The sequence below is a fragment of the Cydia fagiglandana genome, chromosome 2 (assembly GCF_963556715.1).
Source record: "Cydia fagiglandana chromosome 2, ilCydFagi1.1, whole genome shotgun sequence".
Classification (NCBI taxonomy): Eukaryota; Metazoa; Arthropoda; class Insecta; order Lepidoptera; family Tortricidae; genus Cydia; species Cydia fagiglandana.
This window is the reverse complement of record NC_085933.1, coordinates 20,961,518-21,022,465: the sequence shown is the minus strand read 5'-3', so window position 1 is coordinate 21,022,465 and position 60,948 is coordinate 20,961,518. Positions and strand designations below refer to the sequence as shown.

General features: G+C 36.6%; 1 protein-coding gene across 2 annotated transcripts; it reads left to right on the top strand.

The window, feature by feature from the left end:
* The first annotated feature begins 3,368 nt into the window (after nt 1-3,368).
* On the top strand, nt 3,369-29,388 carry LOC134678691 (uncharacterized MFS-type transporter C09D4.1-like). Of its 2 annotated transcripts, XM_063537356.1 has the most exons (7): nt 3,369-3,551; nt 9,983-10,430; nt 10,642-10,827; nt 25,758-25,938; nt 26,481-26,692; nt 27,214-27,435; nt 27,860-29,388. In XM_063537356.1, exons 2-6 carry the CDS (start codon nt 10,101-10,103, stop codon nt 27,301-27,303), a joined length of 999 nt encoding a protein of 332 aa, XP_063393426.1. In that variant the 5' UTR covers nt 3,369-3,551; nt 9,983-10,100; the 3' UTR covers nt 27,304-27,435; nt 27,860-29,388. The 2 variants fall into 2 exon arrangements, with proteins under 2 accessions (XP_063393426.1, XP_063393419.1); XM_063537349.1 differs by lacking the exon at nt 3,369-3,551 and having other exon boundaries at nt 9,913-10,430.
* The last annotated feature ends 31,560 nt before the right edge of the window (nt 29,389-60,948 follow it).

Below are 60,948 nucleotides of genomic sequence, written 5' to 3'. Positions count from 1 at the left end.
ATCAATAAATTGCTCTGATAATTAGATTAAGATTAATTACGATTCATAAGAGCTTGTTGCTAGGCCTACATGAATAAAGTATATTTTGATTGATTGATTGATTGATTGATTGATATAATATTCTGCTTAACACACCCATGGTTATTCGCATAACCGACTTTAAGAGTAGGTACCTATATACAGTTCCTGACAGTTAAAAAGTCGATGAAAATTTCAGTTTAATACATTTAATATAACCTTAGTAGGTATAAGTCACTTAATGGTTAAAAACAATGAATAAAGTACCAGTAAATAACTAAATAAAGTTCAGTTGCTTGCTACCCTGCCCTGCCCTGCCTATGTAGCCGATGGTCCCGGGTTCGAATCCTGGTAAGGGAATTTATTTGTATGATGATATAGATATTTGTTCCTGAGTCATGGTTGTTTTCTATGTATTTAAGTTTTTATATATTACATATATCTTTGTCTAAGTACCCACAACACAAGCCTTCTTGAGCTTACCGTGGGGCTTAATCAATTTGTGTAAAAATGTCCTATAATATTTATTTATTTGCTACTTGATGTCAGAAATGCAGTATCAAGTTTAGGTATAGTTTTTAGTCTTATACCTACCAATCAATATAATTTTCACGAACTATTATTTAAAGATTACACGGTTCTAAACCCAGCCTTGTTAACAATGATTAAAGTTCCAAAATGTAATTTAGACGAGAATATCTAATGTAAGTTTGCGACGTTTGACCCTCGAAATGAACGGTAATTAATTTCGTTAGGGCGTTATATTGGGCAAAACAAGGTAGTTTGGCAAAAGGGCCGAAAGATCCTACAGTTGTTAATGCTTCTCTGCGATACAACCATCCCTTTTAACTCTAGTTTTAGTTCTATTTACAGATGAACAAACAGGGTTTTTAGAAAACGTTTTTGTTGTGTAATGTGGATTAAAACAACAAAACAAACACATTTTTAAATACCAAATGGATAAGCCGAATTAAATAAATGAAATTGAAGTTACTTTAATACATTTCCAGTAAAATAATTAATTCACATTATTACAAAATATCACATGTTTAAAAAATATAAAATATCTAATACATTAATACCTGTGTGTCAACATTGAGATGATAAGAATGTTTATTCATTGTAATCCGTCAAACGGTTGTAGCCCTTATCAAGGTATCATACCTACTACGTACGAGAAACATTACTCTCTTTCTACAGTCGAGTAATCAGTCTAATTAAACCTTACGACAGATACTACTATCATGTACTTACCATTAAAATTTACAAATCAGCTTACAATAAAGTCGAGTAAATATCTTTATTCAAGCACTTTGAAACTAAAATCTAGTACCTATCTTATTTTATTCAGTACTTTTTTTTTATTTATCTTAGATCTTAGGTTAGGGTTTTACAATGTGAATATAAAATGACAATATAAAAACACTTACAAAACATTACAAAAAATATATAAACATTATAAAAAATTTAACCTAGGGTGCTGCCGGCAGGGGCAAGGCCCAGGCTGCCGGCGCGGCGGTCAGGGCCGTAGAGTGAGGAACCGTCGTACTAAGTATACCCGCTGTGTCCAAAATTACCGCCGTCTGCATCTGACCCTATAGTTCGTTTTTTTAGCATTAGAAATAAGGTAAACAATCTTAATGTGTCTTTTAATTGAAAAACATATTTTAAAAATAAGTTACGGCAAATATGTTCCTCCTCAGTCGTTCACTCTTGACAGAGTGGTCGTGGTTGTATGATGAGACGTATCTATTGTGGATAACGCAGCCCTCGCAATGTGCCTCCATTTGCCACGGTCTTCGGCGTTACGGGAACATTGGACTATGGTGGTTTGTGTCGCAGATTTTATCAGGTCTGTCCAGCGCGTAGGTGACCGACCTCGTGACCGCTTGCCTTCAACTCGTCCCTGGACAACGAGACGTTCCATGGAGTTTTGGTTTCGTGTAACGTGCCCGAAGTATTTGAGGATTCGTATTTGAACAGTCGACGATAATCTCTCCTTCACTTTGAGTTCTTCCAAGATCGAAACATTGGTCGGCAAATATGTAGCAATTATGAATCGAATACGATCATTTATGTTCTTCTGCTTTCATAAGTAATAGTTTTTGATTTTTAAAAAGCGTTTTTCAATTAAAAGACATGTCAAGATCACTTTCCTTCTTGCATGTTCTTTCTAATGCTAAAAAAAACGAACTATAGATCCAACCACCCAGCGAGAGTCTCTCTAGGTGTTGGTTGAGACTCTTCGCTATGAGACCGTTCGCTGACACACTATAGGAACAATGATCGTCGACTCAACATCCCACATGGCGGTTATCTCGTGAGCCAACTCTAGGCAGTAAGTACTTTATTATTATTATTTTGAATACCTAAGCTAATTCATTTATTAATAATGATTCAGGTAGGTATGTAATCCAAAAGAGCAACATACAAAAACCTGAATCATAGTCCAGAACTCGGTCGAAGTTAAGTTTTGAATGTTTTGATAACTCAACAGAATTTTAAATGTCTAACAACAGAGTTTTGAAAAATAATAATTGAATGAAAATTATTAAGAAGTGTGAGTGATATAAGATAAACTTCCAAAACGACTTATACGATTATATGATCTTCACAACTATATTTGCAGTGCATATTAAGAATAATTATATACACGCTAATAAAACCTAATTTAGTACTTGTTATGCGTTTTTCATTCGTCTTTATTTATAGTTACGTATTTCACAAGTGTATCATAATAAACCTTACTATATCCGGAATGCCAAGTGAAACAACTCGTGTAATTTTCATATTAACGCCTAATAATGTCCTAACACGTACACTTGTTAGTTTAGGGGGCCGATTCTATTTTATTATTTTGATACGACCGTGAGTCGTGTTATCAGGCATCTCACGCGCACGAATAAATACGAGCGAGATGCCTTTTAAAACGACATTTGATAGCATTTCATAAGTACCAATCCGGCGTTAGCAGAACACGCTCCTACATAATAAATAATAGTACAGAAGGTTCACTCTGACAAATCACGTCTATTACGACAGGTATGACCGCTAGGTGGCGCAAGCGCGAGCAGGCGTCCGTTCCGTAACGGTGCGCGGCAACTACTACTGCTTGACACCAAAAATGGTGTTGGCGCATGTACTTGTAGCGAAGCGACGAAATCGCGGAGTGACCCACGCCTGACTGCTCTGATTAGTGCAGCGGCTCACGCTGGCTCGAGGTCGAAGCAAACTGAGATGAAACCATATTAAATAGGGAAAACTGAATCGGCCTACAGTTCTCCCTCCATACGTCAATGCGTAAAGTACAAGATTGACCACATCCTTTTCGTTGCTAGTTTGGCTAACAGTGTAGGTACATCGGTATATTCTTGTCTGCACGTTCCGCTATTTTTAAAATTTTACAATAAAATTGTATACCTAATAATAGTTTGTCGAGAATAAAGTAACTCTTTTACTACAAAATAGAATAATACGTCTGGAAAATAGTTAAAAGGATTACAAAAATAACCATACCCGTGTAAGCAATCAAGGTAAGTAACATTTACAAATGTAATTAAAGCAACATTAAGTTAACTTCAAATAACATAAAATTATAGTCGTTTGAAATAACACAATGTCGCTCAGTTCATGTATACAAATTTAATGTTCACCAAACAAGGCACTTATTCTTATATATTTTACGTCAGAAGTGATAAAACACCTCGTGAGGATAAAATATTGCGAAAGGATTAGGAGCTTATTCCTCGGAGTAACGGCAAACACAAGTGCTTATCAAGTAAGATAATAGACACTCAGCATAAAGGAAAAACATTTCTGGCAGTTAATTTATATTGTTTTGATCTCAACAAGCATCAAAATACTAGCAACCTTTAGATAAATAATATCAGTGCAATTTATGTTTATATCGTATTTAAACCTTCACGGCTTAAAAACTAAAGAATGTATTCGTATTCGTTATAATACCAATGGGCCACAAAATCAACCTGAGTTGGCACAGCACAAACACAAAGATAGCGCACCTACGACATTACGACCTACCGAAATGAATTCGCCCGAGGTAACTGACAGTGAAGAGGACGACAAAGCTGGTACATGGCAACATCCCCGGCGCAAAAAGCGAAAATCTAAATCAGCTGTGATTACTGGAGTTGGCAAAGAAAACAACACTCTGCAAGCCGCAGAGCGATTCAAATACATACAAGCCTGGAACTTCCAGCCAGACACTTCACCAGAGCAAGTTGTCACCTTTTTAAATAAGATACACGAATCGAAGGAATATACCGTCGAAAAAAGGGACATAAAAACAAACCGGCACGCATCTTTCATAATTGGCTTCCCCGAAAGCGCATACGACCGGTTGAAATCGCCGACTTCGTGGCCACACGGCATACGCGTCTCCGACTGGTTTCGCGTCCGTCCCCGCGCCGAGCGGGGCCCCACCACCGAGCTGCCCGCCATCGCCACAGTGCTTCAGTGACTGCGCGCCTGCGCGCGCGTCCACTTCACACACACGGGATGAGAATGCGTCGAATGCGCCGATTATTGTATGCCACCAAAACATACAATCACTTAATAACAAATCGGAAAAGTTGGAAGTATTACTTAGTGCCGACCTTAAATGCGATGTATTAGCCATTACCGAACATTGGCTCTCGGACGTAAACTTAAAGTGCATTAATGTAGACAAATATATTCTGGTGTCGTCCTTTTGTCGTAAGCAATCACTTCACGGTGGGTCTTGTATATATGTCAAAAATAATATCAAAGCAGTAAACATACCCGAAATTGTTGACTTATCTAAGGCTGCGGTCGTACTGCAGACGCCGCACGCAGCCGACAACGTCACGTCGCACGCAGCGTCTGAATGGTGGTGGCGGGGGGACGCCGCACGCAGCGAGCGAAAACGACCACTCCCGAGCATTCTCGAACACACCATTCAGACGCTGCGTGCGACGTGACGTTGTCGGCTGCGTGCGGCGTCTGCAGTACGACCGCAGCCTAAAGAACTAGTTTGTGAACTATCTGCTGTTTGTTTGGTAGATTCCAATCTCATTGTGATTTGTCTATATCGGACTAATTTAATTCCTACGAAAGATTTTCTGACCCACTTAGAATGTGTGCTCGAGAAAGTAGCGGAATTTAATAAAAACTTTATCATTATAGGTGATATGAACATAAATTGTATCGGAGAAAAAACTGTAGACTGTAGAAATCTAGAGGACATATTGGTAGCCCATGATTGTAGGAATGAAGTTACGTTCCCCACGCGAGTTAGTTCTCACTCGTCCACGGCACTCGACCACGCATATACTAATGTGGAGGCAGGTCTGATAACAGCATCTCCTGTAGTGACTAATATCAGTGATCACTACGCAGTGCGTTTAAACGTGACAAATGAATTTAGGAAACCTGTTGCACCGTCTCGTTTAGTCAGAAATTACTCTGAAATAAATCGCGTCAATTTCATATCTGCGTTGGAAAGTATTAACTGGGCGAGTTTTGTGTCAAATAATGGTCATACAGCTGAAGTCTTGTCAGCTCAGTTGAACAATACTTTATCTAATAGAATAAATACTTGTTTCCCATTAAAAAAAAAGAATTTCAGCTCGAAAAATACCGACTCATGGATCACACAAGACATATTAAACATTAAATCTTTACTATTTGATTGCCTTAACTTGGAACGTAAGTTTCCATCTAATAATTCGTTAATAAATTACATACAAAAATTGAATATCGAATATAAGCACGCAATACATGAACGTAAAACGCAATTTTACTCATCCCAGATGGCCATGACACAAAACTCGTGCAGAACTATGTGGCATATAGTAAATAAAGAAAGGGGGAAAAATGTACGGCTGCCTGTAGACTTCACAGAACTTGTGGTGGATTCAAATGGCGTAAAATATAGTACAAAAAAAGAAGCGGTAGATGCTATGAATGCTAGGTTCGTGGGTGCCGCGATGGCGTGCGGAGCCCCCCGCGCTGACCTTGACCGAGTCCGCGATCAGCTGAACACAACGAGCGCCCCTGCAGACCGCTCCATAAGACTGATGCCTTTCACTTGTGATGAAGTCTACACCATAATAACGTTCCGAATACCCCATAAAACAAGTAAAGACATTTATGGCGTATCCATGGATCTGTTGAATGCTGTCGCCGGTACTTTATCTCCGGTACTCACGCACTTGTATAATTTATGCCTAAGAGATGGATCATACCCAAAATCCCTAAAAATAAGTAAGGTCTCCCCCCTTTTCAAAGGGAAAGGAAAAAGAGAATGTGAGGATGCGTACCGGCCAGTGTCTATCATTCCGTGCGTTGCTAAGGTGCTGGAAAATGGGTTGTGTCAGCGACTGACAGCATTCTTAAATGAGACAAATACATTGTCTGACCGCCAATATGCGTACAGGTCCGGCCGCTGCACTACCGACCTAGCGCGTGAAGCCATACATAAGGTCATGGATGCCCTGGAGAGGAAACAGCAAGTTGCGATGCTATGCTGTGACCTCTCCAAAGCATTCGATGTGGCCGACCACGACATCATTGCCGCCAAGTTGCTACATTACGGCATACGCGGCAAAGCTCATTCCCTCCTCACTGATGCGTTGCGTGGCCGGTCCCAAGTTGTGGTGGCGGATGGGGGATTAGCTAAGTCCGATCCGCTAACTACATCTGAAGGAGTTGCCCAGGGATCGTCGATTTCTAATATTTTGTTTTCCCTGCTACTGAATGACCTGCCCGAAGCAATGACAACAGCCGACATTCTAATGTATGCAGATGATGTTGCAGGTGTTATAACGGCGCCAAATTTGGATGACCTGGAGACCTGTCTCAACGACGCCGCGAACCAGTTATCTCGGTGGTTTAGTCTGAACGGCCTAGCGCTCAATTTAACCAAGACTCATTTTATCCATTTTCAAGTCGGTGGCCGCACACCGAGATCACTAATAGTTAGGGAGGCGAGGTAGCTAAATGGCGTAATTCAACGGCGCCGTCGAGACCTATCAAAATCGAAAGATAAAATCATTTCGAAAAGAAAAGCTCGTATGGCAAAAACCATTTTAGCGGTGGGTTTGGCATGTACGGTTTTTCAAAAATGTTAAAAAAAACAGTTACTTGGGCATTCTCGAGCGCGTCAGATATTCATACTACGTATGCCCCGAGTGCCTCTGATAACAACGGTATACTAATCTGCCGGTTTGCGTGGTGGGGGTAGGCATATAAAGTAGTCAAAAATGCAAAAAAAATAAATTTACTCGAGCGCGTCAGATTTTCGGAAGGGGTGTTAAGTAGGCCCCAAGGAAGCTTCCTTTAAAAAAACTGACGATTTCGGCGTGACGATAAGTTACGGTGAATTTTTGAAAATGCAAAAAAATAAAGTTTTTTTGAAATACTCGAGCGCGTCAGATTTTCATAGGGGAGGTTTATCTCGGTATCCTGAAAGCATATTTTTTTAATCTGACAAAAATGTTGGTGGGTTCTCTTAATCTGACCGAAAAAGGTTTTTTGGTTTCTTTTTTTCCTTTCTTTCTCCTTGATAAAATGGGGAATTTAAGAATGACAATAAAGCGATAGATACAACCAACGTAAATGTAGATGAAATGTAGTACACACATTCAGCACATTCGAGAAATATACCGTCGGGTCTTTTCTCTCTCTTCAATCGGCGTCATACTGAGGGCACATAGGTCTACGTTAGGGGACCATAAACATATACATATATATATATATTAGAGTGTACCGAAAATTAATTCCCTTCTACCGCTTCTTTCCCCACCATCAATGTTGCGAAATAAAGGAAAAATACTGGTAGGACGGCATATTTCCGCGAAGCGCTCAGTCTGTATTACATGTTTATGGCGAATTCCTCTTTTTTGCTTGAATTCTTCACTTCGTTTTGCTTACGGTACGTCCAAAAAACAATTTGAGGATCAACAGGCTATTGAATAATATACATACATGAAACTGTACATGTTAATAATACTTGTGTATACAGATACGCGTAACTTTTTCCGAGTCCACGAAAATTGTCGAGAAGCTTTAGAAAAAAAAATTTTTTGAGATATAATAAAAGTCACATAATTTAATCATCGTTATTTCATATCAATTTTTTTAACACCCTCAGTTTTCGAGATATACTCAAAAAACCGGGAGTTTGAGTTTTTATGATGCTTCAAGTCAAAAAGTTTTAACTTTGGACAAAAATGTAAGGAGACCTTTTTTGTGTAAAATAAAATTACCTTTTTTGTTTATTTAAACTTTTTTTTGTAAAATGTATCGTTCGCGACTTATATGCCGCAACGCGTTCTTAGGAAGACGAAATGGCTCCTCCACACTTCCGGTCATGCGGAAACCGGCAGATTTTGTATTTTTAGTAAGTTTTAGATTATATTCTTCAAAATAAAAAAAATAAAAATCGCACTCGAGAATGCCGGATTAACGTTTTTTTTTTACAAGTTCGCGACCCTATAACTCGGCGGCGTCAAGGACTTATCGTCAGATTAGTTAAATTTAGTCTTTAAACACTAAAATCAACCCCCAATATCTTAATCTGACGCGCTCGAGTATTTCAGACTATCCATTTTTTTTTACTAATCTGATCGTCTATCCTAGGCGCGCGTCACTTCATATAGAGCTAAATACTTTACAAGGTTGTTCTATTAGGTCTAAGGTATCTCTCATATCTTAAACTGCCACGCTCGAGTATTGCAGAAAATTCCCCTATTCGCCTCCCTAACCAAAAGGTTCAAGCTGGCGGCGTATGTTTGGAGCAGGTAGAATCTACCACATTCTTGGGGTTCGAAGTAGACCGGAAGCTGTCCTGGGCTCCCCATATAGATAAGCTATGTGGGAAGCTAGGCGGAGCATGCTTCGCACTGCGCCGCCTCGCTCGAGTCGTGCCGAGGCATGTAGTACGGACGTGCTACTTTGCAACCATCCACTCGCTTCTGCAGTACGGCACAGAGCTGTGGGGGCGCGCCGCGGACTGGCAACGAGCATTCCGACTCCAAAAAAGAGCCGTGCGCGCGGTGATGCAGCTGTCTCAAGACACCTCCGTAAGGACCTACTTCAAGGAGCTTGGTATACTAACCGTGCCGTCAGTAATAATATTACAGATTGCCACCTATGCTTATAAAAATATGTGCCATTTTAAAAAACGCGCTGATTCAGCCCGCGATCTTCGTCACCCGAACATGCTGTTGCCGGTAAAGCGACGACTCGCGAGATCGGGGAAGCTAACTCGCGTGATGTGCCCGACTGTATATAACAAGTTGCTAGTGTCAATCACCTCGGCTCCGTCTCTAGCTTGTTTTAAAAATAAATTAAAAAGTTGGCTTCTCGAACACACATTTTACAGTATTGACGAATATTTAAAACTTAAATTATGAGTTTATACCTAGAGTATAATTAATTATATTAATGATTATCGCCTATATTATTAATTAATTTTATTCAATATTGTTTGTAAATAAGTGACATGTAATATTAATATTATACAATAAATGATTATGATTATGATTATGATTACAAATAAATTCTTACAAAATTCGCGCAAAATGGTGCCAAACTCAGTTAGGTTCCAGACATTACTTAAATAAACAATTACTCCCGCCTGATACGCAGACTTTTATTTACATTAAAGTGAACACTTTTCATAAACTGGTACCTGAATTTATGGCCGGGTAAAAAACAATCTACAAAAGTTTTTATTTGCTGACTATATTATACACTGTATATATATACACAGTATTAAGAACGTGTAGTCTATCTGAAGGTATAATGTGTGTAACAATACACGAGTTTATAACTGTAATTACTAGATAAGATAGCCGACCCGCCATTTTTGCTCTTTGTATTCGTATTGTCTACAACAAACTCATTCGTATCATAACTGTTTTTTGCATCAGCAGTTTCCTTTATTCTGATTTTGTTTAATATTCTGATTTGTTTCCAGATACTTGATTACGTTTAAATTTCTGTGGTGTCTAATCAAAATCTTATGGAGTCTTCTTCGGCATACCGTCCTATCAGAAAAACTTATACTTTAAGAGCTTACAAAATTGGAAGAGCCAATGGAAAGCGAAAATCAACCGTTAAACCTTGGGAAAGAGGAATTGAGAGTGGGTGAAGTTGACCAAAATGTACTAAATAAAAATAATCAGTTTGAAAAGAAGAAGAAAGAAGTGGCACTCAAAGTGTATCCCCAACGATGGTACATACTAGCTTTGTACGTGATGTACATGATATGTAATTCTTCACAATGGCTTCAGTACTCTATTATACCAAACGCCGTGACAAAATTTTATGGAGTCACTAACTGGCACGTCAATTTGACATCGCTTGTGATGATGGGATGTTATTTGCCATTAGCATTGCCCGCTGCAAGTTTTATGGACCGGATTGTAAGTCGCTATTGTTTGATTTTATAAGTAACGATGATAAATCTAGCGCTTTCTATAAGTTGTGTCGCTTGCACGCCATATTAGGCGAATTATTAATCTACCCTACCTTATCTTAATACCAAAATCGAAAAATCTGATAGTTGGATTTACCCAACTTTGAAGTTAAGCGATTCAACGGAACATTTTTAACAATGCCAACAATCTCTTCTAGAGCCTCAGGTGGACAGCTATTCTTGGCTCATCAGGAACTGCGCTTGGTTCCTGTATCAAGGTGTTCTCCGCTACTCCTGGTGGTTTCTATGTAACTCTGACCGGCCAGACTGTGGTAGCCGTCGCCCAAGTCTTAATGCTGAGCGTACCGCAGAAATTATCAAGCATTTGGTTTGGGGAACGTGAGGTAAGTTAATAAACAATACCTGCTACGGTAAAAAAAGTTTATAAAATTCACCATTTTTTTTTTCAAATAAATAAGTTGCTATCACCCTTCATTTACGAGTGTTATGCTCTGATTGAAGCGAAACGAGAAAATAAAAAAGCACGACATAAAAAAATCTAAACATTTTTTGTACCTAGGAGATTATAAGTAGTTATAATAATAAATAAATAATTTCTTTATTCAGACAAATACAGTCCACATTTGTTAGTCTGTTACTTATAAACTAGGTTAATTGTACTTACATATGTAAATATACTACATTTATACATTTTTAACCCTTTACCACATACGAAGCCATTTATGGCGGATATAATATTCAACTTATATGAAAAAATATATTTGATGATAAATATGATGATGATTAATAAAAACTATCCTCATCCTTTCTCGGGCCTCAATCTATATCCATACCAAATGTAATTAAAATCTGTTGAGTGGTTTAAGCGTGAAGAGGTAACAGACAGACTGAGTTAATTTCACATGTATAAAATAAAGAAAGGATTGCGGTATTATTATTAATAAGTACCTCGGGGTTATCCCCGAAACAGTACGTGTACGTATTACCAAAAAAAACCGGGCAAGTGCGAGTCGGACTCGCGCACGAAGGGTTCCGTACCATAATGCAAAAAAAAAAACAAAAAAAAAGCAAAAAAAAAATAACGGTCACCCATCCAAGTACTGACCACTCCCGACGTTGCTTAACTTTGGTCAAAAATCACGTTTGTTGTATGGGAGCCCCATTTAAATCTTTATTTTATTCTGTTTTTAGTATTTGTTGTTATAGCGGCAACAGAAATACATCATCTGTGAAAATTTCAACTGTCTAGCTATCACGGTTCGTAAGATACAGCCTGGTGACAGACGGACGGACGGACGAACGGACGGACAGCGAAGTCTTAGTAATAGGGTCCCGTTTTACCCTTTGGGTACGGAACCCTAAAAATGAAAAGTATGAAACATGTATGTAAATAAATATAGGTACAAGTACTTGGCCATGTTGTTTCCTTTAACGGTTATAACGAGGAGGTGCCACGTGTAATGTATTTGTAATGGTTACCCTTGTCATGTTTTGGTGGAGTGAATTCATTTCCTACAAAAATAGGTTAGCTTTTATCTGCCACGGAAGATATTTTTTGCAAATGAAAAATTGGTTCATGTTTTTGCAAGCGCTCTCACGTGACATGGATCAATCTCAATCACGGAAACGCATCGTGAATTTTGTCTACCACAATGGAACTCATTCTGTAGCTCTAGTCGCTTATGCTCTTTGTATTATCAGCAAAAATGCATATTTCGGTTTACGGTTCATACGGTTGATATAAATTATAAAAAATAAATCATTCTTTTTCAATTATTTATTGAAATTAATCTGTGTTTGTGAATTGGTTCATTTGATTAGATGCGATTTAAATAACACGATTTTGCTTGTACATTTAATTTTTTATTGTTTTTAACAATATGGTACCTACCTATTGATATTGTTTAACTTTAATCAATATTCTCCAGACAGATTGATTAGATAACTATGGGTATTCAAAACTACAATAGAGACACATATGACATAATTTTAAACTATATTTATCAAGGTTACATATCAGAATACCGAAAACTGATTTACCTAATGTTGAATCACCTATGCTTGATTCACCTATTTTTAAATTACCTATCGATCATTTTACCTAAACATTGACTAACCTAAGTTTATAATACCTAAGCTCAAATAACCTAATGGACGAAACACCTAATGCACGATATACCTAATGCACGTTTTACCTACTGCACGTTTCGCCTAAAGCTATTATACCTAATGCACGAATCACCTATAGCTGATATACCTAATGGACGATACACCTAAAGCTGATATACCTAATGAACGATGTACCTAAACTTGATTTACCTAATGGACGAAATACCTAAAACTGTTAAACCTATCGCACGAAATACCTAAAGTTGATATACTTCCTGAACGAATTACCTAATGTCGATATGCCTAATGCACGGAATACCTAAAGTCTGTATACCTAGTACAAAATTCATATCATTTTGCCGTATGATCAAGTGGCAACTCCACCCAATAAATCGTATGATTTCCCAACCTTACAGTAGAAACTGTTTGTTTGGATAACAACTTAAAAATACACTTTTTGAAACGCTACTTTTTAAGTAGAATGATTTTGTAAATCTAATACAAAATTAGTTATCTTATCTTATCTTATCAAAAACTTAATTTTTGTAAGTTAACATCAACAATAAAAGTCGGTTTTGGCACTGTTTGGTCGCAGTTAACCTAACACGCTCCTCCTCGCTTTGCTCATCGTCGCACCTATTTCGACTCTGGCAAATGACTATACCTTATATTATAATAAAAAATAGTAAGCCAATTGAATGATTTGGCTAAACAATAAAGGTATATTTTTGATTTTAGGTACATATTTCATTCATTAAGTACATCGACTTCAGGTATTTCGTGCATTAGGTGTATCGAATTTAGGTATTTCGTTCATTAGGTATGTTAACTTTAGGTAATTCGATCATTAGGTATACCGACTTTAGGTAATTCGTGCAGTAGGTATATTAACTTTAGGCAATTCGATCATTAGGTATGCCGAGTTTAGGTATTTCGTGCATTAGGTATATCAACATTAGGTGTTTCGTGTATTAGGTATATTAGCTTTAGGTATTTCGAGTATTAGGTGTTTCAACTTTAGGTAAATCGAGCATAGGTATTCTGAGCTTAGGTAGACCAATTGTAGGTGAAACGTGCAATAGGTAATTCGTTCATTAGGTGTTATGAGCTTAGGTTAATTGATCATTAGGTATTTAAAAAAATAGGTGAAACGAGCATAGGTGATTCAACAGTAGGTAAATCGATTTTCGGTATTCTGATATGTAACCTTTATCAAAGTACCTACTCTTTAGGGTAGGTTTCATAGGTACTTACATAAAGCTACAATTATAATTTTGCATAGAAGCTTGTTGCATATTAAAGTATATAGTACTTACTTTGAACTGAATGCACAAAAGTTCCTTCAATTCCCGTAGGAACATAATTTGTTTTAAAGTTTTAACACGTGCCTCTATTTAAAGTATAGTACCTACTTTGTACTGAATATACAAAAGTTCCTTTAATTCCCGCAGGAACATAATTTGTTTTAAAGTTTTAACACGTGCCTCTATTTAAAGTATAGTACCTACTTTGTACTGAATATACAAAAGTTCCTTTAATTCCCGCAGGAACATAATTTGTTTTAAAGTTTTAACACGTGCCTCTATTTAAAGTATAGTACCTACTTTGTACTGAATATACAAAAGTTCCTTTAATTCCCGCAGGAACATAATTTGTTTTAAAGTTTTAACACGTGCCTCTATTTAAAGTATAGTACCTACTTTGTACTGAATATACAAAAGTTCCTTTAATTCCCGCAGGAACATAATTTGTTTTAAAGTTTTAACACGTGCCTCTATTTAAAGTATAGTACCTACTTTGTACTGAATATACCAAAGTTCCTTTAATTCCCGCAGGAACATAATTTGTTTTTCTCAAAAACGGACGGCAAAGTCGACTTTGCCGTCAAAAAAATAGGTCGCGAAGCGCGTAGTTTATGGTCAGTCAAAAATTAAAAAGTTAAAAGCATTGCAGTCTCGATTTTGGGACTGCAATGTTGCATACAAATTCCATTATTTGTCGAGTTCCAAATTTTTTAAAAGTTGAAATGACCATATCAAATGAAGGCACAGGCCCATTAAACAGCCAAACAGATGATTAGTACCGCGACTATTTAGATGTCTCAAATAGGTTGGCGTATTTTTGGCAGAAAAATACACTTCTATTTTTTTATTAAAAAAAATAAAAAGGCGGCAAGGGCGTTTTTCTGTCAAAATATATATGTAAGAACGTTGCTTTTGTAAAATATTTCTATGATATTTATATTTCTTGCACCATTTTTGAGAAAAGCACTATATATGACTCGGCTGGAAGGCTACTTGCTGGCTTCGGATTCAATTAAACGGACTCCCAAGGTCGTCCGTTTAAAACGAATTCTCAGCCTGCAAGTAGCTACTTCCGAGCCTCGACAATAATGTACTATTAAAGTTTTAACACGTGCCTCTATTTAAAGTATAGTACCTACTTTGTACTGAATGTACAAAAGTTCCTTTAATTCCCGCAGGAACATAATTTGTTTTAAAGTTTTAACACGTGCCTCTATTTAAAGTATAGTACCTACTTTGTGCTGAATATACAAAAGTTCCTTTAATTCCCGCAGGAACATAATTTGTTTTAAAGTTTTAACACGTGCCTCTATTTAAAGTATAGTACCTACTTTGTACTGAATGTACAAAAGTTCCTTTAATTCCCGTAGGAACATAATTTGTTTTAAAGTTTTAACACGTGCGCCTCTACTATTCCAATTTTTCGGCGAAGTCACTTAGTTTCAAAGTCTTTTCGAAACCAATTTCGATTTCTATACATTCCAAAGCTTACACATCATCGTCAGTGAATAGCCAGCCGGCGATTGGCTTCAGTGGAATAAGCCTTTGGTCGTGCCTCCGCAAACATGCACAGTGCAGAGAGCCTACCGCGAAAACCAATATTCGCAAATTGCGGGGATCTTTCTCTTTTACTCCAATGAAGGCGAATTAGAGTGATAGAGAAACATGCCCGCAATTTGCGAACTTCGATTTTCGGGGTAGCCCAGGATACCTATTAGACAGATTCTGTGGCTCTAGTCGCTCTCCCAAGAATTATTATTACGAGATAACTCTAAAATAACATTTTTTAAGACTCCACCCTTATTTCAAAATACGTTTTATTTTAATGTCAACAAAATGAATAGGTACCTATGTACATGTTTAAAAATATGCGTGAACGATATTTACCTAGTACTAATTTAAAGTTCGCAACAAAAATATATCGTGAAGTTAATCGAGATATAATAAACCAAAATATATATCATTGTGGTGTAGGTATAGACAATTACACGACCGCTTAATTAACATGAGTCGTTGCTAGTATTAATTACCTTTGAAATATAAGATGAACAAACACCGATAAGATATTTGATCAAGTCAAGACTAATTACATTCATCTACCACAGTTTAAGAGCGTTGCTAGCGTAACATAATTGTATTATTATCGGTTACGGCAAAGGAGAGGCGTAATTTAAACACTCTTGATCTTGATTTGAGATTGATTTTATGTCGCTTATCGCTCGTTCCTACCTACATATTAAGCGATTATTGTAGGTATTCCATTACCTAATGTTAAACCGATGTCGCTTTAGTCACAGAATATATTTAATTAATAGGATTTTATTTCAGTTTATATTTGAAAATGTGTGAGGATTTTGCGCGTTTGCCGTCGTCAAGTAGATAATTTCATAACTTTAGGCTTGTAACGTAAAATAATTTATGTAAAGCTTGACGAAGGAACAGAGAGAAGAAAATTTCCGGCACACCTTGAAAATAAACGATAAAAACGCTCTTTGAGAGTGCGAAGTTGCAGGATTAAAATGTCCACGCTAAAGAAGTAAGAATGTCTACTCCCCATTGCAAACGTAGATAGGCATGTAGCTTAACTGAAGGAACATTCTGGAACGCATTGGTGTTACAAAGTGAGCCGTAAATTGAACTGTTCCCTTGCATCTTTGATTAAGGTCGATAATCGAGTCGGTAAAGTAACGGACGTAATTCTGTCGATATTGTGTATATCGATATCGAAATAATTTTAACAGTACTTATGGTTATAATTTACCGCCATAATGCGGTAACAAGCACTGTACGTGCGTACCTATTTGGAAAATTTAAAGGGCCATATGTACTGTAAAACGCTGTACAATACACGTGCGATAAAAATAATTCGCAACTAGTGTCGATTTAAAACAGTCCCTTCGGTCGTATTTTAATTTATCGCCACTCGTTGCTAATTTCCTACTTTTCGCACCTAGGTGTGTACGGGTAAACCCCGAATACAGATTATTAATGTTGTTTAAATTTTCGGACTTTACCCAAGAGGCTTGGGTAATACTAGTTATACCCGGGTAAACTTAAGTTTAATCAACCTTCTAACATTGCCCGTAACATATACATATACATAATATATGTAATTATGTTTGTGTGATAGATTATTATATACAACTTAGAAAATAAATCAAATTATTTTAAACCATGCACTGTTTCGCAAGTAAATTTTAAAAGTCCGATCTAAATATTATTTATCACACAGAAACTATCGATAACGACTCGCCCTCAACCAGCACTTAAGACGTCTCGAGTCGATCAGCTCAGCTGTCCCGGAGCGATAATTGTGCAGCTAATGGCGGTGAAAATTACTTTCCCAATTGATTACAGGAACTAACTTTACTGGTGCATAATTCCCGATACGAACTGAATTGCTGCAGCAGAAACATATTTTGTAGTTCAACTGTTGCATATTGTGTTACATTTGATATTTAATAGAACTATTAAGCAAAAGTTATACCGGGTGTGGCCTGTAACATGAGAAAATAATTAAAACATAGATTGTACTCCTCAAACGGTGACACTTTTGTTCAACAACTTTTAAAAATTATGAAGTATAAATACTCTCTATTTTTCATACAAAATAAATATTATCTTCAATGGACGCCATCGCCACGACATATCATTGTGATTGACGTTGCTTGTCACCTTCGAGCAACACCGGCTTCCGACACGTCGGAAGGGAGGGGCCCAAGCGATATCTCACCGTACAAATCTTTCTGCCATTTTTCGCGGGGGGAAGGTGCACACAGTCGCACTTCTCACACACTTACATACAAAATCCAATCAGAGGCCCTACCGCGAACCACGTTCGACGTGTTGCCTCTCTATGGCACTTGTAAATTCATACGTAAGTGTGACAGGGAGGCAACACGTCAAATGTGGTTCGCGGTAGGCCCTCTGTAATGACGACACAAATACATAGAAAATGACACACGTCAAAGACAAATCTTGCAAACCTCGTTCTCTTTTTGTGTACGGACGAGTGACTAGTGTCACAACACGCACACTAACACATTTTCGTTGAAGTATGTCATTGTATTCTGAGAGATGACAAGTCGGATTTGTTGCTCGACCGATCCGCAATTTGTACTGAGCGAGCAAAATCGATAAATCCAACAAATACTTGAGACTAAAATATAATAATTGTATTTGAATGTAATTTAACGTATGATATGTAAAAAAAAAATTACATGTGGAATGTAACACTTTCTTTTTGTAAATTTGATGTCCCCGACCTCTTTTTATAGCAAAAAACCGAGCAAACAGGCATTTTTGTGCAGCAGTGTTCACGCGCGCGTCTGGACTCGGTCTAGTGAAAAATCCAAGTGCAACTAGTTTTATTACCCGCGGTAGATTAGATTGACGCGCTAATCTTGTACCTCGGCAGAGGGGAAATAGTGCGAATGCCGCCTCCCTTCCGTGTTGCTCGAAGCTTGTCACGCCTTAAACAACAAAATTCGCAATACATTGCATCTTAAAATAAACTTTAAAGTGTATTAAAAATCAAACCACAAGTTATTTTTAAAAGTCGCTGAACAAATGTTGGTCAGTATGAGGAGTACAGCCTACAGTTTAATTTTTTGCTCATATTACAGGTCACGCCCGGTATACATCTACCTATTGCGGAGTTTTAGATTTACTGTCAATACTCGTATACCTTATATTGTTGTACTCTTTTTGAGGCTTAAATCGAAATTCTAACTAGGTAGATAATCCTCAAACGTGAGATTAATTTGTTCATTACAATCATAAATAACTTGAACTGCGATATTTATTTGTGTTCCACATTTATGTTAGAAAAATATTTTCTTATGAAAACTCTTTTACGGCTTTTCTTACGGCAATCGCAATTTGATAGGTGATATAAATTGCATTAAGGATGACTCACGCTAGACCGGGCCGTGGCCGGGCCGGAGCTTCCGGAGCGTCGTTTTCTATGGAAAGCATCACGTGATCACCGGGGCTCGGGCGTGGCACGGTGCGGGCCCGGCCCGGTCACGTCCCGGAGCCTCCTGACAACCTATTTTTCTCTTCGGGTGGTATTCTACTTGTTTAAGATCTTTGTCCAATATGCATTGCGTCTGACTCTCTCATTAAGCAAAATGTGAGACGCAAATACACATTGGACCAAGATTGGACAGATGGAATACCACCCCTGTGTCGGAATATATTTGCCAAAATAAGAAGGTTGCAAAACGTCATAAATTTGTTTGTTAAATATGATGGTATAGCTAATTCGTTACTTGGTCGGTTTATATTAGGTACAGCCGTCTTTGATATAATATACGTCAAGATTATATAGGTTGGATAATGTCTTGATTTATTTTGTGAAATATGGAAGTGTTGCTGAAATGTAATTTAGTCGGATTATATTAAATGAGACATCTATTGATGTTACTGCTTGTAAAAATGATTCAATAATGAGCATGTAGGTTTATAATGAATATTAAGATACTATATAGTTTTTTCTCACATTACCACTTATTATATGGAGTGTAGAAGTAACTTATTACTTAGATACTTTTTTATATCGTACGAAGTTCATAGAAATATATATATGACAATACCGTATTTATAGCTGGTCAAACCAAATTTGTCAGTAAATAAGAACAAAAAAACTATACTCATCCTTTTCTTTTGGGTTTTAGTACTAGTGTAAGACCAAGATAGCATGATTCTCTCTATCTATGTTTGAAATGAGACAGTCCTTTGACAAACTATAATAACCATTTTTATTCATTCATTTAGAGTTCAACTGATCTTCTCTGCCTGCACAGAGTACAAATTTACATCATAACTATGCCTTAAAAGCCCACTCCACACTCGTGCGCGAATCTTGGCTTCGCGCTGCGATTCGCACACAAGTGTGGAGCGGGCTAAACAGTTTTAATGTCAACTTTTCACCATGATATTGATGCATACTTACCTCATACTTACTTTACTCTTTGCATCCAGGTGACTTGTTTACAAATGGCTTACCGCAAAACGCGATAATCAAAATTTCGTTATCTGCCTCTGTCGATAAGAGCAGCAGATATCGAGTGATTGCCTCTATCGATATGAAGAGAAGCAGATATCGAGTGATAGAGAGGCAGAAACCGAAATGTTGGTTTTCGTGTTTCGCAGTAGGTCCTGGGGTTAGTGAGAGTAACGCCCCATACGCAGAATGTTCCGTAATATTCCTTATTTCCTGCCTAAAATTACCCAAAGGCACTAACTACTGAAATAATACAATACAACTCTTCGTATATTTTATTGTTCTTATATAAATGACAATGACTAAGGGTGGTATTCCACCGTCCTATCCAATTTATTTGTCCAATGTCATTGCGTCTCACTCTCTGATGTGAGACTTAATAGAAAGTCAGACCAAGAATAATAGTCTGCAGCATATTTGATAGCCCACGCAGTGAGGCACTGGTCCCACAGCGAGCTAGTAAGCTATGAGCTATCGGCTATAAACACGAACAAATGATAAGCACTCCCGTGTAAATAAAAGAGACACGGCGATATTTATAGCTCACCGCTGGGCGAGTAACTATAAATATCGCCGTGTCTCTTTTATTTACACGGGAGTGCTTATCTTTTATTCGTGTTTATAGCCGATAGCTCATAGCTTACTAGCTCGCGGTGGGACCAGTGCCTTAAAGTTTTATTTTAAACGTCAAACTTCTTTGAAATTATGCCGTACAAATGACACTTGCACTGCGTGGGCTATCAAATCCGCTGCAGACTTTTTTTGGTCCGACTTTACACACTGGGCAAAGAAATTGGATAGATGGAATACCATCGTAAAAGACGTGGAACGCGTCAGGGGGACCGCTAACCATGCCAAATAATCATATAAGTGCCTCTCTTTCGCGCAAATAATCATAAGAGTGATAGAGAGGCAAATATATTAATTAATGAAGAGGTTCGCGGTTATAACCCTGACTGTATAAGAATCAAACCAGGGTATACTGCGTGTGCAACAATTTAAATTACAATTCTGCTAGGGACGGCCATTCCGTGAGCGTCAGGATGGCGGGTGGACCTCAGCGAATTTGAACGAAATATTTATAACCATATTGTACCTTCGGTGTACTTTAGTGTACTTTTAATAGAATCCAGTGTACTTCTCCCGGAAACGAGATATTTAACAAAAAAGGTCCACCCGCTATTCTGACGTCAGGATGGCGGGTGGACTTGTGAAATCGTGGATTATACCGCATTTTTACAAGCTTTTATTTAGTTTCACCTGACCGTTGTCTGTCTGTCTGTCTGTAATCAAATCTTGCAAGTTAAATTTGATCCACTTTCCGATTTCCGATTGTAAGTCGGGTGACTATGCAATATTATGGTGTCATCGAGCTGATCTGATGATGGAGACCGGAGGTGGCCATAGGAACTCTGTGATAAAACAACGAAACCTAATTGTGTTTGGGGTTTTTAGAATTGTCTGAAAAGTACAGTCGACGATAAAAGCTTGTACCAAAAATGAAATTTTTGCCAAAAACTTATTATTACATATCAAACAGCAAAGAATAAAAATTTATTGAATAGGTATTCATGATCTCCTTAGATGTGGCTGCTATAGTCTTGATTTGCCGAGTGATCATCGCTTTCCGGTTGCAACTTGGTGCCATCGAGGAATGTCCATGGTACCTACATACATGAAAAAAAAATCGTTCATAATACAATTAATTGTATCACAATACCTATTTTGATTCTATCGCGAGCATATATACACTCTTTGGTACTTTTTTTTATAAGCTAGGTGTACCTAGTGATTATACTCGCTGTGGCCAAGGCTTAGCCCGTGTGGAATTTGAGCAGTTTCTCTTCCTTCCTCTCTATAAGTAAAAGTAAAAATAATCAAAACATATACCATCAAAATTATTTACCATACTTCATGTCATAACAATAAAATTATAATACAGTCGCCATCAAATATATCGGAGCGGCCAAGGTGCTTACAAATATCTGAGCACGCCTTTATTGTCAAGGCGTTAGAGTGCGTGTTCAGATATTGTGAACACCTTGGCCGCTCCGATATATCTGATGGCGACTGTACCTAAGCACCGAAACCTTACACAGCGCTGTTTTTTGGAAATACTGTAGGTACATTACATACATACATACATAATAATTATTACTATTTGATTTATCTTCACAGGACCGTAGGTCTACGCTACGAAGTCTAGGAGTATATAAAAGGTTTCAACTCAATACGGACCCGTTCCCGAAATAAAGGGTATCGACAGACAGACGGCCGGACGGGCAGACGGACAGACGGACGGACGGACAGACGGACGGACGAACGGACGGACGGACGGACGGACAGACGGGCAGACGGGCAGACAGATGGACGGAAGTGATCCTTTAAGGGTTCCGTGTTTTCCTTTTGAGATACGGAACCCTAAAAAATAACTTTTGCTTATCATAGCGCTCTTTCTTTGGACATACGTATGTGTACAGTAATATTAAATTTATTTTACTCGTCTTCTTATTTCTCACGTATGCAAGTAGTACGTACCTACTTGAAAAAAAAAACGTGAATGACATCACTGTTAAGGTTACTAGGTATTACTTCTAGAACCAAAAAATATACTTACAGACAAACCTACGTACATACAATATACTTACAAATATTTTAAAAACAATCCTCCTACTTCAATATCATGGGTGCATGCCTGCATGGGTCCCATATGATATAGACATTTGATCCTTTACAAAAAACTTATCATCTAGCCTAGCCTATTGGTAGTATTTTCTCGAGCTTTACGCAGTTAATTCAGGAAGTTGTCATACCTACAAGACAAAAGCATTTCGAAAGCCACATAATCGTGGAACACCTCATCTATGTGTAGTTAATGCAAATGCTGTATTTGTCAAAGAAAATAAAATCTTTTCACACGACCAGGGTTTCACCCTTAAAACAGAGAAATAATTTGGGTTCGTATGTTTTGGCGCAAGATAGGGAAAGCTGGAAGATACTCCACCGACAAGAGAATAACTCTTAAGTTAATGATGATGATGATGATGTTTTGGATAGCTAAAGAAATCCTAAAATACAGACAGACAAACACCCTGGGGGAGAGAACAGTATCAATGCATACTAATATATAGGTATTACAAAGGCGAAAGCGGGTTCCTATGCAGATTCAAACGGCACTACACCATAATCATACCTATTTTTGCCAATACCTTGACGCACGGGGTAACACGATACATTACCTGCATTCAACGTGTTCTTGCATATTCAAATACATTTAGTATCTTTCTACAAATTTAATATCACTATTTTTTCTTTTGACATTCGAAAAACATGACAGCGTCAAATATTTAAAAGTCGTAAAATGTAAAAAGGCATAAGAAAAGAGTCCAAACATATTATTTAAGAGTCGGACCAAAGAAGGACTTTTTTTAATATTAGATCTAAGCATTAGAATCTTAGTACTTATAGGCTAAGCCTAAAGTGCCATTGCAATGCAAGCTAATGAATAAATATAAACTAGCAACCCATATTTAAAATCAATTATATTATTATCTTCTTCTGCACGACTTACAAAATATACCTAATTTCCAAATCGTTATCTTATACTTTTTGAGTAAAATAGCTGTGACATATGGACAGGCAGACAGACAGAGACAGACAGACAGGCAGACAGACGGACGGACATGACGAAACTGTAAGGGTTCCGTTTTTGCCATCTTGGCTTCTTTCTCACCAGAGGAAAGTAAGTAAGTAGATAGTTTAGTTTTTGTAAGCGACACAATTCTATCTTAGTGTAACGAGCTTAATAGTTTTTATTTACTTACTTATTTTATTGAGAGCGCACCACCGACATTCTTAGTGGTGGTCTGTATTCGCTGTGGCCGAAAACAGCTTGTAGATAATTATCTTATACCGATACTTTTTAAATTTTTGTTACTTTGTCGCAGCCATTGGAAATTTCTCCTCTTTTAAACTCGTTTTTCATGCATGGGTTCCTGAAATTGAACATATCTGAACTGAACACATGAACACTGAAGAACGTGGCATTGATGGGAGAAAATAATGTCAAAACCAGATAAGCTGAAAAATCTACATTTGTAGAATGTAACTAAATGCATTGGGTACCACTACAGTTTGCTGACGACTACCTAAATATTCCATAATATCAATATCCAGTGAGGAAAACGGGAACTATGTTTGTATGGAGAACCGGTCATTCCCTTTCCTCTTAATAGCTTAATATACTTCGGCACATGATTATACATATTTATTAATAGGTACATGCACTGTATTTCCATATCTTACCTTAAGCAGAGAGCCAGACGGTGAATGCTGGATATTGGTTTCTGAAATCTTGTTTTTGTTTTACCAAACGTTGTTTAATTCTGCCGTGTGGACGGCTTCGAAAGAATCTTGAGTCATATGTAAATAAAGCTCTTTACATCATGTTGTATGTACCTATTCTTATTTTTCCGAACGTGTCGACGTGGATGTACGCCCTAGAGTATGCAGTAGCCTCTTAATCAGTCATTAAGGCAGTTAGGGCCAATATTTTGATTATATTATTTCCTTCCATATCCGCTTGCTTCCGATCGAACCAATGTTTTCAATCTGATTGACATTTATTATGACATTTGTCATGAACAGTCAGCTCGGACGTCCCGGTCGGCTCGGATAGGGCTGGGTAGGACTCGAATCCTTTGAATCCTCTGCTTGAAGACTACTCAATTTTCTGACTCTTATAATTAAGTTTAAACTCGAGTTCTTTTCAACTAGATAGAGACCAAAGTCTCTTGTAGAGACTTGAGTACTTTTCAGACACTCTCGTTTTTTTACAAAAAAAAAATCGAAATGCATTGTCTTTATGTATAATTTGTAGATTAGATACGTACATAAATCATAAAATAACGCTTAATTTCGTTACTGTTATATAGGAATAACCCATAATTTTTTTCACGGAGTCTTTATTTGGAGGCTCGAGTCCTTTTGAGTTGCTCTTAAAAAGGACTACAAAGGACAGAAGTCGGGAGAAGTTTTTTAAGCGCAGAGTCTTGTAAAAACGAGCTGTGCCTCCATCAAATTCAGACTCGAAGGACTCGAGTTCCTACATGTAAACACTTGAGGCTCGGACATTGCTCGGACAACACTAGTGTTAATGTAATAAACGGGTGGCCCTGACGCCTCGGCCCCGGAACGGCCCGGTCACGGTGGCGCTCCTGACAGCTCCTGCGTCGGCTCGCTCCGGCCCGCCCCGGTCCGGGCACGGCCCGGTCTAGCGTGAGTCATCCTTAATCATTTGTGCGTCGTGCGTGCGTGCTCAATCGAACGTTACTTACTGAAAACATTACATAAAAATCGGGCAAGTGCGAGTCGGACTTGCCCACCAAGGGTTCCGTACTTTTTAGTATTTGTTGTTATAGCGGCAACAGAAATACATCATCTGTGAAAATTTCAACTGTCTAGTTATCACGGTTCGTGAGATACAGCCTGGTGACAGACGGACGGACAGCGGAGTCTTAGTAATAGGGTCCCGTTTTACCCTTTGGGTACGGAACCCTAAAAATGAAATACCTCCTCGTAGTTTTATGTGACAGTTGACATTTTCACAGATGATGTATTTCTGTTGCCGCTATAACAACAAATACTAAAATGTACGGAACTCTCGTTGAGCGAGTCTGACTCGCACTTGTCCGGTTTTTTAAAGTCAATGTCAACTTAACTAGGTACCTACTCGTTAAGTAGATTTTAAGACTGACCTTACAGACATGTACCAAAAATTTTGTGGTGTAAATTTTTTTCTCTCTCTCTCCCTCTCTCTTTCTCTCTCTCTCTCTCTCTCTCTCTCTCTCTCTCTCTCTCTCGAGTAAAAAATTACTCTCGATTCCTTTTTCAGGTGTCATCAGCCTGCAGTATTGGAGTCTTTGGTTTCCAATTCGGTCTAGTTGTGGGATTTTTCTTGCCTCCAATATTAGTCTCAGACCACGATGACCCAAACCAGATTGGAGATGATTTATTCAAAATGTTTGCTTATTTTGCAGCTACGTCTAGTTTAGTAGCATCTTTAGTTGTTTTCAGTAAGTGGTTCATTTGCATAGTATATTAATATTTATTCACAGTTACACACATAGATAGGTATCAGTTGTTATTTTTATATACCGGGTTTCATATGGGTGGGTATGATTTTACGTTCATATTAGTCATCATTACATAAAGGATTGAATTATTGAAAATATATGATTTTCTTAAACCGACTTCAAAATTCTATAAGTGGTATTTTTTAATATTATTATTGTTTGTTACCAGAGACCTCCGTAGATTATCAAGTGATTTAGTAATATATTTTTATTTGAAAGTACATATAAATATAATTATTATACTTGCAGATTGGTCCTATTTTTGTCAAAATTCATTTCTCCAGAATCGAGGGAACTCCTCAAATCTTATAGGCATATTATTATTGTTTAGTCCATTTTTTTGACGTCTTTTTTTCTATCAAAGATTATTTGGTTCAATAGCTCTATTTTTGAAAACTTTTTTGAAGAACCGTTTTCTGAATGTAGTGAAAATTAATTTAGGTACCTATATACCTACTGTAAATACCAATTCTATGTTTCAGCTTTTAAGGCCGAACCACCTTTACCACCAACTCTAAGCCAAGCGAGAGCAAGATTGGCAACCAAAAGTAACTTAAGCTTGTACATGAGAACCCTTAAAAGAATTTTTTCTCAACGTAGTTTGGTAGCACTTTTTATTACTACGGGCATCAATAATGGATGTTTTAATGGCCTCTCCACTTTGTTAAGTCAGATATTTGTGAATTATTTTCCGGTAAGTTCGTTACTAGCTTTTGCTCTTATAAAGTTTGATGGTAAATGTAAGTCTGAAAGTTGTGGAAAATATTACCTACTTTGAAAGTCTTACTTTAGCAATCTATTTAGGTGCCAACAATTTTTTTTTTTCACTAAAAATGTGTGTCCAAATCTGAACTTTTTCTCAAAACCATTGGTATCTGATAAAATTTTGTTTGCAATTACAAATGACTATAAAAATACGACGTTTATAATGACGATGACGCCTCATGACTTAGACGGACTCTAGCAGTCGCATTCTGAATCTGTGTGTCAAAAGTAATATTTTCTTCTTCTAAAACGTCACTTTTGATACTGACATATCATATCCATAACAAATTGAAGATAAATTCATGACCTGTTATTGCAATCAGAATACGCCTCTAGGCAACTACCTCCTAAGACTAATATTGTTTGTAACATTAGAATTATTTTATATAACACTTCATTATAATATATTACGTACTAAGTACCTACTTCTTTTTTTCTTTTTTCTTTCAGGGTCAAGAAGAAACCGCCGGTAACATAGGCGTGCGTGACTATGATAGTGTTCGGTATGACGGCATCTGTGACATATGGCTTCATTCTTGACAAAACGAAGAAATTCAAGTTTATGCTTATATTTATTTACTACATGTCTGCTGTTGCTATGGCAACGTTAACTGCACTTTTGGTTTACTGTAAGGTGGTGTGGGTTATGTTCGCTGGGGCAGCTTTTGTTGGGTAAGTGTGCGAAACTGGAACATTAATAAAAATTTAACTTTAAAATAAACGAGCGTGAAAACTCTCACTTAAATTTTAAATTTAGATAGAAGTTTTAAGTTATAAGGTTACTAAGATATAGGTAACAGCTCAGCAGCTTTAAATCTTATTATACAAGATATTATTAGACTTGATTGTGTAACTTAGATCTATAATTTAAACTGTAACTGGTTCCCCACGATACGCGTAGCCTAGTACGGAGACTCTGCCAATTTCTATTGTGTGTTCTTTTGAAAATAAACTTATTCTTATTCTTATATAGTCAGCTTACTTTTATACATACTTGCATTATAGACAGTTTTTTGTCTGCTATTATAAGTACCAACTTACGCAATATACTTGAGGATTTAATATTTAATTATTTATTAAGATTTTTATTTTTCAGAACATTTCTCTGTGGATTTACTGCCGTGAGCTTCGACGTTGTAACCGAACTGACTTACCCCGAGTCCGAACTTATCATTGGAACTATTATGAACATGATGTCTTTACTATTCACTTTTGCGACAACCTTAACGTTTGGGTATATTAATGAGACACTCGGTTACTTCTGGGGTAACGTCGGATTCGTAGTAACCCTAGTATTTGGAGCTACGTGCACGTTGCCAATAAAATTTGAACTTAAAAGGACGTTGGCACAGAGACCAAAATTAAACGAAGACAAGCGTGAATTTATTCACTGAAATGAAATATATAGATGGTCAAGCAAATCTTGTCAGTAGAAAAAGGCGCGAAATTCAAATTTTCTATGAGACGATATCCCTTCGCGCATACGGATTTCAAATTTGCCGCCTTTTTCTACTGACAAGATCTGGTTGACCAGCTATACCTACTAATTTTGTACCTAAAATAACCCGCCCACATCAATACATTTAAGGAATCACTGTCAAGTTAATAACAATGCTGTTATGGAAATAATATACTCGTACCCTTGGATCCAATATCACAAAGCGGGTGTGTATGTCCCTTTGGTATACGGATGCGTTATTATCCCCACATTATTTAGATAGGTAGCTACCTAGTTTTGTTTATCAAAATTTGTGTTTTGTTGGAACGAGTATATGATATAACCAAATTTTAACACATATATAATTAATAAAGATGTATAAAAAATTGGACTTAAATAAAGACATTTTGTTCTGTTATTTTACAACAATAATCAATGCACTACCTAATTTAAGTAAACGAATATTTCTTATCCATACTAAGATTCCAATTTGCCTCATTATAATGCTTTAGAATATAATAATTTAATGTATGTAAAATAAAAATAAAAAATTCACTTGTACCAAGTTACCTACTACAATAAAATACCCTACAAACACGTGTCATGTGCTATCAAATTACATCAATACATTTGAATTATTAACTTGGCATATTTATTTATAATAATACAAACAGGAAAATAACTCACCAGGAATATTCCCCGTAAAAGGCGTCTATTTCCATTTTCATGACACAAAAGGTAAAGTTGTAATAGGTAGCTAGTTATGATACATCGGTAGAAACTCTCCAATCTCCATACACAATGATTTATGTTACATGTATTAAAACCGTATACAATAGAAGTTTACCGTATTGCTTAAGGCACTGGTCCCACCGCGAGCTAGTAAGCTATGAGCTATCGGCTATAAACACGTACAAAAGATAAGCACTCCCGTGTAAATAAAAGAGACACGGCGACATTTATAGTTACTCGCCCAGCGGTGAGATTGGATGGATTACCTACCATATTAATATACCTATTATCAGGTATTATTTATTTATTTATTTATTTAAACTTTATTGCACATAAAATTATAAGTACAAAGGGCGGACTTAATGCCATAAGGGATTCTCTACCAGTCAACCACTGGGCCAAAAAGAGACGGTTGTTAGGTGCAAGGTGTATTATGAAGGATACAAATCCGTTCTTCGGATTGAAAGTCGCATAGCTGAACCATTCGGTCAGCACCGCTAAAATGAATAAGAGTTTTATTAATATTTTGCTTTATTTATAGAAATAGACCAAGAGAAGTCTGCAACAATTTGCACACGATTGATAGCACACGCAGTGCAAGTGTTATTTTATACGGCATAATTTCATAGGAGTTTTACGTTCAAAATAATACCTGCACTGCACTGCGTGTGTTATCAAAATCATTGCAGAGATATCTTGGTCTAACCCTATCAGACTACTTGATGATAAAAGTATAATTATAAAAAAGCGTTTGGTATACTTAAATATTCTGCGTAAAGCCTCTATATCGAAGCAAATCAAACTTTTTACAGGCACTAAAACACGTCTCGCTATCTCGCCTTTAAAAAAGCATTTAAAATGTATCAAGACGACATCGAGCCGGTTTTTTTTTCTAATGACGAACATTACGAGTTCGCATCGTAGTCGGAGCAGAATTTACAGTCCTTATTAAAAGGAGGAGTATATTTGTTTCTTTTTGATGTACCTACGCTGTACACTGGCATTCAAAAGTGCATGCAGATGTTTCAATATTAAGGCATTACGGTCGACATCTATCGTTGTACTTACTTTTGAACAACACTGTACATTCTCTAATTCCTCAAAGACGGTAGGACCCATTGTCATCACGCAAGAATCTGATAATGGGATCCGAGAGAAATAAGGAACTCTTCAAATAAATATATGTAGACAACTATACGTTTATTTAATAACTTCAATCGAATAGAAACTAAAACAATGTAATGGAGATAGCCACGTGATAATGTGACTTTTAGTAGCACTGCATTTATTAACCGACTGATGGTAAAAATAGAAATCGCGAGCATGTTTCCGAACGTAATAATAGGTGGATATACAAATGATGATAGAAAGAGATAAATTAAATGCTGGTTCTCACTATGTAGGCACACTGTATTAAGTTCCTGGCAACTCACCATCACAAATATAGAGTTGAAGCGCCTTTGAAGAAATCCAAAGAATTCACGTTTTATGTATAGGAGCATTCCACGAAATTGTCTACCATTTGTCCCGAACAAACGCGAATTTCCTGAAGATTTGCAGGTATGAGAGTTTTATTTTCTTGACAAATGGTAAAATATGCACGGATAAATAATCGCCCCGAAAAAAAGTCACAACACAGAAAATAAATTAAATGCATTTGTACGGGACAGCCAGTGGAATGTTCCATAAAGTATGTTGCGATCTGTACTAGAATGACAATAAAATATCTAATATAACATAATATTGATACTCGTATCTACATACAGGAAAATCTCGTATGAATGTGTAACATTGTTTTATTTATTAGGTACCTATCTACATTTTTGAAACAAAGGAACGTCACCAAAGTATTTGGTGATACCGATATGCTTTGGCTTTTATATCGCCGACATCAAACAGTGTTCGATATTCGCCCTAGGATACTTTTGTATTCGCTTTTGGTACGTCAGCGGCGAACTATATTTGGCTCGGGGTCAGCAGTGTAAAAAAGATAAAAAAGCTAAACCTAGATACCTGCTATTTTGCCAATGTGCAACTGTTTGCCTATTAGTTTAGTTAGTGTCCCAGGTAATTGGAAATTTTATTTACAACAAATAACGCAAAAACACTACACATGTCTATGTAAAAAAACAAATCTTGGCCCTAAGTTAGTACTTAATGGTAGGAGCTAATAAAATAAGAGGGAGGCAAATACTTGAGATAATGGGTAGATAGGCCGCAAACGACACCGTTGCTTAATTTTTTTTAGGGTTCCGTAGCCAAAGGGTAAAACGGGACCCTATTACTAAGACGCTGCTGTCCGTCCGTCCGTCCGTCCGTCTGTCACCAGGCTGTATCTCACGTTGAAATTTTCACAGATGATGTATTTCTGTTGCCGCTATAACAACAAATACTAAAAACAGAATAAAATATAGATTTAAGTGGGGCTCCCATACAACAAACGTGATTTTTGACCGAAGTTAAGCAACGTCGGGCGGGGTCAGTACTTGGATGGGTGACCGTTTTTTTTTTGCCTTTTTTTGCATTATGGTACGGAACCCTTCGTGCGCGAGTCCGACTCGCACTTTCCCGGTTTTTTTATTTTAACATTTAAGCTAATCAACGCTCCTTTGTATAATTAGACCATGAAACTAATTTTTAACTCCGGACCAGACCGGACCTTATGCAATGAAGGTAAATATGGTGAAGACCGTCTATAAGGAAAGATAGTTTACAAGCTCTTACGTCGCTTTTAACTCTTGCGTTGGCACACTTACTCCACTTACCGAAGATCGGTAGAGTAGGAGTGATTATCCTTTCTGACTGTGTCTGAGCGACCTACGTATAGGTATACAAAATACAGTTTTACCTTCAATACATTTTTAGGGTTCCGTAGCCAAATGGCCAAAAACGGAACCCTTATAGATTCGTCATGTCTGTCTGTCTGTCAGTCCGTAGATCACAGCCACTTTTTTCCGAAACTATAAAAACTATACTCTTAAAACTTGGTAAGTAGATGTATTCTGTGAACCGCATTAAGATTTTCACACAAAAATAGGAAAAATACGATAAATTTTGGCGGTCCCCCATACTTAGAACTGAAACTTAAAAAAAAGATTTCATCAAACCCATACGTGTGGGGTGTCAATGGATAAGTCTTCAAAAATGATATTGTGGTTTCTAATAACATTTTTTTCTAAACTGTATAGTTTGCGCGAGAGACACTCCCAAAATGGTAAAATGTGTGTCCCTCCCCCCCTGTAACTTCTAAAATAAGAGAATGATAAAGCTAAAAAAAACATATGATGTACATTAATGCAAACTTCCACCGAAAATTGGTTTGAACGAGATCTAGTAAGTAGTTTTTTTTAATCGTCATAAATCGTAAACCGCAATTTTATTATGTTACTTGCTGCTACGGAACCCTTCATGGGCGAGTCCGACTCGCACTTGTTTATGCCGGTTTCCTCCACATTCACCATGTAAACTTTACTGAGGACTAAAATTTCCATACATAAGTAGGCGTACTAAGTCTGTTTTTATTAACTAGTCTGTGTCAAAAGTCTGAATTTCGGAACAACTTAATGAGTGTCAAAGATATTTATTGGAAGAGAAACTCATTAGAGCACCCGATTTACATTCAAAGTCTCCTTAATATTTAGTTAGGATCATTTAGAATTTGTTGAACAAATTACGCTATAAAAGCTAATAAATTACGCTTAAAAGAATTAATATAATACTAGTAATCAGGATAGTGCTTCCAGATAACTTTAATTGTCTATTTTTTTCTGAATAAATTGAAATTGAAATATATTATAATATATATATCTTTTATGACTTTAACTACTACTAATACTAACCAAATTTTGCTGAACTAACTAGGTACATCATGATGAATTGATAATTTAATACATTTTATGTTAACACCATTAAACAGCCTTTTTTGGCAATGCAATTCTAGACGCTTGTATCTAGTAATAAGAATTTAATAGTATAGCAAAGTAACTAGACAGGTTTTGTTTTTCTAGATATCAATAGCTATTTCCTGGGCCTAGCTCTTAGTCTATAATCAATCCTGTTATTTATTGGGACTTAAGCCGAAAATTATATAACTAACAGTACTCGAAGAACCAAGAGTATTACACAGGAATCTTACACTACGATAAACATTTCAACTTTAATGAGTACCTAGTAGTTGTTAAGTGCCGGTGTCTAGACAAATTCAATAAGCTTAGATTTTTAAACAACGTCTCTTTCAGTCTGGCAATTTAAGGTCAAAGTGTTTGTGTATTTTCAGACTGGACTAAATAATTTACTAAGGTAATTAATTTAGTTCAAGCCATTACAGATGTAAGCGAAACTTGTTTGAAGTTAATCGTTACGAGATCCTTTTTAGATGACACAAATAAATATTATCTGAATAGACCCACATGATCCTGATCACAAATATATTATTTTCAACATCAAATGGCTATATAATATGATGGTTTCGTGATATTTGGAGTTTTATAAACAGCGCAACATACTAAAATATTCCGTTACTTAAAAACTTGTTTTTTTTTTAAATGTGTCATAACTAGGGAGTGCTCCCGGTAATATACAAATACAAATTCAGTACCGGAACCGGGAATTTCCGGTTCTCGCTATACAAACTCAGTACCCGGAGCATTCTATAACTAATCACGACCTACCGTTTTGCGGGTGTATTTACGAAGTGTGTAATACTCGTATATGTATAGTCCTTGCATATTTATTTATCCCAACCTATCGACCACGCCAGATACCCTACATAAAGTAGAAACCATAACAATAACCATTATTCATTCAACCGAAAACTTTAATATCAAAACGCCCCAAAATTTCAGGTGCACAAGTCACAAATCACGCAATTTCACACGCGTCACGGTAAAAAATGCAATATCGTACATATTGCAGCGAAAGGTTGCGGTTGCCATAAATCTTGGAAGGGCAAGGGAAATCTTTATAGTACCTAGCAAGGCTTGTTTGGAATACATTTGAAATCACCTGGTAAGGGATGTAACCTTGGCTTATTTGCAATGTTTGCGGACTACATCAAACGACAATAAGCAATATGTAAATAGTTTTAAATTTTGATACTTTGAACTACCTCTGACATGGTGTATGAAAAGAGTCAGATTGAAGGTAAAAATATTATGAATTTATATTGCGGTGGACCCTGTATGCATGCTGCATGTATTGTGTAAATACCACCATGCATGGTATTCGTTGTGGATAATATGGGTTTAACTGTACACAACCAATACCTAGTGACCGTAGTGACTGTAGTGACTCTGCATGTAAAACTTGTGCTCCTGAGTTCAAACTGGAAAGGGCACATATTCAAACTGAGTAAGTTCTCCAAATTTGATATAAGTCCTTTTAGGAATGATTCCGTGGTCACAATTATGAATAAACTCATTTACCTACTGTTATGCATGGACTTTAGAATATAATATCGGTATACAGTGTGGAAAGATCAGTCAGGCCCTGGAGGAAAATTACCTTAAGCTGGCTCATTTTACTTAAATGAGACATTCCTTTATTTTTCAAAAGAAACATAACTGCATTCAAAGATTTTCTAAAACTCGCTTGCCTCGCCCGAGAATCGCACCGATTACAAATTCCAAAAAATAAAACCTCGTAATTTTATTCTGCTAGGCGATACAGTTAATGTTAATGATTACATTTCTCCAAGAAACATTAGGTCTTACACTCGTCTGTCGTACAAAATATCCATAAAATCTAATATTTAGTACTCAAGATTTTTTTAAACAAACCAAATTGAAAACAAAGAAGCTTACTTTGAATGCATTTTTGTTTCTTTTTAAAAATAAAGGAATGTCTCCTTTTAAGTCATATGAGCCAGCTTAAGGAGTTAAGGTAGTTTCCCTCCGGGGCCCGATTTATCTTTCCACACTGTATATTGTATATGTCTCGTGATTTCAAATAGGGACACAATAAGATAGGTAGCTGAAAAATACTATCATCAGAAACAAAGACACTTCTAAAGGAACTTCACACCAACAGAAAGCTTATAATCCTTTCCATTGTGATTCTGACTCAGATTCATAAAGCATAATTCCTAGCTATTCTGTTACAAGTGAATTCGTCTCTCTTGCAACAATAGTCGGGAACCTAATCATTGTGTCATTTATGAACATTTCTGTCTGAGAAGAATAATATCAGTCTCTCAAACATGTGCTACACAATGAGCTGATGCTTGTCATACGCAGCAAACTAATGCAGAATATCATGACAGGACTGGACCAAACGCTGAAGTGTCATGAAAAGTCATGTCATTACTCATGATAGTGTCGGGGCCGTATCACGATCAAAATAAATATGGCTATGTGTAACGTGAAGGGGGCGAAATGCGCCTACCCCTAATGTATAGATACAGATGTAGTGCATAATTATTTTCAATGGTTTTTTCACGGAAACCCACAAACGTGTCGTGACGTGTCTCGGTACAAAATTTACTGAGGTTGACTGAAGTAGCATGACAAATACGAACGTTTCCGAGAAAATACGATGGAAAACAAATGCACTATATCTGTAGGCGCACTTACAGGGACGGCAGGCACACTTCGCAGATAAGGGGGTCGATTTCCTTTATGCTCCAAAAAGTTAGGTACCTACCTATTGCAATAAAAATAACAACTTTTAGATAGTACTTACTCTTGATCTTCTTCGATCGCTTATTTATGGAAGTCAGGTAACTATTTTTTTATGAAATAAAAAGTCATTTATTTACAAACAAGACATATACAGTGGCCCTTGAGGCATTGTACCAAGGATGCTGGCGCCATTTCCTCATTTCTCCTGTGGTGTCCTTAGTTCCTTGGAGCTTAGGACGGATGTTAGTGTGGGATGTTACGGACTAATGTAAAAGCGGGCGGGGCGGTGGAAAGCGCCGAAATTTTAAAACGTAACTAATATAAGAGCCTCGGCAGAGAGTACCATTTTGTACCATTTGGAGTTGAAACTCTAGGTCCATGGGGCCTTAGCGCTCGTAAGTTGTTCACAGAAATCGCGAAGAGTCTGGTTGACGTAACTGATGACCGAAGAGCTGGCGGCTACCTCGCACAACGCAGATAAACAACATACCAACGCAGATAGCATTGCGATAAAGCGAGGTAACTAATTGATTTTTATTGACAATATTTCTTGTTTACCATTCAACGAAGCTCTGTGTCTCAATTTATAAGGCATTTTCCGCAATTTCTGTTATAACCTGAATGGGCCACTTCTTATTAATCTGAGATGGCTCAAGGCGAAAAATCTTTCTCCGCATATTGGGAGCCACGATTGCGGAAGCGAGGCATTTAATTTTGGTCCGGAAAAATTTATATACGATTATGTTTACGGATATATTTCATTTTTCATTGGCATTGGAGAGTTTTTTGTGCTTTACCGGTAAGAAATTAGGTTTTATTGAGCAATTTAGATTCGTGGACTTTTGAATTTATTTTTGTCTTATAGGTACATAGAAGAAGATAAATTGGGAGATAATTGGCTGACATGCATTAAAAATGTAATATATTTGTGTAGTTGAAATATATTTTCACCACATAAGCTCGTAAAGGCTCTCTTGATTGTTCAAAAACTGATCAGAAACTGAATTTTATCCACAAGTCATTTGATGCAAATTTTGTGTTGTTTCCTTATGTTGGCTTATATTGGTTGGTTGGTTGGTGACTTTTATGACAGCGTTTTACACAAAAATAAAACGCTAATTAAATAACTTACCCTATTCGGAACCTAATAATAATATTGAGAATGGCAACCCTGTTGTCGGTCGTATTGTCCTTTTCTAGCATATACGTCCCTCTCTCTCCCACACTCCCACCACACAGCAGTTTGCTTTTTGGCGGTTGTCGCAAAAACAAATTTCCAACTCATTGTCTCAAAATTACACCAGGCAGGATTAAAACTTTAGGTTCCGAATAGGGTAAGTTATTTAATTAGCGTTTTATTTTTGTGTAAAACGCTGTCATTAAACAACTGTACCGCTATTCGGAACCTAATAATAATATTGAGACGTGTTTGTTATCGCCTGGTGGTGGGAAGACGCCAAGCCAATGTGATTATACATGTACTTATTATGTATATGTAATATTATTATATTATGAGTGTTTAATTAATTATGCAGTACACCCTTTATTTTAACACCTGTGAGGAGAGAGGTATTTAGTAAAGCATACAATTTGATATTCCATTATATTATGATTATGATACTAACTTAACATTTTGTATACGTACTTAATGTACTTATAAATGTTCAAAAAGAATAAGTGAGTCACCACAAGGGTGCTATACTTAATTACTTAAATGTAGGTATGTGAAAACTAGGTAAAAGAAGATGTGATAAGTCAGTCTACTCTTCAAAGAGCATACAACATCTGTTATAAGGAGTAATGTAATTCAAGTATGAAAAGATAAAAATAATAACGTACTAGAGTAGTTTTTATTTATAAGTCGCAATTCTTATCAAATTTGACAAGGACGAAAGGAAGGAAGGAGGAGAAAATATAACAAGGACAGGACCTTTCTTATTTCCAGAATCCCTCGGGATTAGGTAGACGAATATTTTAATTATTCGTTATATCACTATCACCACAAACAGAGTTAATAAAATTAGGTACTTATTCAAATGTCATAGGGAATCACTAAATTTATTTAATGACTGTAAGCCATATACTTGGTTATAGGTTATAGTTATAGCTATAAAATGCATTTAACCCTTTTATATGCTTTACTAACGAGAACGCAAGTCACTGTACATACATAAATAAACCTTACTTAAAAGTGTGAAGGTTAGGTACTATGAGAGCTTAAGCCACAACACTCATTGTTCACTGCGCTGTGGCACTAGTTATGACGCTTTGTGGTGTTCTTGTGTAGAATTGCCACAGAACTTTATCAATAATATTTGCAGAGTCATTCTAATTAAATTCATGTTTAGCTATCATAACCTTAATTTTACTCAATAATTTGTATATATGTAGTAAGAGTAGTTTCTTAGTGGTTTACTTTATCTGGTGCCTACTGGTAGACATAAGCCTTAAAACTTTATTGGTTCTGACCGCTAAAGTGGCTTAATTTCTGTAAACTATTCATAGACATTGCTTAATTCTGAATATTCAGTTTTCTCTATTCAGTGTGTAAATTATAAGGAATCAGATACTTAATTCGAAACCCTAGCTCATCGCATAGGTGCTTTTAACCGAAATACAAATTTATGTGCTTATTTCGTGATTTTACATTATTTGCTGTGGGAAACCAGGGGGTTCCCGACCATTTGCCGGGCGCCTGTGGCCCCAAAGCCACAGCGCAGAGGCCCTTTAAGAGGGACCTATTTTATCCAATGCTAGAATCAACACTTTGTCGAATCTATTAGATATTTAGGTATACTTATCCTCCTTATGAACTAAGGATAATTGTTACTTGTTTATATTTCAATAATAGCAAGATTGTAAATTATTTTATATTCTGAAATATAATATTACTTAATTTGGGCCAGTGTACTTTTGTATACTATATCTCTGGCCTACTACCTACTATATAGGTTAGTCTAATAACATCCCGCCTCCTGGGAGGCAATATACAGAGTTCTTGGATATATATTCACGATATCGCTAAGTGTGTGGATCTAGTTTTCCGACACTTGACTGCATGAAATTATTGTGTACATTTTTTACAGGTCTCGAGCAAGAAGGGTACCTATATATAGGTTGAGGTCCTTAACTTGTGGATTTGGTAATAGGAGCAAGACACAGACGGGGTGTAAATTAATTGATCCTCCATGTTTCAAGAGATTCATGTGCATTGATGCCTTCAAGTTACACTGTACAGACAGACTATATAACTCTTTTGCAGAGTTTTGCCAACATATTATAATAAATGACTGCATTTGTTTGGGTGTACTTGTTCCGCGACAAAAACATATTTATATATATTACAATGTATTTTTGAAAAGTACTCGCCTTTCAAAATAGCTTCGCCTTTTCGCAAGGCTTGCTGCTGTTTCACATTGTGCAAAGCAAACAGTATCGCAATGCTATAATTTTGTATAAATTGAGAACTAGAGGGTCATGCCCTAGACGTGACCGCCCAGAAGTTATACTAGAATCGTTCGTGCAAACCATTAAGTCACTGTTTATTAAAAACCTTATGACTGGGTACATTACATTCCACGGTGGGTACATTTGTTAAACGTATAGTATCAAACTATGACGAATAATGTTAAGTGAATTAAGTGATAACAATATTTGGTCCGTGCATAGAAGCACGTGCCTTTGAGATTAGTGCATGGGTAGTTTAAAATAAACTTAATCTGTGCATAGGAGCACTTACGATCAAGGTGGTTCGAATCCTCAAGGTTCACAAGGCAGACATAAGGGTGTAAAATAAATCATTCATAAACGCCCCGTTAGGTCAGTTTTGTACATTTTTATTTCCAACATGCTTGTGCAGCACATGACAATTTTCCTATACCATGCCAGTCAGGGATATAATAATTAAATAGGTACCTAACCTTGGTTATGTCGTGTACCTACATAGGTAGGTACTCGTAAAAATGTTAACTGAAAGACTAGTGCTCTCGAGGCAAATATAATTTATATTAATTTCTAGTCTGTCATAGCAGGCATAGACTTCAAAGGTTTTTAGATATTCATAGGGCCGCTAAACGGAACCCTTTGTACACCTTGAGCAGGCTGTTTGTGCTCTTGTAATTTTATTTTCACACCATCAGTGATATTAAACATAGCTTATTTCAGAATTGAACCGTAAGCTATGTTGTGTCGTGAGCTTAAGTGAGCCTGATTTAATTAGAGTCCACAGATTATCTGGACCTTGGAGGATTGACCACACCTTATTCTAAATATCAATATTCTGTCTGGGCTTATGGTCGAATTTAGGTGACTAAATCTCTTAGTATTATCTATGCCACCAACGTTATGAGGCTTAGCGTCTCTAGACCACAATTTTATATTAGGGTGCAAAGATTTTTTTTCATCTTTAAAATAAAAATGAGTCGAAATAGGCCTGGAATCTTAGGTTATTTCATATCTATTATATTATAATTTTAGAAATGTTAATTATTCCAATTTTGAGTTTAGCCAATAGGGTGTCCGGGACCCTTAAAATAGATTGGTAAACAAAAATGAAACCTCGAATAACGAAGCCTATTTCGACTGATTTTTACCCAGAACATTATTTTGTTAGAACCCTTTTCACTTGTCCTTTGTCCAAAAGGAGGTATTTACATATTCATCTTTGTTATATTTTTATGATTGTGGCCTACTCGCTCGCCTGTGTTATGACCATATCATTTAATTTCTGACATGCCTTGCGCAGGCTTATATAGGTTGTAATATCATCATCAGTAACTTGACATCAGTTTGTGAATGAATCAAAGATTCTTTGGCACACCTTACGCAGGTGGAAACATGGCAGCCTTGCGCAGGCTTAAATAGGTACACAACATATTGGTATCATCACAAATAACTTGACGTTAGTTTGTGACTGAATAAAAGATTCTCTTAGGCACACCTTACGCAGGTGGAACCATAGTCCATAACAGACATAGCTTAAGAATATCATTCAAATGAAGTTTATGTTTATGGGTAATATTCCCTTAGTTGCGAGTTCTTCGCTCGACAAGGGGAAAGGATTTACTTTAATAGGCACTTTTAGAAAGTGTCATTCACGGTGACGAGATTTGCCATGACTAAACTTTAACTCTACAGTTAGCGAATATAATTTGAAATTATGAAGCAAACCATGCGTCTTCGTCAATGAATCAATCTAAACATTCCCATATTGTTAATGCCCTTTCAAGTCACAGGCTTCCGATTTTATTTAAAACGTTTACAAGTGTAGGTACTATTTATGTAGGTAGGTAGGTAGGCTTAAAGAACCGTCTTGTATGTACCTATAGTTACATATAGAATGAATAATCAAGTTATTCAAATCCAAAATAATACAAGCACATATAGCAACTACATGCAAGAGTTCTTTTAAGCTGTTAGTACCTTTAAAGAGATACCTATCTACCTACATTTTAACCATTTTTTTTTTTTTTTTTTTTCAAAATCTAAGATCTAGTTGGAGAGATGTAAATTGATAAGGAGTGAAATACTTAAGGATTTCCATGTCATTCTTGCGCAGAGCCATGCTAATATATCTCTTTATCTAGTCAGACTTAAGTTTACGTACTGCCGAAGTACTCACTTTCCACAAAAATAAATGCAATTCTTGCGATGTAGGTTTGTTCGTTGCCTTGTGTCCCTCAGAGCGGAAATAGAAGCCCCGCGAAGCGGGGCTTCGTCGACTCCTAAGCGGGTACACGTTATTTATCAGCAAGTTTATTACCAAAAATGCAATATTATATTTAACCCGGAACGGGATAAACCGACAAGTTGCTGATAGATACTTGGACAGATAAACCCTACACGTCTATAAGCTTCTACCTTAATACGTAGGTTCTACGTAACACGTATTAACTATCCGATCCTTTCGTATTCGAAAACACAAATCACTTGAAAACTGAAGGGTATGCCTCCACACATCACCATTTAAGTGTTATACCTAATTTCAACAGTTATTATAGACACACAAAGATTTAAAGTAATAAGTAATAAGACTCTGAAGAGACTTAATGTAGGTATAATATTAATTAAATTCTAATGGTGACAAGTGCACGCTTTACCAGCTCGATGTGTTTTCTACCATTATGTGTTTTAGTATTTTCATTAGCATAGCCACGGTGCGCGCAGGCAGCCTTTGAAAACTTACACATTACTATTCCGGATCGTTTTTATTTGCTAGATAGTTTAACGGACACTAAATTTAATTATTTATTTCGAACGGCAAAAGCCGTTAGAAACTGTTTTTCAATATAGTCAGCTAAACTGGGGTACAATTCAAAAACTCACCAGCAGTTTAGCTTCACGACCTTCCAGATGGAAAAACAGCAAGCCAATGAGTTGGAAATTTGTTTTTGCGACAACCGCCAAAAAGCAAACTGCTGTGTGGTGGGAGTGTGGGAGAGAGAGGGACGTATATGCTAGAAAAGGACAATACGACCGACAACAGGGTTGCCATTCTCAATATTATTATTAGGTTCCGAATAGCGGTACAGTTGTTTAATACAATATTAAATGATAAATATTAAATAATGTTCATTTGGATTTTGTTTGATACGTAGGTGTAGTGAAAAATTTGTGTTTCACTCGGTGGCACAATTTGTTTAACCCTCGTGCCTTGAAGCCTTCAACGCTTAAGATTCCAAGACTAGGAATAATTTATGGATGCTGCAAAAAATGAATAATGTTCGGACTTTTCGGATATTTAGGTGTTTCTGTGTACAAAATACGCGACCACTTACGAATTCATATAATGGACAAAAACTCGTCTGTTTTTTTCGTTCCGGGTGAATTTGGAATTTCCTTGTCGGGCTTAATTTAAAAAGTTGGATTGCTGCCTCGGGCCGAAGCGAATCATTCAAGTTTTTATGTGAAATGTTTATAAAGTGTCAAGATGGTCTTGACTGCTTTGATTTGCAGAAATTATTTGTACAATTTTCATTAAAGTGGCATGCAACTGTTACTGATCTTAATTCAGGACTCCTATTCGACAAGCGACGTTTGACGTATCGTGTTGATCTCCCGTTGATGTGGGAAAAATCATAAGTTTTCGAATACGTACAATGTCAAAATTTTACATTAACAATCCACAGTTAGGGTGACAAGCAAACTAAACCGAACCACCCTTAGTTTAGAGTTGAGTTTTGGTTGTACCAAATGATATTATCCACCGTTGATGGAATTAACACTCAGTATGCATTAAAATCAACTGTTGATTTGACGTGGATGCGAAATCTGACAGTTGTAAATGTCGAATTTGGCCCCAAGTGCAAGTATCCGCACTTTATTGTATGCTAAATATGTAAAAAAAAATTTTTTTTATAAAACGCATAATACATCTACCTACTTGCAGCGGTGACATATACATGGTGCGTGTACACTGTATGCAATTAGTATACGATTGTGAGTAAATTAGGGACATGAATAAAATAGTTTTAGTACATACATACTTAAAGTATAGTATAATTATAGTTTTAGTACAATTATAATACTTGATAGCTTTTTACCTTCTACCTCTAGCGCTTCTAATCTGATGATCTGCCGCTTTTAAATGGATAATAAACGTATAAAACAAAAACTAAGTTTTTGTACAAACGCTTAACGGATTTGGTTTATCCATGGATCTTATCTAATACCTATCCCGGTACGAGTAGCTAGATCAGTGCAGGGGAAAAATGCGACCGGGAATAATGCTACGCGGAACTAACGCTAGTGGGGAAAAATGCGACCGGGAATAATTCTACGCGGAACTAACGCTAGTGGGGAAAAATGCGACCGGGAATAATGCTACGCGGAACTAACGCTAGTGGGCAAAAATGCGACCGGGAATAATGCTACGCGGAACTAACGCGTTTGGGGCACTGATCTAGCTACTCCCCAGTACATGGCGCTGTTCCGACCGGCGAATATCCATAACGTTTGTTCACCAAAAAATCCATAAGATGTTTTGTATTTTTGAGTGTATTTGATTGGAGCGAATAATACCTAGTATAAACATACGTCTGTTAATAATTTAATTAAACTTTATGTTTGTTTCTTACTTCCCTATTCTCTAGTGCAACATTGAACAGTTATTACAATGTGCCTACCTAACTTCATCCGAACTCATTTTCTGAACAGAATCTCCATTTTATATTAAATGCAAGCTTCCAATGCTTTTAAATTCCAACAAAGACCGTTAGTAGGTAATTGTGATTCTCGTTTGAGTTGAAATCTCGAGACGTACTCAAGAATAGCCTCCTGACAGCTGAAAAGGGTTGGACTGTCGTTAATGCAGGGAAAAGGTGCCCTAAGTAGGTGCTGTACCTATAAATCTTGAGAATGGGTATGGTAATTTTGACTCTTCTAAGACATCCTCGGTGAAGGATAAAGTGGGTCAGTGGGATGTTTACTTCAATCTAGTAATGCATCCCATAAAAATAAACATAGGTATATACATAATCATAGTAATTGAAAATTTTGCTTGTTTTAACGTGATTTACCGTGAACCTAAGTTGATTTTTTTCTTAGTTTTTCTTGCCATCTATTGATTGAACCTACCTGTAAACTTATTTTTATATTATTTAATTCTCGTTTAGCATCTTTCGTCACAATTCGATATGTAATTTTTTCAAGAAGATGTGATATTATGTACACTATCTCAAAATATATAGGTTATCATATCAGACGATGGCGATCAAAAGGTAAATAACCGAAAGGTAATTTACATTGGAACACATATTCTGAGTCCATTAGTTAGCTATTCACCCTTCGCTTCAGGTACATTCATAGAATAGATGAATGAGGTCAAACTGTCCTTCTCAGACAGCCTGGTTATTAAGTGTAACTAAACACGATGTCAAATGTAGGGAGTTCTTATTCATCGTTCATTGACCTCTAATACGTCCTATATTACCTACTATCAGAATAGACGTCAGCGTTGTCAAGATTGTTATTTGTAGGGCAGGGATTGGCAAAACTATTCTTTGTCATGAACTTTCCGTGCCAAGGTATTTGATTTATTTATTTCGATGTAAACAATTGGACATGGAGGAGACAGTAAAAGTTATAAACAATATAATATATGCATGTATATATCTTGAGGGATCTTCGGTATAATTTTCAGTAGAGGATTCCTGCTCCGTCTTCGCATTCGAACGCTTTGATATGTCGTCTCGTGCCTCTGGCTCTCATGGAGACAGCTCTTGAAAAGAAATTTAGACTTCAACTTTCAGCCAGAAAATTATTTGTGAATATGCCATTCCCCTTTAATTTTGATGCTGTTTTCTTTAGGAAATTGCCAAGGTATTGGTTTTGTCAAAAAATTCGGCTGAAATGTTTATGGAATTTGATAAGATTTGAAATGAAATGAATTGAAATGGTTGTCGAAAATCTCTCAATCTTATTAAAATATTTTTTTTTTATATTTCCATGCCAGCTCGTTCCGTGTTAATTAAAAGAAATCGGCTTTTCTGTCGACACGTTTGAAGCGAAGTTTATTTATATTAATGTTCCACTTGTTCCCGTTGGTTTAACAGTTAGGTGCCTGTACGTATTTTAATTGCCAGCAAAATTCTGTGATTTTGTGGCTGTGTAAAATAAAAAAGTACGTTTTTTAGAGCGAGGTCATGCCTTCACTACTAATTAACGGTAACATTCTAGTCTATTACCATTTTTTTTATCAATTGTAATTAGTACAAGTTCTTCAACATTGTAAATGGTTATATTGTTCATGGTGGTACCTAAATAAATTAAAAACGTGTACATTTGCGTAATTTATTGTAAAGTCAGCAGTAGCAGAGCGAACGCCGGGACGCCAGATTATCTGTGATGGCTCCTCTACACGATGGGCCAGCGCCGGGCACTCCAAGGGAGGCAGCCATGTGGTAGAATGAGATAGCAATATCACTTGCTCCTTCTAACGCATAAATGCGTCCCTTGGAGTGGCCGGCGCTGGCTCATCTTGTAGAGGAGCCATGAAGTTGAATAGAACCATACACCCATGTTTTTATGATCATGTCTTAATGACTGAAACTTATATATTCGTTTAATGGTAACATTCCGTGATGACAGCGCAATGAAAGGTCACTATGACTTCATCCTCCTCTTGCATCCGATTACATTCTCTAATACTTATAAAAAACTACGGAACCCTAAAAACAACGGGTTGTACTCCGGGAGTGCTGACAGAAGTGAAAACTCAATGAATAGTCCAAAATGTCTTCAACACTATGTATGTTTAATTGACCCATCCTCCTTTCTATTGAAAACCTTTAGTTCCGAAATTGCTGGTCAGTGAGCTTGTTTAACATTCGAAATTCAAATTTGTAGCGTTAATTGTTTAAAATTGGAATATAAATTGTAAAGTTACCTTACAGACCTCGCATCTAAATATATTTGGTCATGATATTTTGAGTTTTATTCACCAGTACTAGAGTTCACTTTTGTTAGCGATTTCATCAAAATGTAGCTTTATTGAGATTGGAGTGATATAAGATGTAAAGTTAGAATGTAACGGTGAGATCCTCGTATTTCAGCCCGTACAATATTAGAACATTGAGCTTTATTGCTTAATATAAAAGTCCAGTTTTAAATAATTGACCTAATTATGATACGTTACGACTAAAGTTCTTTGGTGAATAACAGTGTCCGTCACACATGACGTCAGCGCGTTACGCGTTACGCTGTCTCAAGTTTATCATTGTTTCCCCACCTCAAAAAGTGCTCAGCGCCGCTAAAGAAGTTTTCACTTCAAAAATATTAAGTTAAAACACACACAAAACGTACGGATATGACCTGTCAGCTGTCAATAGTGATATTTCTGGATGAAATATCATTATTCTAGTTCGAATTACCCTCTAAAACAGAGGGAGATGGGTAGAGATAACAAAAGCAGAGGCTGCCAATTTCATGCCAATAAAGTCTCTGCCAGATGCTATAGTATTCTTAAAACTGTCAGCGTTTGACAAAATAATTATTCGATTAAGAATCTGTTTAGTAACAAATTGTTCCCCAGCGACACAACGACCATAATTAAATTTCAAATGAAGAGAAAAGTAAAGGCATCATCCTTTAGAAGCCAAGTTTGTTTGTGAAATAATTAATTTTAAATTAATTAATTGAATTGCAATATAGCTTAGGGATCTCGTAAAAGAGATTATTAAGTCAGAAACAAAGTTAGGTCTCACTTACAGGGTGAGACGGGAACATTTTACTTTGACTCTTGAATGGATTTTGTCCTTTATAAAGGACAGTCAGCAGCAGAAGTTGCTAAGCGGGCGAGGTGTTCAAAATTACCTTCACACGCTCTTATTCTCTTAACAATAAAGTCGCGTCAAGATCATTTTGAACACCTGGCCCGCTTAGCAACTTCTGCTGCTGACTGGACATCTTATAAACATGCCCACAACATGATTTTTAGAAACACTCGCACGAATTCTTATTCTGTAAATAAAGTACCATGAATTATTAATTACAAAAAGAGTTTAATTTTCTCAGAATTGTCATTTGTCTCACAATCAAATTCAAGTCTTAAATTCACAAAAACGAAATTGCCACTCTCAAAACTCTGCCACCTCCACACCCCTATTCTGGAATTGAAACCGTCGCGTCATCAGACGTCGGTCACTTGATTACTTCCCGTGTTGACGCCCTGTAATCCAACCTATTCAGGACCAATCGAATCGAACGTCCCAATCAATACCTACTGCTGACTCACTTGCTCGAATACGGAGCCAGCAATTATTGGCGATGGCGACGAGCTGGAATAGGGGTGCAAAATGTGCTAATTTTAGAACGATGTGTTTCTGTTTTGGAATGGTTTGAACGCTATCTGAGAAGCGTCAGGGCAACGAAACACACGTACCTATATGTTGCAGGAATATTGGACATGTCATGGCGATATCTATTGCAATTTGCTAGAATGCTTCACTGCAGCGTTCAGGTAGATGGAAATATCACCTGAAATTTATGTTTATAATTTAACGTGTAAGTCTCTAGTTAATTGGTAACGTTTACTATTAGGTTACGGGTACGAGTACAGTTACCTGTGAAAAAGATGCATGTATCTGCGTCGAAATATCGGGAGCTCGAAAACATGACAAAAGGTACCTAATCACGGTCCATATCCCGGTTGATATGTCTAGTGGAAACTAACCGTGAATCTTTCAATTAGATATCGATCTGACTGAAATAATAATTTATTATTAAAATTCGATACCGGCTGATAGTCAAAAAAGTAGAGTGCTAACTCCAACTGGGGTGAAAGATCCTATTTCACCCTCGAAAAGTTGAAGCTCACTCTTCGGTCTAACGTCAAAATATTTCGAGTGCAATGGCACTTTAAACAATTTTATTTCTTACTCAGTGCATCATTGGATAGATAAAATTCACATTTCACTACAAGAGCTTTTCAGGACACACCACAAATAAAAACATGATAAGAAAGATTATCTATACAGTATTTACGTAGATTGGGAGATTATTCGTTTCTTGGCATTTTGGGTCGTTGATAAAAACTCGATGCGTGAAACTTTTACCTTTACTAATTCTACTGTAGGTTACTACAATACTACGTGATATATTAGTTATGGCACGTTGGTACCTAATTCAAAATACAATCTAGAGCAGCTACGAAAAAAGCTTGCTGAATTGTGAATTTGATGCGAGCTAGGCATAGAGTGCGAATTGCACTAATTTCGGAACGCTGTAGTCGGAATCCGATCTGATGAGAATTTATGGGTGTTGAATGCAAAATGAGGTCGAATAGTAGCTCTAAAGTCTGACTGAACATTTTAAAGTTTACTACAGTTTCAGCAGTACGAGCTTAACTGTATCAGGAGTGAATCTTATAAGATTTATATTTCTGCCATTTTTATGTAATTGCGTGAATTTTTTGACGAAACATTGCTATAGTTCGTTTTTTTTAGCATTAGAAAGAACTTCACAGAAGCAAGCGTGCAGTTTTTATCAGGCTCTTTAATTGTTAATAATTATTGAATTATCTAATGTAGCATGGTCAATACATATAATTTACTTCAAATTATTACTGCTAAAAGTGCCGGATTTGGAACCACAAGCTTACATCTGCGAAGTTCTTTCTAATGCTAAAAAAAACGGACTATACGTTTTCGCTTGAAGAAGATAATTAGGTATAATTATGCATACTAATAATTATTACTTATGTAGTTAATTAGTTAAAAACATAATATTATTTACATTATTTTATAAAATATTTATCGATAAAAAAACATAACCTAAAAAGGCACAGTGGCCATCAGAAAATTACACACTGTGCTACTACTACTACTACTGCTACTAGAGACGAGTGCTACTCATAGGTCAATATCGGAAGTGTGGGTTTTAGGAAACGGGGTGCAATTAGGATATTGACATGCATTTAGTTAACCAATTGCGACGAAACCAGAGAAGGACATCTATGTCTGTTCGTTACTTATTAATTATTCTGTATACAAACACAAAGAAATAAACAAATATAATAAAACTTACTATTTGAGTACAAAAAAAACTAGGTACAGATAAAAAATTGGCCCAAATCGCCGTCAACAAGCAAGGTGCCCAGAGGCTGTGTTGTGTATCTGTCCCTAAGTTAGCTCGAAGCTTCTAAAGTAAAACTAAATTTTTCTAATGACTACCTTGCCTTTATTGTGCTCATACTAAGTAGGAATATAAAAAGTAAACTGGTTTATAGCGTTAAGGTAAAAGTACCTACCCATTTTTCTGGTAGCTGTAACTATGTAAGTACGCCGTAGCCGCAAGTTTTGAAAAGGATTCATGGTATTTTCATGTTGCATACTCGTATTGTATTATGCAATAATTAACTTCATAGGTAAGGTTTAGATTCAAGTAAATTGACTATATATTACTTTGTTCTGATTTAAAACATCGTTTTCTTCGTACGAATTTTAGCTGACAACTTGAATTTTGGAATGCAATCGCGCCGGACGCTGTCGGCGTATCCGGTGACGGCAATATCGTACGAATACCGGTTGAAAATCGAGCCGGTGCGCGGTCTACTGCAGTAGTCCTGATTGGGTTGCTTGTCACGGTAAACTCGCTTTCCTAGATACCATGTTTTAACTTCATCATTTCTGTTTTCTATTTTGCAAACTTTTGTTGAATTTACCGAGTTAGTATGTTTTGGGCCATATCTTGGAAGCTAATAATAGTAATAATCTAATAAATAGTCACGCTCGATCACTATTTTGTGCTATTATCTTCGGATCGTGAGAGGCGATTGAAAAAAAAAACAACAATATAATTTCAACAGAGAGAACGGGTACAAATTATCGTCAACTAGGTGACCAGTGATTCAAGAAAATGTTGAAACCGGAGGATCTATCTTCGGATCAGTGCGCATATTGATAGCGTAGTGTGTCGTCCGTAGAAACATTATCTAAACAAAAACGGAGTTCATATTTATTTGGCTACCCCGAACATTTATATTAAATTAATTTCGGGTAGTTTAGTGTTGTTTATCAATATTTCAGTTGACATTTTGCTAGCGAGTCAGTCCGTCTCAGTCTTCCGTGACCACAGCTGGTGCAACCCAGCTGAAACGTCGGATTTAAGGTAAAGATATTAAATATATCGCGGTAGACGCGAAAGAAAAAAGTGTTAGAGTTAGACCAAGAAAAGTGCAACGATTTTGATAGCATACGTAGTGCAAGTGTTATTTATACGTCATAATTTCATAATTTGATAGCACTGAGCGTGCTATCAAAATCGTTCCATACTTGTCTTGATCTAACTCTATGTATAATGCAACTGGTATACACCTACCTACGAAAGTCCGGTGACAATTCAATATTACGTTGATGTCAATATGATGCTTATGTCATCAAGGAGACTAAAGGTATCCATAATGTTCATCCCAATTCAGTGATGAATAAATTTATTTTCCAAAAACCTATCTAACTAGGCCAAAATCATCATCATCATCATCATCTCAGCCATAAGACGTCCACTGCTGAACACAGGCCTACCCCTTAATGGCCAAAATCGCATAGGCCTAGGCGTAGGCTTAAAGGCCAAAATCGCGTAGGTATAACAAAAATCTATAATTTACTGTGCAGTGCAGGTTTCAATTTCCTTCTTTTCTTCAAGTAGCCAAAGTAATTTATTAGAATTTTATTAATGAACTTTAAAGAATTTCAAAATTACTCGGTTTACAAAATCTGTTTGACAAAAAATTTAATACTTATTCAAATTTTTGACTGTCGAGGAACTTTTTAATTAGGTGTAACTTTATGAGTTAATTTTCATCAGCAAATAACATTTATCCGCTACTCTTTAATTTTGGTTAGGTTTATACATCAAACGCGATTTTTTTGGGTTCCGTAATAGAAGGGCGTGATGACTGAAACCCTATAAATACTTACTAATAGGTATGCGTTGTTTTTTTTTAAAGGCTGAGTAAAAATATTTCATTTTAATGATCTCGTTTTACTTTTTAATCCAGCTTTACGATTATAATAACTTGATTGTAGATCACTCTGATAACACTATCTTTTCAGCTCAGTCTCTAGAAATGTTTCACCTTGTATAATATAACAATTGAAAAACGATTGAGTCTGGATCGGTTTTAAAACTTCATTGACACCAAAGAAGAAAATATAGCTTTGTGTAAAATTGTAGCACGATTTAGACTCCCACTTTGCATATTTTTGTTCGGACTGTGCCCAGCGGGCATAACCTTTTCAAGTCACAGTCACATCGCCTCCAACTGCTTGACGTTATCCAATTAGTTTATCCGATTTTATATTCATTCACACCTCTCTGTTCATCATATTCTTTTTTTTATAAGTTTAACATCAGACTGATCACACAAATTTTATATAGTAATTGTATCTTCATAATACAAATACAAGTAAATATATAGCCTGTCCTGCAAATATAAGTATGTACAAAAACAAATACAGAGCCTATCCTGTGGGAGAAATATTGTGTGGATTACAGTAAGAATAATGATATAGTATACAATCGGTTACAACAATGGGTTTTTGAAAAAAGAGAGACAATTATTTATAGAGTTAAACAATAATAACAATTAACTATTTTTTTCCTGTTTCCAAAACTATTTTTATACTTTTCTATGAATAACACTAAAAAATGTCAGCTTATTACAAAGTAAAGTTATTGTAGGTATTGATAATATTATAATATTTTTATAAACACATCATAGATTTTTTTGCCTCCCAGAGTAGATACGACTTCAAAATAATAATATTTTCTTATCACTTCCTATGTATATCCCCACAAAAAACGCTAATAAATCAAAAGATCCACGTCAGCGTCAACCGCGCACTTATTGTGCTTGCATCGCACGTCGCCGTGATTTACTGCAGTTGGAACTTCAGGCAAAGTCGCGAACTTTGAATAACGACCGAGTCTTGCTGTCTCATTATGGTAGTGTTAAATGGTCATTTGTGGAGCATCGTTAGCAACTGTAGTGGGTGAAGAGCGGTAAATGTCAAGGAGGAGAAAAGTTTGCGTTACGTCCTGTGGATGGATAGAGAACATTTCAAATGTGATGAAATAAATGTAATATATTACAATATAAAAACACTACGTAGTGAGTATGTTTCTGGCATACGTATTAGTCATTAACGTTTTACCATAGGGTATATTTATCTACTTAAGATGTAACTTACGTAAAAAACAAATAGGGTAGACTTAATATAGTAGGTAATTAGATTATGGTACCAACCTATCAAACTAAAAATCTATTATTTTTTTTATTATTATTTATGTACCTATTTTGTGAGTAAATAGATACTCAAAATTTAACTATTTGTTTAAGTATTGATTATATACCTCTAAATTAAATGTAGATAGAGTGACGGCACCAATCATGGACATGTTAAGCGCACTAAATTAGAATTTCGTTTAAAAATGGGATGTTTTTTGACGATACAAAAATGGTGATTTTTTTTTTCGGCACTTAAATACATGAGGAACATTTAAACAAAACCAAAAATTCTGTATGTTTAATACATAATTAATAAAAAATATATAAATTGAAATTTACGAAATCACCATTGATGGACATCAAAAATTCAGTAATGGACACCCAGTCATGGACATGGACCCAATTATGAACATCCATTAATGGACACTTTTGTATTGAACACATAAATGAAACAAATAATGTCACAAATCAACTTTTATTAACGCTATTTGAACTTTCATTTAGATTTCTAAGTTATACTATAAGAGTTCTAGGACTAATCCGGTTGCCGGCTGCATGAAACAAACCTGATCAAAAAATAGAATATACCTACCCTGTAGAGGTACCTGACATTTAGTACCTTCCAACGCACTTGGTCGGCCTAGGCTTAACCTGGCAGATTTTGTACAAATGGCAAAAACGTTGGACAAAAAAACATCAAAAAAATACCTCATCGAAAAATGGAATTAAACTTGTATGGTAGGATACCTGACCTTGGGGACAGTAAAAAAAAAAGTGGTCGGCCTCACCTTAGCCTGGCAGTTTTTGCAGTCCGACCAGATTTATTGGACCACATGACACCTACAATTTACCTCATAGCAAAATAGAATTGTTGACGTAAAGTCCATTCCAATAGAACTTGCAACCTATGTAAACAAACCGCCATATTGAAATTGTCTCTGAATGATGAATTTGCTAGTGATGGGCAAGAGTCTTACTTAGTCCTTTACTTAAGGCCCTAACACACTATCGCACTGCATCACGAACTTGGTGCGTCGCATCCATAAGTGAGAGCGAGAAACAGATATCTCTTAAATTCAATAACAAAGAAGTAAGATACGCGTACATGCCAAGAAAAACAGTGAACGAGTAAAATAATATTGAAACCGTCAATCATTCAACAGTCATTATTTTGTCAAATGTAGGGTAGATTTTTATTTATGAACAGTCCAAAACGACCAGTTATAATTTTCCGTAGTTTAAAAATAATGTTTAAAAATGGTGCGAAAGAATGGAAAAGGTTATTTAAAAAAAAGGAATTAAAACGATTAATCTGAGTTTACATATTTATTGAAATTAAAATTGTCAAACTACCGCGTAGTGTATATAACCGCGTTGGCAGGTACAGACCGTGAGTCGCGTAGTGTGTAGCGGCTTTACGAGTATATCACCAACTTTAGTCACAACACTACCCATCATAGACAATTGTAGAATGTAAAAGAAACAAAAACGTCATTACATCAGGGCCTAATAACCTAACTTATGAAACCATTTTAAACTTTTAATGAAATATCCAAGATACAGTTATATATTGTTGTATTTTACGGTAACGACCGCTTTAATAGTGTATAGTGTATGTGTTTCAATGGTGTTTGATGAGATGATGTGAAAATTCAAGGAGAAACAGTGACAAAACAAAGTTACGTATTTTGTTTACAAAGTTTGCAAGTTCTATTGGAATGGACTTTATGTCTTGGTCGGCCTCACCTTAACCTGACAGCTTTTGCAGTCCGACCAAATTTATAAAAAAAAAAACATGCAAAAGACCTATCGAAAAATCGTATGAAACTTGTATGGTACGATAGCTGCCTTTGAGGACAGTAAAACAAAATGGTCGGCCAAATCCTGTATTGGCCGGCCGATTGGCGATTGGGTCGATCAAATTTGTGGTACCACGTGAGAGCTACAATTTACCTCATCAAGAAATAGAATTGGCAGTTTTTGCTGCCAGGCTACGAGTTTTTGCAGTCCAACCAAATTTGTGGTACCACGTGACAGCTACAATTTACCTATAGGATGAAAAAAACGGATTATAATAGCTAAAATAAACCTATTGACGTATGGCTTGGTCGGCCTCACCTTAGCCTGGCAGTTTTTGCAGTTCGACCAAATTTGTGGTACCACGTGACAGCTACAATCCCTACAATTTACCTCATCGAAAAATAGAATGAAAAAAACAGATTATCTTAGCTAAAATAAACCTGTTGACGTGTCTTGGTCGGTCTCACCATAACCAGTCAGTTTTTGCAGTCCGACCACAGTTTTAAAAAAATCATCAAAAAAATCTTATCGAAAAATCGTATGAAACTTGTATGGTACGATAGCTGCCTTTGAGGACAGTAAAAAAAATGGTCGGCCAAATCCTGTATTGGCCGGCCGATTGGCGATTGGGTCGATCAAATTTGTGGTACCACGTGAGAGCTACAATTTACCTCATCAAGAAATAGAATTGGCAGTTTTTGCTGCCAGGCTACGAGTTTTTGCAGTCCAACCAAATTTGTGGTACCACGTGACAGCTATAATTTACCTTGTCGAAAAATAGGATGAAAAAAACGGATTATAATAGCTAAAATAAACCTGTTGACGTATGGTTTGGTCGGCCTCACCTTAGCCTGGCAGTTTTTGCAGTCCGACCAAATTTGTGGTACCACGTGACAGCTATTATTTGCCTCATCGAAAAATAGGATGAATAAAAAACGGATTATAATAGCAAAATAAACCTGTTGACGTATGGCTTGGTCGGCCTCGCCTTAGCCTGGCAGTTTTTGCAGTCCGACCACATTTATCCATCCATTTAAGACAAAACAAAGAGCCCAATTATGGACAACTAAAAATACCCAGTTATGGACATCGTCTATTATTGGAAAATAAAGAGCAATCACAAAATCAACCCAACTCAAATGTTTAGTGCAATAAATTAAATAATTTAACACAATAAACTAAAAAAGTAATAAAAAGCTTAAGCTTGGACACTTGTCCATTACTGAATTTCATAAAATATCGAATCCAGTAATGAACAAACCCCACAAAAAACTTATTGCTGTGATTAGACATATTCAACTTAGCTCAATTTACTTGCAATATAGTATTATTCAGTAAAAATAACATTAAATCTCATTACAACATAACACAAGATAACACCATGCACAAATATGTACTCACCTTCTTAACGATTTCAACAACAATAACGGATTTTTATGACCACCGCCCGCAACGAGATTTTACTTCGCAGCCATCTTAGAACAAAACGGCTGATTTTGGTGACATGTGTCAAAATGACAGCTCAAACGTCTATTGGTTATGCTTTAGTGTTGCCAGTTGAAAAATGTTGGGACAGTTGCTTAATAAATTCGATCAACGTAAAAAATGTCCATAATTGGTGCCGTGTCCATTACTGGTGCCGTCACCCTAGCTACATTTAATTTAGAGGAACAATACTCTAAAACTTGGCCCTTAAACAACTATTTAGGTTCACAGGAATTCTATTTAAGTGAAGATTACCCATGTACCTATGTACATAATACTAGACATACTAAACTTATGAACTTTAGCTTTTGTATTTCTGTGTTAGGCTTAATTTTTTTACCCCTATCAAATTAATTCAAATCTCCACTTAAATAGAATTCCTAAGAACCTAAAATTGTTCAAGGGCCAAGTTTTAGAGTATTGTTCCGTTCATAATACGCGCTGAGAACTCTTCATTTCTGGAGTAAAGTTGTTCTATAAATCGAATAAGCGAGTTGAGGTGTTAAATAGAAGAGTTTGGGCCCTGACGCTTTTCATTAATCGGGTGCCTTTTACATTTGGGACACACAGAACTTAAAAAAGACGAATAAAACAGTAAAAATATTTTGGTTTTAAAACAACGGCTTTTTTATTATTATAAAGGTATGATTCATAACATAGCCCCAAAGAACGCAGTACCTAAACCTGCTGCACGCTGCAGTCTTAATTGGAATTCCACCTTCATCGAAATCGTATTGCCGTACTCGGGTTGAATTTGGATTTGCAGACCACGTCACTGGCAATTAAGCAGTACCTAAGCACCAAATTGCACCAATTTACACAGTAGCCTGGTCAAACGTGCTTGTCTGTCTGAAAGCTGTTTGTGCAGTGCCAACGTCTTGAGATAATACTAATAATGAATTGCATCTGTTTATGTTGTTTTGAGATACATTAATAGATTCCATCGTAATAAGTAGTAGTGCAGAAAATAATTACGGCTAGTGACTTTGGTTTTAATGCCTTAATAATTATTATTATCGTCTGTAGAAGCTGAAAGTTCTTATGAGACCAACTCATATTTTCGGTCATTAATAAGTTTATGTAAAAATTTCAAAGTTATTAATTTACACAGGCGGGTCTATCGCGAATTTATTTTATTTAGGTAATAAAATTCGCGATAGACCCGTCTATAAATGTGTGTATTGCCGTCTTTTCTTTATGCGTCCAAGGAATTCACAATTCGACCCATCAAAACAACATTATCAGCCCAAGCTTGCAGTTACCGATGGCAATTAATTACTGTCCTACTTATATTGTCATCTGGCTTACGGTATGCTTGCAAAGTTTTATATCGATACGACATTTTGAACTTGGTTTAAATCGACTTGCACTGTTTTATTATAGTTAATGTTAGTTACTTTGTTACACCTTAAAAATGTAAATAAGTAATAATTATTTCATTAAGAAGTATTAAAAAAAAACTAAATTAAAACTAAAAACGAATACTAAATAATATATCTAATGTGTTTGGCCCCATTGGCATGGTGCGGAGATTGCTGACAGCGTATTGCGATGTCAATACGTTGGCTGACAAAGCTGCCAGCTCCTCGGTCGCCAGTGGAGTCGACCAAATTATTGGATAGCTCTTTAAGGAGCTGTAAAGCATTAGGACTCTACTGACCAACTGTCTAATCCCCAAATGGCATGAAAATATACTCGGCGCCGAGACCCCTGTATTTTGAATATTGAGCATTTCGGCGGCTTTAGCCTCCGCGCCTACTTGGTTACTGGTTCCAGTGAGGTGAGAAGAAGTAGGTTTGGTATTTACACAGGTATCGTCCACACTAACACCATTCGCAAACTCCACGGAACCAGGCGGCCTGATTCGAACTTTAAGACTCATAAAAAAATTGCCAAAGATACAATATGGATCGGTTATGTCAGTGTCAAAAGTAACAGTTCTTCAAACAAAAACGTCACTTTTGACACTAACATAATATATTAACTAACTAACATAATATTATCTGATCCATATCGTAGCTTTAGCGAATTTTTGACGCATCTTAAAATTCGAATCAGGCCGAGAGACATTTGTTTCTTTTGTTATGTTAAAATCTAATCGCAATTAACATGTTACACAAAATCTGAAGCACTGTGTCACATAATCGGGGGCGCGTATTTCGGATAATGACCAGTTTTCGCTTCCGGGTCGAACAATAATCGAACTCGTATTAAATAAAGCCATTAAAGTTGGCCCCATCGTTTAGGTTTGCTTTGTACGCTAGTGTGGGATTTACATTTGGTTGATACACATTATTGAAACGTCGAAACGTGATTTACTATCTCGTTTTGTGTGCCTATAATCAGGGAGTAAACAAATATATATGTCTAAATGTATAAACTGTAACTACCTATAACTTCATGTTTTGATCAAATGAGTTTTACTGAGATATGAATAATCAATAGATATTTAACTAAAAATAAACAAAAATAAAATTAGGTAAGGTGTTATGGTACATCATAATCATAGCACCATGTTCATTTTTAGGGTTCCGTACCCAAAGGGTAAAACGGGACCCTATTACTAAGACTCCGCTGTCCGTCCGTCCGTCCGTCCGTCCGTCTGTCACCAGGCTGTATCTCACGAACCGTGATACCTAGCTTAACAGTTGAAATTTTCACAGATGATGTATTTCTGTTGCCGCTATAACAACAAATACTAAAAACAGAATAAAATAAAGATTTAAGTGGGGCTCCCATACAACAAACGTGATTTTTGACCGAAGTTAAGCAACGTCGGGCGGGGTCAGTACTTGGATGGGTGACCGTTTTTTTTTGCCGTTTTTTGCATTAAGGTACGGAACCCTTCGTGCGCGAGTCCGACTCGCACTTGCCCGGTTTTTTAAGCGATTATGCAATAGGTACTCACCTAATAAAAGCAAAGTACATAGTTTGTACCTTAAGCACCCAATTATTATTGAACAATGTTACCTATAGGCATACAAAACTTTTTGTTGTGAAGGCGCTTAGACGTCGTTACTACCTATATTCAAATAAAAGGGTACATATAGCTACAAACTTCAATGACGTTAAAACAAGCACCTACTGAAAATCCTTAAAAATTCTGTCATATATTATGTGTGTGTTTACAAACATGTCATAGTGAGTGTGTCAAGCTCCCACTAAGCGACAGTCTTCGCACGCGTCGCAGCGATTCGAACTTTAAGATACGTCAATTAATAGATCTAAAAACGATATGGATTAGAATATGGCAGTGTCAAATGTGACATTTCTTCAAATAAAAACGTCACTTTTGACACAGACACATCTAATCCATATCGTTTCTAGATCTATTAATTGACGTTGATACTTACGAGTTGGTGCTTAGCTAGCATAACGGGCGCTATAAATAGTGTTTGTATTTGAGTGGCTCATACATAAATAGCCGAATTATGGAAAATTGAAACCTCTACTACTTACCTATACGGTAAATTAAGCCATAATTATTAACATTTTCCCGTACTTATGTAACTCCTGCTGCCTCAATATTTATGTAAGTATTTATGTAAGTGTCTAAAACTTGGAGGATGTAACCAAATGGAGTGGTCATTAACCGGGCGTTCCCCTCTGTCGAAACTCTATGACCCATAGTCATACACATTGTATGACCATTACTGACTGACGTTTATCTGACATGGCTACTTTTACGTTACGTATACATTTGATGTGCCCCTCCCCCGCAAAAATTGGCAGACTGTTTTGTACAGAAAATTACAGATAAGCGTCTCCTTTTGGTTATATCCCCCAAGGTGAATCAAACGCAATTCCGTTGCCCATGTAGGTAGCTATTAAGGTTTAACCCTGTCCCTCCTTAGAGTACTCGTCTTTGACAATAGTGTCACGTCAGCGGGAGAAGGCACTCACGAACCAATACAATCCCATTGTCCGATGGACATTGCCCGTTTTCATTGCTATTGGCACTAGATTATTTCGAGTTAAATTTATAGGCTACTGGTGCTAAACATTTATTTTGGAAACTATTAAAATAGGGTAGCTTACTACCCTATTTCAATAGCTAATATAAGCAGTGTCAAACTCGTGGTAACAGACAATAAGTAAAAATCAGTCAACGTACACTACGTACAGCATGTACCGGAAAATAATTCTCAATTTTTTGTTCAAATACTGCCCGATATTGATAGACATCGCCACAGATGTTGTAAGATATATAGGTCCATAAATCGTGAGCAGGACAGACAAAATGGCTACCTACGAGTACCAATGAATTCTAAAACAGCTTGTGCGTTTTTTACCAAACAATATGAATGAATTGTACCTTCAAGCTACGTTCTAATTTTTTTCATTTCCAGTCTCAATATGTAGGTAAATAATGCATGTTTGGTATGGTATTGTGGTGGCACGTAAGTCAATATCAATTACACGACCAAACTATAACGGTAAGAACCCCCTTGTACACTATTAAGACTACGAACGCTTGTAACTGCAGGAATTTATGTGCGTTATCAAACCTCTAGCAGAAGGTATACATCATCATCATCATCATCTCAGCCATAAGACGTCCACTGCTGAACATAGGCCTCCCCCTTTTGGGGGGTGTATGCCATAATCGCCACGCTTGGCAGGCGGGTTGGCGATCGCAGTCGAGTACACCGAATTTGAGGGACGCTGCTGCCCGTCCACCAGTGGTCTTGGACGTAGTTTAAGGACATACCCGGGTCCGGAAGGTATACATGGATTAGCTCAACTTTGCGGATTAAATAGCAGGCTACTCGCCATTCGTGCATCCTGTTAAAGTCACCTGCCTTTAAATTTAAGGTCTTACTTATTAACTCTTTGTAAGGTTCCGTATTGGTAACACAGATAAAATAAGTAATTGTCATTTTATCTCTTTCATCTCTCTCTCTCTTCTCCTCTTCTTCCTTTCTTTCTTTTCTTCTTTTTTTTCTCTTTACTTGGGTCGACCAACTGGGCATCGTCCTGTTGGTCGTCCTAAATACCGTTGGGCAGGCAGAGTGGAGGCAGATCTCCGTGAGCTCGGCGTCGGCGAAAGCTGGCGGGATCCCGCTCTGGACCGATCAAAGTGACGTGCTCTTGTGTTGGAGGCCAAGACTCATTTTGGGTCACCGCGCCAACCAAGTAAGTAGTAAGTATTTTATCTCTTCCGAACGTGGATTCACGTGGACACATGGTGATAGCTGTAAAATACTTCGAATGCCTCTAACTCAAATTACTTACAATCCTCAGATAGAACGAAATAGTGATAAAAACAACCTATAAAATCCGCGTTTTGGTGCTTAACATTTAAATACGATCCCTTTGTAGTGAGCCCTACGGGCGCAATTATTCCGAGCCCCCTGTTGACTGACGCCTCTGGCGGGCTCTTTTGTAAG

Bases quoted from the DNA above. Each gene is read 5' to 3' on its own strand.
- LOC134678691 (XM_063537356.1), top strand. From the start codon at position 10,101: ATGGAAAGCGAAAATCAACCGTTAAACCTTGGGAAAGAGGAATTGAGA. The intron at 25,939-26,480 runs GTAAGTGGTTCA...TCTATGTTTCAG, and splicing joins AGCATCTTTAGTTGTTTTCA to CTTTTAAGGCCGAACCACCT. The intron at 26,693-27,213 runs GTAAGTTCGTTA...TTTTTCTTTCAG, and splicing joins TATTTGTGAATTATTTTCCG to GGTCAAGAAGAAACCGCCGG.